Source organism: Tinamus guttatus, unplaced genomic scaffold (genome assembly GCF_059628265.1).
Source record: "Tinamus guttatus ecotype Peru unplaced genomic scaffold, ASM5962826v1 Tinamus_guttatus_pri_ptg000004l, whole genome shotgun sequence".
NCBI lineage: Eukaryota > Metazoa > Chordata > Aves > Tinamiformes > Tinamidae > Tinamus > Tinamus guttatus.
In genome coordinates this window covers 3,730,385-3,802,473 of record NW_028288538.1, presented here as the reverse complement: position 1 = coordinate 3,802,473, position 72,089 = coordinate 3,730,385, and the positions used below count along the sequence as shown (strand labels likewise).

The following is a 72,089-nucleotide window of genomic DNA, read 5'->3' as shown; positions in this document are numbered from 1 at the left end:
CTGGCACAACTGTGGCCCCACGAACTTAGCCCCTGTTAAGACAGTAGCTGCAGGTGCAAGTTTGATGCATTGGCAGATACCAACTGCGAGGACCAAGACGGCCCTTTGCGAAGCGGGAGCCGCGCGAGCTCCAAGCCGCGCGCAGGGACGTGTCGTACCACAGCCCTCCGTGCATCAATTCTCTCCTCGCTTGCTCTGGATACGGCCTCTTACCGAGCACCATATGCATGTGTGATAGCTGCCATTAAAAATCATCATTGCACACACCGTGCTCTCAAATACAGACAGCAAAAAATAAGCTCAGGATCCCAGCATGGTAACTGTTGGCAAATGATAACTTTTAACATTATACCCAGCCAAAGTACACAGCTACTTTATTCTTGGCTAATGCTGCATCCTTTCTGAGACACCTAAACCTACGTGCAAAGTGACAGCATTGCTGCAGTTACATCTTTAATCACAGCAGTGGGTAAAAGCCAAAAGTAAGCTAAACATATTGACATTCTGGCACCTTTTGCTAAATAATTCGTACGTAAAGTACTGCAGAAAAGAAACATATGCTCTTGGTCCATAGGGACCTTACAGTAAAATATTTAAGAACTGGCCTCACACATCCACCTTCGACACAGCCCAGGGCTGCAATGTCAGACAGCCTATCTACCTGCCTGTAGTCATTCCACATGCTGAGAAGGCATGTAGGCACTGCAAAGAGTCAAACCCATGTAGCAAACAAATTTTTCACATTATTCAAATAACACTTCATTACAGTGGATCTAGAGGGTAACCCACACCACCTCCCTCGCACGCATTGCATGAAGCCACGTGAAAGCTGCTCTTCCTCTCTAGTCACATCGCAATAAGGAGGACAAAATTTAGTTCACCTTTATAGCCTCCAATCTAACTTATGTGGTTGTATATTTAAGGCCTTGAATCCAGTCTCATCACATAACTAAGATCAGAATCAGGTCCAGGATACTTGGAAACACACCCAGACACATGCACACACAGAAGAAACCTTTTGGCATATCCGTGAAGAATAGACCTTCCAAAAAAACATCCAGTATACAGATGAGCCCTCAAATTAGTACAGAAAGCATGACGACTTCAGCAGTGGTGGCTGATGAAGAGACATACACATATACACCTCTGCCACCAATCGTGCTGCTAGGGCATTCATCAAATTAAGTACCAAGAGGAACAACACCTCTGATATCTCTTCATTTGGGGCTCCAGTAAATGAGGCACTAGATTAGGCCTGACAGAGGCCTAATGCAGCTTGAGCTTTTCCTGGTGTAATTAATTGGAACTTCGCCAGCTTGACAAATTGGAATGATGAATCTATCTTGTATGAATAGAAAAAAAAATGCATAATCAGTCAAAGATTTAGTTAAGACAGCTTCTCTCTGACTCCCTGCCATAGCTAAATCCATTAAGGCGAGGAAACATCACTTTAAGAAAAGGCACAGCTCTCCGTATGTTCAATTTATAACTTTTTGTTCTTGAATTTAATGGAGCAGTCAACCTGGACAGATTTGACTTTGGAGTTGAGGAAGGGGGAGGTGGGAAAGGTTGTTTTATTTTTAGCATTCTAATCTTCTGTGCACCTAGATACTCTGGGAAGGAAAAGAGGCACTTTGGTCTGAACGTGCCTTCGTGTGTCTGTATTTTAAACCTTGGGGGTAGCACACAGGAATCTAATAAAAGCGCCCATATACTTTGCCTCCAAGATGAGTCTGTGATAAGACTTGCTTGTCAAGTTTTTCCCTGGCTAACTTGTTTAATTGCTGGTAACATTTGGGCTTTACGGGACGTGATAGATTGACTGCTCCACTAGCACTGCCTTTTCCTCTCTAATTACCCCTAGTTGTAGAGGCCTTTTCCTGACACATTTAATGGAGAAGCAGAGGGAAAACAGGTTTGTGTATTTTGAAAATATATAGTTTTTTATAATTCTGCATTAATTTTCCATACATACGCACTTTAAACCACATGCCTCCTCCACGTCACTTGTTCAGCAGTAAAGACCTGAGTTTTAGGGAAAAGAACAAAAAGCCAAACAACTAAGCAGCTACCATGCCCATTTGCACCGGATGTTTAAAGAAACTTTATCTTTGGGCTTCGAGGCCGCAGGTCACAAACTAGAAGTCCCTCCTTGGCTCACACCTGCTACAAGCATGAGGCAAACGTTTAGCTCACGTAATGCAAACAATTTGCCACAAATTTATCTGACAAATAGCAGGGACAGCCCAACATTGCACCCACTCATACCCCAAACCACCCCAGCCCCTGTTCCCAGGTGGATTTTGCTGGCACAGATGCGAGCAGCCGGTGCCACCCGCTTTTGGCCACCCGCCAGCCTGACAGGCACGTTTAAATAACCCACCTGCTGAGCAGGGAGTTTAAAGAGCTAAGTGCTTGGGAGAGCTGGGAAGTATATTGAGCCCGCGCAATAAGGCATGAAGTGAAAGGATTGCAGCAAAAAGGACTATTAGAGGCCGAATTACAGCCCCAACCACTTATTCTAGCACAGATACCAAATCATTTTAGTGATCCTCCCTTCCCTGCCTATGCTACCGAAATTATAGCAGACAGAAGCTGTGTCTGGAGAACACCCTTAAACACCTGTACTGCAAAGTGAACTACATGCACTGAGTGCTGAAATTTCTTTTGACTTATCTCCAGTGACTCTATGGAGTGGAAATGCTTATTCAGAACAACGCCCAGGTTTCCCCCAGATTTTCTTCTGCTTAAATGCTGCAGAGTTTTTCCTGTTCAGGAAAGGAACTGAGTTAGCAGAGGCAGAAGTCCTTTCCCCAACAGTAAGATCCCTCTCCTCCCATGCAGGCCCTTACCCCTAGGTCTTGCTTAAGCCCCCTCACGATCCCCGTTTGCTTTCCGGCCTCCCTGCTGACATTGAAGTTGCCTTTAAACACCAAGATATTCGAATGACACTACCCCCTTCCCGCTGCTCATCAAGTTTGGGAAAAAGTAAGAGCTTTCTGCTGTTACCAACTTGGTGACAAAAATTGCGCTAAAGAGAAAAACTGAACAGAGCGACAGGCAGTTCTGCTTGTGGTGTAGTCTGTAACAACTCCAGATTGCAATAGTGTTACCTGGCTCCTTCTTAGCTCCAGCTCACCCAAGTCAAATCTAACCAGGTTAAAGCTACAAAAACGAACTGGAGTGGAGACTTCCTCAGCATAACCCAGGACGGCCCCTCCAGCACTCGGATGTTCTTCAGCTCGACTTTTCCTTTAGCTTCAGATAGATATGCCCCATGCATTATGTCCACCAAAGTAATTCAAACACATTCACACTTCTGCTTTATTTGCACCATTATTGCTTAACAATCTTTGCATAGAAAGCCCTTTGCCAGAAAGCACCAGTTTGTTTTTTAATTTTTCACCCTCAAGCTGCCACACGAACACCTCTGGTTTGGTGGCCACAGAGGGGTCGCAATGTCAAGTTCAGCAGCTGATTCACAGCCATTACTCACCCTACTGCCATCCTCCTTTCAACCTCCCCAGTCTGTGCAGGAAATTCAGTAGCCCCTTAGCTGTGCTGTTAGGAAACCCTTCAAACAAACAAACAACAACAACAAAAAAATCTTTAATTCAAAGTTGTTGGCTTGGGTGTGACATTGTTCTTGTTTAGATATAGGAGAGCATAAGTGAGTAATTTTATTGGCAGACAGAATGAACCTTCACTCATTTCCTACACTATGACAAGGCATTTAAGGGTTAAAGATCAGCCAGTGAAACAGATTTAGCCAAGACACTTATAAAACATTACAGAAAGACTTGCCACAGCAGGTCACTCTCTCTGAAGTGGTTCTGCAAGCACGGTCCTGGCGTGATCTAAACATTGGGCCACTTTTCTCCTGCTGACATCTCAGATCCTGGTCAGATGGAGACACAGATGTGCCCAGAGCTCATCGTACTGCGCTGGCTGCCAGCTGTGCTTTGCTCTTTGCTTAACGGGCAAATCAACGCGATCGCCCGGTGAGCTCTCTGCCACGAGCCAGGTGGTGCTACCTCGTGCAGGCCCTCATGAGGCTCCAGAGACTGCAGTGCAACCTGCAAGATCTTTGCATGTTCACACCTTCTGCTGCACCTCCCGCAAGTCTGCAAGCAACCCAACACCTGGCTTTGCCCTTAGCTCCCTCTTGATGCAATCAGAGAAATATGCCAAAACACGCAACCTGCAAAACCAAGGCTTGAGTTTGAGATATCTCTGTGTATGGGTGTTTGACTCCAATGGTTTATTTCAGCCTGTTAGAATTGTAGAAATTTCAAACCAATCTCCAAGTTCAATTTTTCTCCATCTCCAAATTGCATCCTCAATCCCTCATGCACATGCACACACCTGCCCCTCAGACAGGTTTCCTTTTTTTGTTCATTTTTTCAACCATCCTTTCTATGCAAGAATGATCAATCGCCTACGTCTCCTCCTAGTCATGCCCCTATTACAGAAGATCCTGTTCCAATAAATGATTAGTACGTGCAGAATGCATTAAAATGAATTATAATAGCAATCTGATCCCCAACACCTTGGCAGAACCTTTCCATCACGGGTGACAGTTGGTTCCCTTGGGCTTTGCTCTGGAGTGAGAGCAGCAGACCTCAAAAACTCGATCCAATAACTTTGTATGAACATGAGCGTGTGGAATATGCTGCTCTTCTCTTGTCCCTGAATTAAGATATTCAACAAGCTGCTGCATACGCAACCTTGTCTCAAGTAAATGTAAATGCCTTTTTCCATAGATTATGTGATTACAGCCTCTATCTGCCTATGGTGCTAAGTTTTATTACAGGCCACTGAAAATAATTAGCTGGTGACCCAGAAAACTGATATATAAAATCCTTTTAATCACCAATATGGCTTTCAATTATATAGTGTAAACTTATTAACCTTTTTACTGCTGAGATTTGATTTATGGAATTCCAGCTGCATTAACATTGCAGGAGGAGATAGAAAGTGCCTCGTGTGACGCAGTGGGATTAACAGCCGAGAGCTGGCTCTGCCATCGCAGAGCAAAGGCAGCATCCTGCTGTCTCCCAGGGCTCATTTCCATCAGGATTGGGCTAAAAGTTTGGTCTCTGGAGCGAGCCTGTGCAATCGCTGTCACTTCAAACTGGAATGCACAGGGCAGCGATGGCTTTCAGGATGAGCAAGGCTCATGCGAGCCCTGGTTGAATTAAAAGATGGTTAGGGCAGAGATCTGGCTGCACTTGCATCCCTCCTTACTTGCAAGGTCAGAAACACCAGCATATCTTCCTAGAGGTAACACAGAGATCAGCAGAAGAGACCAACAGGCCACAGCACAGCCCTGCTAATTAAAGAGCCAAATTACTAATCTGAGCTAGATGACGAATTAAGATCCAATAAAAGATTCGGGCACCTGAGATGTAAATGCTGCACCCGACCACAGCTGACTGCCTCGGCCAAGGCTTGAAGCCCTGAATTTCTAGCCCGCACAAGAGACTTCGTACAACTCTCCAGCACACACAGAAACAACAGATCTTGCCATAACTTCCATTACTTCCCCTCGTGCTTCTTGCTGCCTTATTATGTATTGTTCAATGACAATAAAATAGAATAGCAATGTTCTGCAAGATCATTTCTGCTCTGAACACCTAATTACCTCTTTCATAGCCTCAAGAGAACTAAAATAATTAATAGATTTGGATTTTTTTTTTGCCCAAATATCAATTTTCCAAAAACCTTGTCCGTTTTCAATCTTAAAAAGCATTTTATGGTTAACCCATTTTTTTCAGGATTTTCTTCATGGGTAAGCATCCCCAGGTGACACAAAATATTAAGGTAAAATAACCAGTAATCTCCACAAACTGAAAAAAAGAAAAGAAAAAAAGATCTTTCACTTCGGTCTTTGCTCTAGACTTGAAAAGCTCTGAAAGCCACAATGAAGGAAAGCCATGTGGGTAGGTGCTTTGACAGCTTGTGCAAAAGCCATTACCTGTAGAGAAGGAAAATGCCAGCATTTGCCAACATTTTGCTAAGGATTAAATGTTATTGAGCAACACACAGCTTCCCACATGGGCACTGCCCTGCCTGCAAAATGGGGAACTTGTCCCCTTTCAGCAATTCCCGGGTCACCAATTCTTGCGACTTCAATTTTTCAAATAGAGATTCGTAACAGCTCGCTTCAACCCAAAAAGTGAGCACAAACACCCCCAAATCCAGCCTGGCTCATACTCCGACATGAGCAGATTTATCCCAAGGTCAGCTCCGAAGACTCCCTCTCCCCAAGCCAGGATTCCTAGCACAGCACTGCTGCCATCCAGCTCTTGCCAGTGCCTCGGAGCGCTAATAAGGCCCATCACAGAGATAGCAGAATTTTTAAATGTATTCTGTGAAACAACGAGCATAAAAATCAATGGCACTACATAATTCAGTCAGTGCCTTTCTTTGCTCACAAATCTTCATTTGTTCAGCTGGGAAAATTATGAACTGTCTAGAAATAATACAGTAAAGGCGGTCAATGACAATTACAGTATAAAGACTAATAGAGATGGTGGTATGAATCTGCTATATTCTCCTCTGCAGAAGCCCATTTATAATTTTTAATAAAAACGGTAACGCTTTAGGATAAGTGGACATCATTTAATGCTCAATTACTATGAAATTCCTTTGGAAATATATATTAAACACAAGAGCTCTGTATTTATACCAGGAGGGTTCCTGGAGACTGATGTTACCGCATTGAATACTAGGGGAATGTCAAGTCCAACACCACTGCATTGAATATTCTTGCCCTCTGGGCCAGGTATCCTTTCCCCACACACACACACACACACACACACACACTCTCTGACATTTGAGATGACTCCTTATCTATGTGGAGAGCAGCCACATGAATTATATACGTACTGCATTTTTTAAAAAAGGAATTTGCAACGCGGACTGGCAAGGCCTTTGGCAATGATTAGCTGAGACAGTCTGGAATAACGATACAGGAAGGTACAGCTTCTAAACAGGGAGGCTTCTCTCGAAGGCCAAGAGGTTTCCAAACCCCTACATTTATAAAACACACAATACCTCAGAACAAACACAAACCACTTAGAGCAGAACTAACTTCTGTTCAGCAAACTGAAGATACCTCCTAGCAAGAAAAATATCTCCAGTCTTTACCTTCTACTCACAAGGGCTCTTGGGCTGTAACATCCTCGATCCTGCCTGACCAACAAAGTTCACCACACGGGTCTGAGCACTCAGGTGTGCTCAGCACAGGTGGGATTATTTACCCTGGAAATGGGGGAGCAGCTTCCTCCCACATCCCCTACAGCTGTATGTGCTGGTGCTTTCGGGAGCAGATGTTGGTGATTTTCTGATGTTTTTTCCCCTGGCAGGTTGGAGGAGAACTTGTTGGTTCTTCTGGACCCAGGAGATGTTTGTGAGGGAAAGTATGTGGATACCTATCAGCCAAGATGTGAACTCCATTCTAGCAGCATACAGCCAGACCTTGCAAAGGAAGCCTTGAACCAGATACTCCTAAACACAGCTGACAATCTCTGTTAGCAGACAAAGCAACAGAAATGTCTGGAATTGGCTGGATTTGTGAGGCAGAATGCCTGTTGGGAAGCCCAACCTGAGGCCATCCTTTTTCCCTACATGTATCTGCGGTCCAACTTCTGATTTTCAGGTACCTCCTAATGTGACTTTGCACACAAATCCTGATGTAAATACCTTCAATAGCTCCTTAGTAACCTAGGGAAAAGAAACACAGCAACTGGAAGAAGGGAGAGGCATCCTAACTAATATCCTTCCATTTAATCTTAAATCACACTTTGCATCCTCTTTCTGCTATACGCTGCTAGAATACCATTTATCCCAGATCTCTGGGCAACTTTGGCACATTGCATAATAGTCCATTAATTGTTTCAGCATAGGAAATATTTCAGTATCTTTCCCTTAGATGCTCATTACTAAACCCCAACACCCCCCTTCAGTATCCCAAGCAAACACCCAAGTCGGTGGCTCATCTTTCTTCCTTTTAGCCATAGCAGGCTTTATTTTACACTTTGACTTTAATCAACATCCCCCTCAACTCTGGGTGACCTGAAGTAATTTTTATTCCCTCATGTAGGGTCACCAGCTCACTTAGAAACTCAAGACAAAGTATTTATATTTTGCTGCACACTTGTTCTTGCCCTGTGAAGGGTGATTGTAACACCTAGCTTTGCCCATGTTTCAGCCTCTGAAGATGAAATGTGGTAGGAGTTATAATGGTAGCAGGTCAGCACTTTCAATAAGCATCTATCTGTAAGCAAGTCCCTTAAAATACTGTAGCAGCACAGAAGGAAGCTGTATCTTAATTGGGCATAGTGAAAAGCCACAGGGCTTATAATATAATGTGCAAGTTATCTGTCTTGCCAAAAAAAAAGAGGAGGTTCGTTATGTGAAGGACACATTATCCTTTTCTCTTCTATGATTCAGCATGGTAAGTAGTCATTCTTAATTGGCTTACAGTTTAGTATGAAATATTGGGATGCCACACAATGTGATGACACAGCTGGATTCCTAGGGGAAGCCAAAGAGTGATCTGAGAACAGAAGAGGGACAAGAGCAGATGTGGATGTGAAAAAAAAATTGCTGTAACTTAGAGCCGAGCGTGTCATTCTTTATGGTCCTCGGCGCGCGCTGCTGCGGCACCCCGCTCCTGGCGCCGAGAGCAGCGACCTGTCAGCTCCCAGTTCCTAAATAAAACACAGGGGGAAACGCGATTGCTGGGAGCGTTGAAAGAGGAAGAGGGAGGCAGGCTGAATAAATCCAGGTTATAGCTGCTTAGTCGTGAGAAATTCACTGCGCGAATTTCACCTCTCCTTGTGCATGGAATGATGATTTCCTCACATTTATTCTTGACTGGAAAGTATTTGCCAAATTACCCACTCAGACAATCTGTGGGTCACTCGCAGAAGTTGGGCATTCAGGAGACCAGCCCTTTGACTAGACACCCCCTTGTATGCTGGGGTTTTGCTTCCTTGCCCTGGCCTTCATTCAGGAAGGTAATTAAACAGCTGCCCACCTGGAGTCAATAGGGCTATTCACTGCACTTAAGTACTGCTGAAGCCAGGCTGAGGGGAATAGGCTTCTCAGAGGGAGATTTTTGCTGCAAATACTAATGCTAATTCAAAATTCACTTTCTACAAAGTCCTTCTCCTGCAGTCAGCTGAAATTAGCTATATCCACTGTTGTGCCTGCCAGGAAACTTGATAGAATATCGCCCAAAGTGAACATAAAGAAGAAATAAACACAGCAGAAATTAATAACAGGAGTTCAGACCAGTGGGTTGCAGAAGATGTGTGATAAATTCCATCCAGCTGTAATGCAAATTCTGCCAAAGGAGTGGGTACATCTCCCTCTTTATATCACTATTTCACTATATATTAATAGCAACCAGTTACTGATGAGGTACTAAAATATTAATGATATGGTCATAAACCTGCATCAGTGCCTAACTTGGCAGAACAATGTAGGGCAGTCTTTCAATCACGTGCAAATAAAACTAGTTTTCAGAATCCATCTTGTTACTTTGAGGCCATGTGAGCAGAAGTAATTGCATGGCTATTTTAGGCACAGAAATTGTTAGCCTTTCTTGCAAAATCAACGGCCCTGTTGAGGTGTACAGCATTGGTACCCTGATATTTATGCAAGCCTGAGAGAATCTCAAACCAGGCAGAAACAAAGTTCATGCAGTTAATTAGTAGGATTTAATCTGTGATTTCATCTACAGCTAGTATGATTGACTTTTATATCTACATTAGAGAGAAGAGCCCCAGGCCCCTGGGGACTGATTGTTCCAGCAGGATTTAGCCCTCTTTGGGAAGGGAACTTCCTCAAGAAATGCAAAAAATCCAAAGCAAAATTCAGAGCTTTTGCACCTGCCTGATAAAAGGGCAGGTGAATCTATCAGCTCTGCATCATGTCACCCGTGGACATAACACAAATGTGGGGTATTTAAGAGGGTTTGAAACACCTCTCAGATTTTCTGGGCTGCTAAGATCAGGTGATTGCCAACTAAACAAGGCAACCTTTGGGTTGCTTTATTGGATTTATAAAAGAGAAGAATGTCTTAAAAGTCTCCTTATTTCCCACTTTACCATGCGTGCCAACAGAACTGGAGCCATATTAACTACATCTGTCCCTTTTAATGAAGATGAGGCCATATATCTGAGCTCATTTCAGCCACCTTTAATTGAAACTATGAATTTAGGTGAGGAAGGACAACACAGAAAGATTCTGTGTGCTCAGCACAATTGCTGACAGCCTTTAGCATCCCAGGAACTGCCTGTCCTGCTCCCAGGTGCTGCAATACTAAAAGAATATTTTATTTCTGCATTTCCACAGGGCACATCTAATGGCTTGCACTCATGGATAGCATTATTTCCCTTCCCTCACCAGGATCCATAAGAGCCATTGGAGGAAACTCATATATAGCCAGTGTTTTATGTAGGTGTGTCACGTTAAGCCGAGGTCTTTGCTTTGAGGCCTTTCACTGCTTCTTCTTCTAAGGACCATCAGTGCATGAGTACCCTGGCTTTGGTCAGGACTGAGTTTTCAGTTTATAAGTGTGAAAAATGGCATGAAATTAATTATGTCACACGACAAAAAGGCCCTTTCTTTCTGGTTTTCTTGCAGTTACATAAATGAGGACCCAAAATACCACTGAGACATTACTTAACATTGTTGGTCCCTGGGAGGCAGTTCTGTTCGCTGTGACAATGTCTTTATTATCTGCTCACCACAATTGCGGCAGCCACTTAGAGCAATGATAATCTTTCTTCATTATATCAGTAAGCAAGCACCACCGAGGTGTGATTGACCATCATCCCTTTCAGAGTGAGTGATCATAGGATTTCCATTGCTCTCAAATCCATTGGCTCCTCGTTTATTAATCACACAATGGAAATTTTAGCATTGCTTCTGTTCAATTGGGAGATAGCAAACATTTATTTGATTGACACCTGTCATTAGGAAGTTTTCTCACACAACTTATATGGTAAATTATGCAATCTTGTTGCACATCTAGTTGCCAAAACAAAGAAATGTCACTGCTTTGCAGGGTATCGGAGCAGGAGAAAAATTCCCAGTGTTGGGAAATTTGTTCTGCTGTGACACTGGAACTGCACTGAGCAGTTACATGACCTCTAGGCACTCATTGCTTTCTGATCACAGAGAAGCAGCTTTTCAGCTCTTAATAGAGTGAATGCTCAATGTGATATTTCAAGGCTCCTTCAAATAACAGGACAATCAGCATTAGTGGTATGTCTTCCACACCAGGAAGACAATTTTACCTTTAAGCATACCACTCCTTAGGAAAAGTCTATTGTCTGCTCAGCTCCTGTTCATCTCTTAGCTCTCCCATTTCATATTCATAGTGAATTTCTGACATCTAATCAACCTCACAATATGCTCAAGAAACCCTACAGAACACCCAGTACTAAAGTAATGACTCACCTCTGCCTGCACAGCAAAGACCTAATACTTCAAAGCAGCTCCAATGGCCTAGAAAAATCTTGTGCTCAAACGGCTATTTGGATGTCTATTTGAGCTTTGCCTGTGTAATTACCAAGCTAATGTGCACAGCACAGTAGTGATGCTTTCCAAAAAGCCAGTATAGTCATGTGGACTATTCTGAAACTTTGGTTCTAGAAAAGCAATTTGCCCAAAACTCACGGATAAAATAGGAAGGGACAATTTATCATTTGCAGAAAGCTTGCAAGCCCCTAGATCTCCTTTATCTCTCTTTCTTCTTTGTTAAAAGCCAATGGAGGACAGTGGGGAGAAAGAATGGGGATCCTCTCCAGTAATGTACTGCAAGGTGCACAACACTATAGCTGAGTCCATCGAGGTTGTCACCCACCATGATAAATCGGCATCTTAAACCTGCACAGAACGGCTCCCACAACATCTCCTACATCCTGCCCTGAAAAATATAAAAGGTCTCTCTTGGAAGAAGACAAAAATAACTCATTCCTTTATTCTTTCTCTTTTTTGGTCTCTCTTACCATGCTTTACAGATGACTGTTTCATCTCCATCTTCTGTTTCCAAGAAAGACCTTTCTAAATCCTCAGGCAATATTCAGAGCAGGTGGATTTCTCTTTTAGTCTTTAAGGCTGATCTGATCAATTTAAAAAAACAAGAAGAAAAAGAAGAAGAAGGTTACAATACATATTAAACCAAATACTCAGAGGTCATTCTATAAGAAAAATATTTTTGGTTAGCTGGTAAATGTAAAAAAACAATAACAGGGGTTCAACACCAGCCCCTTTCTTACATGTCCTATGGGATTTCTTGCATCGTTCTCTTACTTAAGAGGTTTAGATTGCATGGTGGGGCTGTTAAATTCCTGGAAATCCGAATTCCGTTCTCTGGCTAGGAATGTAACACTAAATTCCTGCCCAGCTGTTTTGCCTTCCCACATTTTTCTCCTTTGTTGCCTGTGAAAACTACAAATTCTCTTCAGTGATGCGCTTTCTCCCAATATGGCATGAGCGTTTCAGGCTGCAACATAAACAATCTTTGCCACTGGGATTCCATTACAGGGTTTAGAGTCTCTCTTTTCAGCAGAAAATTTGGAGTGAAGAACAGCTTCCTCGAGGTGAGTGTTCCCTAAGGCCTCAGGAATCGCAGCCAACAAAGTTGTGAAATCTGCTTCTCTCTATATCAACTCTGGCTAAATAAGCTGATCCTCTATACAGTAAGACGCACTTAATTTTCCTGTCCCACATTTTCTTCTCCCTCTTGTTGACTCCAAAAGGAGACCACATAGACCAACCAACACTGCCAACCTAATTTCTAATTTTCTGGGTAGCTCTACAATCACACTCCATTTGCCACCTCAATTAAGTATCAAATTTGCAGCATTGGTGTGAAAACTTCTGGAATTACCTCATTTGGACAAGACACTAAAGCAATTCAAAAGCAAATAAACAGACTGTAGAAATACCCCTGAATAGGATTATCTCAGGTTTCTAACTCCTAATCCTGTTACTGAAGCAGCTATCGATTTCTCTTTTCTTCCTTCCATCTGGCTTACATTTCCCCACCCAGAACTCAGTTCAGCATTGCCACAACAATCAAATAATTCTGTAAAGTTATGAGGATCGCATGAATATTTAGAGCTCCGCAAGCTCTATTGTACCACCAAAATACGTTCTTGACAACCACTGACCCAAAAAGATGATGTGATCAAACACATCTCCCCATGAAAGAAAGAATAAGCCTGCAATCAATTTTACCATTTTAAGGAAAATATATCCCAATCCTTCACCTTTTTGTGGTATTCTTCTAATTGGTGTTTCCTTACACATTCAAACATCCACAATTTGGTTCCGTGGTTTGGATGTCTCTTGGCATCAAACCAGTGTAGTGGATACAATGCCTTTGAACCTTTTAGTCCAGCTGTGAACTTTGCTCTTAATCCTTCAGGGCGCCCTTGTCTAGCAAGCTTTAATGTATATTAAATTTTCTAAAAGGAGAATGAAAGTGGTCAAAGCAAGATAGTGCAAGATTCTGTGTTTCATAAATTAATAAGCATCACCAACTGCATTGCTTGACCCTTTAAACTCTGTGAAATTAATATAAGTAGACAACCAAAGTGCACTTGGCCCCTGAAGAGCCTTGGAAGTTCACTTAAGCAAGCCAAGTTTCCTTAAAGTTTTATAAGCCAGCTTTTAAAGCAAGTCCTTTGTACTTATTACTGGTGACAGTGAGCATTACAACAGCCAATGAACCTTTGCTGACTTCCGACCCCAATATGGTAGAGCACGGTTATCAAGGGAAATATCAGAATCAAAGCTTGTATATTACATTGAGGTCCTGACTCTTGAAAGAGCCCCCCGTAGACTCTTCAGAGCATGTCAGCGAAATAAACAGCTAATATTCTCAGACATCTACTTATGATGTACTGATATTATTGTTTACTTAAGCACTTTTGGCATAGTAACCCCCACTAAAACCTCCAGCCTCTTAAGAAGAAAGCTGTGGGGCTTTCAGCTCTCTTGCAATAAGGAAATATTTTAAGATCTTTTATTTAGCCTAGAAGAGCCCTCCACTTGGCCGTGGTGAGTCAAGCAACACTAAGTCCTCACCTTAACCGATTAATGGACTTAAATTATTAAATGGCATTAAGTAGGCATGGCGAGCAATACGAGGTCTTCTCTTTGCCCTCCTGCAGGGTGAGACTGCCTTGAATGCTGAGGAAAATACGTATCCACCCCTACTGCATTTTGGCATTAATCTTACAGTCACTTGTAATACTTGAGTTAACGTTCTGTAGAAATAAGATATCTCACCCTTGCCAGCTGATTATATTTTTCATAATGTAAAAGGTTCCTGCTGAATTATTCAGGTGTTTTTCCCACTGCTTAAAAAAAGAAAAGGAAAAAAAAAAACGAGCAGAGCAGGAGAAGGCAGCCTCTTCACAGGTATCAAGGAATAAACAGGCTGACAGGCAGCGGTGCCTAGTATTAATAATTATTACTGAGGTTTGCCGTCCAATTAAAGAGGATCTTTAAGCAGAAAACTTGCTAAACTTTTCCAAAAAAATCAAGCAAAATTTCAAAATCCAGACAGGTGATAAGTAAACGCAAAGATTATCTGCTGAAGGATATCAAAATCCCATTGCATGTATTGTGTGCCCAGAAGGGAAGCCAGGGAGGGCATTTGTTATCTGTCCTCTCCAGTTGTCTGGAGCATTTGGGTGAAGCTTTGAGGGATATTTAATGATCCTGTTTCCATTCGTTCTGCTCATTTGTCTGCCTAGTTCTGGACGGTGACAGAGGCAACAATATCATGGGATGGAGAAAATAAGTGTATATACATAACTATACATTGTATGCCCGTATCATATACAAGCATACATTAGAAATTCATCCCAAACAGAAAACAGGGCTTAACTACCAAAAAATAATTGATGAAATTTCTTTTTGGAAACACAGATAACAAGCAGCAGCTGGAAAAATGAGGTACTTGTGAGGAATGTGGCTCACAGTCTGCACAAAATGAATGTTAACAGCGACAGTCTGGTGACAGCACTGCAGTCCCTGCCAGGCAGATGTCTCCTCTAAGAACAGTGAAGTTCATTTAGCAGCTCCCTGATTATTAAATATAAATTGGACCATAAATGAACCCTGAAATATTTGGGCCTATTCTGAGATGTGTTGCTCCAGTTCAAACTTTTTATGAGTGTAACCAAGACATTATTATTAAAGAAGGAATCACATGACTTGATCGCTATTGATAACACAACTAATTTAACATTGTTTGCTTACATCTGTGGCCAGCCACCGTGATACTGTTTAATTGCATGGAAGGAAATGGGAGCACATTCAAACGGATCCCATATGCTGACTGCCCACATAGTTCAAGGGGCCACCCTACAACAGCATGAGCAAACAAATAACAAAAATCATTGACATGAGGGAAAACAATTTCCTACTACTTCGTTGGGAAACAAGTCATTCACGAGTCTGCTGGATGCTGCCATTTCTCAGAGCGATCAATCTTGTTGCTGGTAAGTGGATCACCAGCTGGTGCCAGGAGGAAATGTCCGTCAAGGAGTGTAGGGTGTTCTGGGGGGAGGCAACAAAGGAGGTCTGGGTCTCCTCCTGAGGAAGGAAGCCAGCGTTGGTCGCTGGGAGGAAGAGTGATTTCCACAGTGTGTGGCACTCGTGTTTTAGTAGGCCCTCCTCATGCAGCAAGATGGGCCGGGGGGAAAGGACGGACGGACGGATGGATGGATGGATGACGGCGGCAGCAGCTCTGTTGTATTCCCTGTGGGTAAACAGGGGCTAAGCTGCACAGGGGTGCAATGCCCGTACTCACAGACCTGTCTCTCTTCAGGACCTGAGAGGTTGTGAAGAGAGGAGGAGGACCTGCCAACGTTGGGGAGAGTGCGCAGGGACAAAACGCACAGTCTTGCGTTTGCAATGGTGCTGCAACCATTACCCTGGAGGAGCCAAAAGAACTGTCCGAGTGCTCGTTTTCTGGTTAGCATAGAGGAAAGAGAAAAGGCTCCCTCGCTTGTGCTGGGTCTGAAATAGAGACCCCTTTTCCCTTCCCTCCTTTTCCTTTAAACACAGGACTTGTTGCTGGGCCTTGAAGACAGTCTGTCTTTTTGCTCTATCAGGACAGCAGATCCAAGCACTGCTCTTGCCATGACAGATCTGCACATCTGTGACAGTGTTATTGTGCTCCTAAACTCCTGTCTCAGGGACATCGGTGTAAATCCCAAATCTTCAAGTTGGACCTCAGAAAGTGGCTCTGGTAAATGCTTGTTTAACAATGTTAAGGCAGACTCCTAAATAGCTTGCTTTTTAAGAAAACCATCTGTGCAATGCTATCCGCAGTGTGGCAGCAAGACAAATCTCTCCCAGCTCTGAAAGTTGCTTTCCTTACTTTGAACAGTTCAGCACTGGAGAACCTACAGGAACTTGGAGATGGGATATTAATCTGTTTTCCACTTTTCCCTGGGAGCATTCCTGGCTTACAGAGCTGATGAATGAGCACTGTCTGCCCAGCTCCCACACTGGTTCAGGCCAGTGACACATACTTGTATTCTGGTTCCCCGCATGACAAGAGCTCACGGAGTCTGGGGGAGCCGCAGAACTGCAGCCCAAGCCACCGAGGTCTTCTACAGAGCACGTTTCATTAGCCAGCTGGAAAAGAAAAGCCCCTTTTATCAAATCCCCTGGGGCTAACTCATACTGAAAATAATTTGTTCTTAGCACTTTCAGATGCAGGTTTTCAAATGATGAATGAAGAAGAATATTCTGCCACAGGGTTTTCTTTGTTTTTCAAATCCTTCGAGCAAGTTTGTGATCTTTGAAGCTCTGCTACTAACAGCACTGTCATTTTCTACTGAACTAGCCCCTGTTTTCTTGTGCAGAAGACCGTATCTTGCAAAAGAGAAGTACACATTCATTTGTTATCCTGAAAATATATGTTTAGACCATTTGTGCAGCTAAGTCAATTAGCTTAGGGTGGGGATCAACATTTTCTTTCTTTCTTTGAACAGCATCTAGCACAAAATGTTACAATCCTGACTGTTCACGAATGCTCTTGCCATACAAATGACTTTTTAAATAATGTGAAATAGTCAAGATATGCCTACATTCCGGGACTGGTTTTCCATTTTGTTTTAAATTGCTGACACATTTTTGCTTTGAAATACCTGCCTTCTCCTTGAGTGTTGAAATCCCTTTTTTTTTTTTAAAAAAACTTTTTGGGAGCATTTCTTCCTCTCTCTCAATTTTAGCAAGCTGTCAATTGCCTCCAGTTATTTCTCCAAAAGAACAGAATCAGGGTCTGAAATGTAATTAAAATGTTCATATATTCCCGATTTTAGGCAAGTTTTCTTAAAAATGAAAAAAATGGAAACATGAAAATAGATTTTGATTAAGTGCTTCAAGTTTTTAAGCAGTGCCAATGTGTCACTAACTTCTTCAAAGCTTTCAAAACTTTCAGCAAAAACCAGTACAATTTTTTTTTATGAAACAGCAAACATTTTTCCACCTGTTTTGTCAGTGAGCTGAAGAATAAAAACCTAACAGCTAAAACACTGGAAAAATGCCCTAGGGAGACAGGTGATATCTCAAAACGCAAACACTGTGTTTGGAATCAGAAGATTCCATTTCCGTAATAAGCACATATTAACTTTGAAGACAGCACGTATTCAGTTTCAGGATATAATTTAGTATCAACTGCTTGTTAAATACATTAGTTGTACATTACACTGTACAAACAAGTTCTAATGAGAACATGTCCAGCCCCACAAAGACATCCAGACACATAACGCCTCCTGATTCCCCCTGCATCATTTGCTGGAGGATGCAAGCAAAGTTTTCTCGTTTAGGGTTAGCTCCGATGCCTCTTTGCAGCGTTGCCTCGTGATACGTAGATTCGCTTTGGTCTTTGCAGCCCAGTGGCTCTTCAGGCCATGGGTCTTTCAGGGTTAACTCCCATCCGCAACAGCCCTGGCTCGGGGGTCCTACATTCTTGGTTCAAGCCACAAGGAAGCTACTCTCCATCTCCTCTACCTACCAATGGAGAGGCAGGAATATCTCGGGGGTAACCCAGGTGACTATTTTTCAACAGGTATGGGAAGGTTCCACATGCAAAAAAATGCGATTGTACCTTAACATGTCACTAACTACTGGCATTGAAGCCAGAGACATGAGGACGATGTTGTCGAGGGGCAGAGCCTCCATGCGCTAGAAAAGCCTCTCGCATTAGCTAGCAGCTGTGCTAAATGCCATCTAATTAATCCATCTCTGCTCATGCAAGCATTCACCCCAGCTCTCCTTTTGGGCTACTGGCACTGCAACACATTCAAATATTGTGTTAACCCCCCAAAGAAACCCCTCCTACACACACCAAACACACTCTACATCCCCCACCAAGGAAGGAGACATTTCCACAGCTCCAAAAATATTCCTGACAGTTTTACCTTCCTTGGCTACAGCTCTAGTAATTGATCTGCTCTATTATTTTTCCCCATTCTTTCTCTCTTACATTTAAATATGTCCTTCATATTTCTGGAGATTTTTTTTTCAACCAGCCTGTATCTTCACTGTTACATTATTTTTATCTCTCTCCTCTATTCTTCAAGTGTGAAAAGGGTGCTCTGTTCTCTAATATTCATTTTTCTTTTTTTTATTCGCCAAGTACTTTCTTTCTCATCTGTAACAGCCCCTAATATGCACCTCCATTCGATTTTACTTACCCAGCTTGAAATCGTCTCATTCTAATTACCTTTTCAGTTTTCTTCTATTTCTCCCTTGAGATGTCTCAATTAGTGTACTTTTTCTTACTGGCTGTCACCTCTGAGGTACAAGGTGGGTCTAGCTCCAACTTAAACCATGCAGAAAATAAATGAGGAGTCGTTCGTGGTGGCCCTGCTGAAGGTGGTGTTACTTTACAAACTAGTGCACCTTTAATAGATGATAAATGGGCAGAAAAGTGGCCTTGTTAATGCAGCAGCCCTTGATTTGGTTGCCACACCGTGTCCTTTCATTACTCAAAGATACAGGAGAGGCAACCTATGCTAAGTCCTGGGTGATGTACTTCCGTACAAAGAGAGTGAGTAGAGGCTAATTAACATAGTTCTGGTCAAAGCCTGAAATTAACTCTTGTCTTTAAAGACCAAAGCTAAAAATGTCATTTATCTTGCCCATAATTATGTTTAGAGGTAATTATGGAAGCAGAAAACCAGCAAGCAAAATGAATCTGGGAGTGGGTTTTTCTGTCCTGTCTCCAGCAACACTCTCAATTCTATTTCTGTCAAAGAGGTCTGGATAAAAATGCAGGTGACATCCACAGCACGTTTCTTTGATTAAAATTGTCACCATCATATTGAAGTTCACACAGAGCTTTCAGAACCTGGGGAGTAAATTCTCTCCATATAACAGGAAGAAGAGCTTCCTCCCTGCTGCCAGCCTTGCTGCTTGGCCATGGGCAGATGTGCCCCCAGGCCCGGACCGAGGAGCACGTCCATGGGAAACTGTCCTTGGAATACAACAAATCCTCCGGATCACCTCAAGCGATAGCTACGCGGCACCGAGGAGGGAGCAGAGCAGCTCTGGAACAGCAGCACAGCGTCGCTTCTGAATCCAAGCGCTTGATTCCTGCACTCATTAGATCATCACATGGGTCTGACCGCTCCACATCCAGCATTTGTCCACAGCCAGGGTAGCTACCTCTATATTCTGCAATGCAGATATACCCCAGAAGTTTGGACTCATTTAAATTAAAAATAAAAAAAAAGATTATTGGTATTATTTTTGCTGTTATTAAACCCCAGTGGCATGTGTTGCTCTCCTCATTCAGTCATCCTGGGATCCATCCCCCTGCAGGGCTTGTATCAGCCCCATCATGGAACTTTACGAGCACGTCAGCCGTGAGTGGCTTGGAGGACTTGTCTGGGAGGCAGGGCAGTGCTACTTTAAAAATTTCAAACCAAACTTTTCTAAACTTGCAATATATTTGAATCAAAGGTTGACACTGACCACAAAATTTCTCAATGGTTTACTACTGAAATAACTTTCAAATGCCTGATATACCTAGATATCTGTTACATATATATGCTAGATATATATTTACATTCTTTTTTTTTCCAGATACTGCACTTACCTAAGGCAGCAAAAGCATTTCTGTTTGCTCACTGGGGCTGAAGGTCACCATGTGACACCGAATCCTTTTCTGCTGGGCACGCTGGCTTTTTCTAAGGGCTGCATTACTGCATCCGCTTCTGGAAAACGCCAAAATTTGCACCACAAATGTATGCTGAGTATATTTGACTGATCCAAATCACTCCTTTTCTGAAATTATTACACTTCACAGGATAAATTCAATTTAATATTCACCCAAGGATCCATAATAGCATTGCTGGCATAAGTACAAACTAAGATATAGCCATGGTTTTGTTGAGAAGACAGTACTGTATAAACCATGTTATAACAACTTGCTGAACTGCTGTAGGAGTAAAGATCATCCTTGCAGACTTCTCTCTTGCTTCCAATGGAACCAACTCTGCAGTTTTTACTGGCATCTTCCATGGGAAGCAGGGAATCCCAGACAGACCTTAGTCTTTGGAGATCAGCTGTATGTTTTTCCTCTAACCTTAACATCCATGTGATATCAAAAACAATAAAATACTTTTATGGATGCCTTTCACTCCAACTGAATGCAAAGACATTTATCAGAGAAGAGGGGAGAGGAGGGCAGAAGCAGCAGAGCTCCTAGTTTATGCTCAGCATCCTGCAGAATGCAACCCATCAATGCGACTTGGCTTCCAGTGGTTAATTTAAGTGAAGGAACTCGTTTCCTTCATGGAAATGTTCTTAAATCAGCAGGAACTAATTTGTTACAACTGCTTCAGTACTTCTACTGCTTTCTGAGAATACCTTGATCTTTGCAGAGCGGTGCAGATCAACACAGGCAACTCTAAAATGTCTTACATGGCAGCTCCAAATGCTTACAGTTTATGTAAAGCCATGGAGCCAGCGTGATAAGATCTAATTACCAAGCGAATTAGTAAAAAAACAGCTGCAAGGTTTGCAGAAATGTCTGGAAGTGCAGAGTAAATGGCCACAATTGATAGAGTTATTGCACAGGCATCCTGAGGGCACAGTCTGCAGCACTTGAGTCCTAACCAAAATCACTGTCAACAGTTGTTGTTTTCTCCATTCTGTTAAATGAAAAGAGCATGAAAATGATCCTGCAAACAGCCATTTAATATTCTCATGCACATGAACTGCAATTATCAGCAGCAGCAACAACAAACCCTGCTGTAATGTGTTCATGGTTAATCAATTCAATTGATCACTGTTTATTAAATAAAAACCTGCTCTCTAAACAGTTCTTTTCTAAGTGGCATGTTATTGGGCTCTTTTTTTTTAAGCTTTCTTTTTTTTCCCTATTTAAGCTGGCTGCTAGAAAAATCAGGAGACCAATTAAAGCTTTTAATTTAAATCCAAGCGAAAAGAAATGCTAGCAACATACAGTGCATTTACAAAAGCATTAGCTTAAGGGAGGTTGGAATCAGCCTAGTCCCTCCCTGCAAGAGCAGCACGGAAGCTGATTCGTTCCTATTTTAAAGGCTTTCAACTCATGTTAGCAACAGCCAGCGAATTTATCTTTCTAAGAGACAGTCATGACCAGGTCAGCTCAGGATATCAGCAAGGGGGCTGTTGATAATGCAGATTAGGGGCACGCGTTGCCCACATCGGCACCGCGGCATCGATCACCCCCATCCTACACCTTCAGAGAGGAGATCGGAAATCAATGGATTCCAGCCTGGAGAGATGCTGCAGATAACAGAAATCCTCTATGGTCGGTTATCTCCCTACAAGGAACAATGATCTTGCACGGGCTTGAATGCCTTAAATGTACAAAGAATAGACAGTACATTACAAGTTCAAGGGAGAAGTGATAGCAGATCGGATAGAGCCGGGGTGGATCCCCAGCCCTGACCTCAGGCGGGCTGCCTAATGCCACACGGGGAACTTGCAGCCACCGTGCTGGAGTCCTCCTTGCCCTTCAGCTGCTCCAAGCGGGGCACGAGGCAGCAGAAGGGGAGTGTTGATACACAAAAATAACCTCATGGGATTTAATTAAGACTACTGAACCTGTGTCACTTGTAATTTATGACAGATTTGAACCCATGCCTCCAGAGGGAGAAAATGAAGGCATTTCCAGTACATTAGCTGGCTTCAAGAGCAAAGTCAAATCTGACGTCCTGTGACCCTCGACTGAGCGAAGACTAAGGAGTCCCTGTTATCCCAATTATTTCTGACTAGATTTGTGAGATGTTTGCACCACCGTGGAATCCAGCCCCAACCAGGTACCTGCCCTAATGGGGGAAGTGCACAGCCTCCTCCTGCCACAAAACCCTCCTGAGAGCCCTGGAAACCTCCAGCAAAACAGAGTCATTAACGGCATGTTCCATGGAGAAAAAGGAATTTGGGGCACATTCCTTCCCCCACCAGCAGGCACCTGGTCTTCACAGGAGCAAAGAAAAGGCTCACAAATAAAGCTGTGCATATAACTGCCCTCTCCTTTCATGGCCAAAGTGAAAAAAAGAAACTTAGCAAAAATGCTTCGGGTCAACTGACATGTTTCGTTCAGCTTCATATCAAGCATTCTATTTTGCTCCTTTGGGAGGCTGGGGGCAGGGTGAGAGCATGCTTTATTTATTGGTCAAAATGAGGCATATTTTGCAATGAGGAAGAAAAAAATCAGATGGGAGCAAGTCATTTTTTCTTATTGTTTTCCATCAAAATTAATTGCTAAATACCTATTTACAAGTAGTTGCAGCTGACCCCAAAACCATCTGTCTCTTCAGGGAGAAGAAGCCACATGAATCTTTCACGCAGAACAGGTTCTGCAGAGGTGTTTGCAGGGAGTTTGCAAAACAGAGAGACCATCCCTGAGTGGCCAGAGCAAAGGAGATCAATAAAATGATAATAAAAGTAAGACTTCTCACCAAGATGTGACAACTAACCAGCCCTGAAACCAGTAACAACAAAACCAGTGAGGCTGCAAGCTGCAGCAACAGCCTCTCTAGTCTGACCTGTTTGAGAGGAAAGGGATTATTAGGGAATAAAATTAAATCCTTTCGCTATAGGTTTGCCAGAGTTTAGCACGCAGATGTCTGGTGATTGTTTTAAATCCATCTTTCCCCCAGGCTTGCTAGGCAGCATTGACTAAATGAATTCCTGCCCATGCTCACAGGAAAACTGCACTGAGCGGAGGGTAGGGGAGGCAGGTAGGTGCGAGGCTGTGGGATGCTGCAGGGAATGCTGCCCATCCCAGCACTTGGAAAGAGTCCAGAGTTTGTGCCCAAAACACTGGCCTTGGTCTGGGTGCTCTTTTAAGCCATGTCACTTAAATTCTTTTCCTCCCGCCCCGTAGGAAATCGGTGCTCTGAGCTAAGGATAGAGGCAATGCCCCATCAAAGCGGTCCGTAATTAGGTACAAATTTTGCTCGTAGTTGAGCGATTTCTGCGGATTAGCAGCCGCTGACCTTCGCGAGGCCCCCAACGCCAGGCTCCCATCCTCGGTCGCAGAGTGACCTCTAGTGTTAAAAGCAGTGGTGGGTCCGCGCCGCGCGGCAGCCAGCCCGGCTCCCAGGGCCTGGCCCTGCTCTCACCAGTCTTCATTGATCCGACCAGCAGCCAGACCCAACAGCCCCATCCGAACCCCAAAACGAGCCTCGCTCCCGCGGTCGTGTCCGCACAAAGCGTCCCCGAGCGGCCCTGCCTCGTTGTTCATGCTGACAGAGAACAGAACATCTCTTCTGCTACACCCCGAGCGCGCAACGGGACAACACGGCACCCACGGAACGCCAAGACCAGCTTCCCAGCGGGGCTACACAGGTCTCTTCCCACCGAGTGCGATGGAGCCTGGTTTACTTGGGGCACATGAAAGCAGAGCTGCCAGGGGCTTCTCCAGCTGTGCTGCCCTTCGTGCCACAGCAGAAGAAAAGCATCCAAAAGGCTGATGCTTCAGGTCCTGTGCAAGTCTAGCACAAGAGAGAGCCCATATACTGCCTTTGGTGATCTGCAGTAACACCTCACCTCTCCCCGTCACCCCAATTCAGTCATGGCCATTTGACTTCTCTGAAAGCACCAGCCTGTCTGGCAATAGTTGAGCAATTCTGAGTGAGATGCCATGGCACAGCCTTGGCTAAGCTGCTGCTAGCCTTCCTGGCACACTCCAGTGCTGCTGGATCCTCTCCTTTAAAGAGAATTAAAATTAAAGGACAGGAAAAGTTATTAGAGATGAGAGAAGCAGCGGGAGGAGGCACATGTGGTGGGTAAGAGGCAAAAGGCAGCTGGGAATGGAAAGGATTAGTGTAAGGGCAGGAATATGGAGATAGAGAAAGAAGAGGAAGCTTCAGGAAAAACAGAAAAGAAGCAACTGAAGTGGTCAGGATTATGCTAAAGTGCCAGTGTCTTGCCAAGCTGGCTATTGTTATGATCTAGCAATTTTACAACTTCAGTTTTCTGTATAATGAAACTTAACGCAAGCTTTTTGAATAAAATGTGGATGCAGGAGTGAAGTAAGCAGAATGACACTGTTGGGTTGAATTCAGTGTTTTACAGATGCTGCTTCAGTATTTCTCTTTCCTCTGTTCTTTTAGCTACTGTCTTTTCTTCTCTCTTTCTTTACGTTCATCTATAAACACAACTCACATCACTCTCAATTCTAATGTGCTCTAATTCAAGGGTAGGCGTCTCTAGTCCACAGACAACAGTAGCCTGTGGTATGTATCTCGTTCTCCAGATCATGGAATTAAGAGAATATTGCCCAAGATTTAATGCTAAATAAAAAAAATAACAATTTCAAAACATCATAAGATGTCATTCACCTACACAAAAGAGTTGAAGAGACAAGTGCCTATTTTCAGCAAGGGAAGCTAGAAAGTCCATTAGTAGCTGACACAGTGGCTTTTCCAGATGAAATGAAGATGTGAACTGGAATGGCATGAACGACAGTGCTGGCATTCCTTGCAGGCCATGTTTATCACTTATCAAATTACCCATAAGCAGAGCAAAGCAAGTGGAGCAGCACATCACACTGACACACACCGAACCAAGGCCTGCAGGAAGCTTTAGAAATCACTGTTCCCAGCTGCAGGGAAGAGATATTACGTATAGAGCATGAAAGAGTGCCTCTGTGTTCAAAACTTACCTGTGCTCCTCACCTCAGAACCAAAAGAAAGCCAAGAAAGGAACGCACTGCTCAGAAACAAAGATACTTGATTAATATACGAGGGAATAGAATAAAAGGAGGGTTAAGGAAGTGAAACCTGGAGTACACCCGGATTTGGTCAGTTCAGTGTTCCCAGGGACTGGTCCAACAGTCCTTGGAGTCATCTCAGCTGAAACAGAAGGCAGGTTGGATGACAGCTGAAATTGGAGGCTTGTTCTGCACAGGACACTGTATTCAGATAAGAGGAAGAAAATGGAAAGGAGAGTTAAGCCTGAAGACTGCCTGATAAGACATGTATTCTGAAACAACAGGGCAAATAATGTGCACCCATTTCTAAAGGGAGCGAATTCCCAATGTGAACTCCTGCCAAGTGGAGTTATTCCTGACTGATAACTCCTCCTATAAACAAACACTCACTTGTTGAAAGCGAAATACAGTGGAGTGACAGGAATAAACTGTAAAACTCACATATATTTGTTAGGGCTAAAAAAAAAAGTGTAAACCTCAAAGATAAAATTAGAGAAAGCTTCTAGGTGTAACTTGTCGAGCAGTCGATGGAGAAAGCTAAAATCAAACACCACCAGATAAACAACTATCAGTAACCCAGACAACAAAGAAAGGTGCAAGAGGCCAGAGGAATAGCAGCCCAGATGGTGGTCATGTGAAAACACATTCCACAGATTGCAAAGCACTTAACTTACTTATGACTACGTGAGACAGAGAAGGATGGCAAAGTCAAAAAAGAAACACACTTTGGCCATGTTAATCACAGGCACACATGCACCCCTCCAATTTTGATCCATCGTCTCTTATCGCAACCCTCTAGAGAAATATGTTAGGCCCTTCAGGCATGGTTAGAAGGAAAAAATAAATCTGGAGATAATTTACAAAATTCCAGACTAAAGTGCTGCAGCAAGAGATGGTTTTGTCAAGAGGCAGAAAATCTAGAAAACGTTAAGGTGATCAGCGGTGACTTGCCACACATCACCTGGAAAATCAGGCTAGCTGTGACCAGTGAAATGACATTGCTGTGGTATCCCCAGCATTGCCAGAACATCAGCGCCCTAACAACACTGTGTCAAGAACATCCTTCCTCTTCATTTTCATTAACTTCCATTTTGGCTGCACATCCCACAGGTGAGTAGCACAGAAGAATTGAGAGAGAGCAGACTCAAAAGAACTCAGTTGGAACTGCGGCCTAGTTCTGCCATGAAATGGCCTTTAAATAAAACAAATCCACTGCCTGCCTCTAGGTTAATAGAGCAAGATCAGCACCTGAAAATCTTGAAAACCTAGAAGTGACTACAAACTAGAGAAGACCATAAGCACTACACTGCAGGCCAGACTGTGAGGAACCTATCTATGGTGTGGTTATGTCTGACTTCAGAGCATCTCATTTTAAAACCTAGCAGGCCAGACTGCAGAAGAGGGTATCATCAAAAGTTCCTAAGCAGCTAGAGCCTACATACTATACCCTACCCACAACACATGTGCAGACAGCTGAACCATGCAGCAAACCTGGACTACCAGAATGCATGAGCTTCCTTGGAGATGTTCCTGTGCTTGGTTTGGAGCTCAGCTGCAAAGCATGCACACAGGAGATACAAACACACAGAGCAGATGATGACAAATCACGATGCCTCCCAAGAGCGTGCAAGGTGGAGTCTGTCCATCAGATCCTAATGCCCATTTGCTGGAATCTTCTACTTGTCCACAACCTAGTCAGAGCTGCTGCCTCAGGCCGGCAGCTGTAAAACAAAATAAAAATATAGCAAAAGCTGTGGATGGCCTTTTAAACTCATAGCATTCTGCCAAAAGCAATAGAGCAAACAGATCAGGAAGGTATTTAAGAAAGGACTAAGGCATTGGGATATCTGGCCTTGAGACTGAAGTGCAGAATCCTGAGGGTGAACTGGCACTGGCTGCTCCGCTGGTGAGGACTCCATGGAGAGTCACAACGGTCAGCACGGAAGGAAACAACAAGGACATCTGCGACTCGGCCTCCACACACACTCAGACACCAGTGTCCGGCCAACAGTTAGGACCTCTAAAAATGGGAATCAGACTTGAAGGCGGTTTCTAGCCTCGACAAATAGGTAGGTGGGACTGTGACCCTGGAGAGGATTACATGGTGACTGAGGTGGCAGAGGGGCCAGGAGTCTGAGCTGGTTTTCAGCCAGTATGGAGAAAGACCCTACTCTATTTTGGCAGGAAAGAGATTCTAGAAGCAAAATTTAGTCTGTTCAAAAGGAATTAAAGACCAGGAAGATTCCTTGAAAACACACTCATTACCCCAGTGTAGGACTGGAAAGAGAGGCAGAAAAGCCAAATGTTAATACCTGGCTGAGGAGACGGTTGATTTGTCAGGAGTTCAGATTCATCAGGAGCTATGGACACTTCTAAGAAGAAAGAGGGCCTGTGCCAGAGGGACAGACTTCCTCTAACCGACAGAGCAGAACGGTGCTAAGGACACTTACAATCAGAAAGGTTGTGGACAGATTTCTAAACCGGAAGGCAAAGGAGAGCCAACAGGTATAAGGGCATGAACCGTTTTGGTTGATGCTTCTTTAAGTACAAAGTCACAGAAATGATATATCCCCATGTGGAGAACACAGCATGGGAGAGAATCAGTCACAGAAAACAATGTAAAATGGACCAACTGTCACTGGAGTAAAACACCAAGAGAGATCCAAACCAATGCTACAAAATATCATAGTTTAAAAATAAGCAAACCAGAGTGTCTTCGCTAAATGAGGACATCAACTGAATATGTATATCAGAAACCTGTGGATGACAGAGAACAACCTGTGAAACACTCCCCTCCTCCACCATTCATGCCCACAGATGAAAGCGCCAGATAAATATGGACTGTTTTGCACTACGTACAAGAGGAGACATTCTGGGAGAAATGCCCAGTGGCTAATATTTATTCCATGCTAGCTGCATCAGCAGCGTTCTGGCAGCAGCGTTAAGCCTCAGAAACAGAGTTTGTGCCTGGGTGCACTCAGAACCTCCTTTGGGAGATGCTGCCACCTTTAACTGCCATTTGGGTTATGTTCAGCATGCACAGTTTTTCACTGCTGAACACAACACACTTCTTAGGGCATCAGGAGAACAAAGGCTGAAGAAAAATGTATTTTGAGCTGGAGAAGAGGAGTCTGAGAGTTCTGGAAAAGCATTAATTCCATATAACATAAATAATATGTTAGGCGAAGATGTTAACATACCACAGTGGGCAATATACCATCACGAGGTTCCATCATCACTGGGTGTCCTGCCCAGAAGATGGGGATGCGATACTGGAAATGGTGAGTGACATGAGAGCTGCAAGTTCTCACTTCTGCACAAGCTTGTTTTATGCTTCACCTCTGGCTGACAAATAAAGGGGCCTTGTGTGGTTATCTAATCCTTCTCCCTCCACGAAACAGGACCTACACCTTTCCAAACACCAAGTGTTTGTCTAATGCTTTCCAATAGCTGAGAAGACTTCTCATTCTCTTCACTGTGGACATTCCCTCCAGCAAAGCTGAAGCTTTTTCTACTATGCCACAAGAGTAACTTCTCCTTAACTGTGTTAAGAAGGTGCAATCCTAAAGAAAAATTATTTAATGCTTGCAAAATAATTGCAAGATAAGTAATGTCAAGCAAGATTACTAGCAGAAAATACTTTGAGAGCATAAAGACACTTACTTAAGCACCACCTCGTTTTAAGGCCTATCAGCTTTCAGTCTGTATCAGTGTGGGGGTGTTTAACACAGGATTGTACAACTGCGAGAGTAATTTCAAGAACAAATTGTACCAGATCCACAGAGAGAAACAGAGATCCCTGGGAGGTATTTGGGTTACATAATCAATTCATACAGAAGGAGCGGGTGTGTGAGTATATACGCAAGTACAAAAAAAAAGCACATGTACACACACTCCCCCACAGCACGCCGGGATGCTGCAGAATCCCATAGACACCAGGAGTATAAAAGCCAGCCTTCTGCATGCATTATTTCTGAAATTTCTCAAATCCTCCTCCAACATAAAGCTGAATTATTTAAAACCAACATGGAGAAGTAGGGTTGTGTTTTAAAGAGGAAGAAAAATAAAACATTACCTGCATCTGAGCAAATCAGATTTTGTTTCATACTCAATTGCTCACAAAGAAAGTTTATAACCCTTGTTTGACCTTACCTGGAGCTGCAATTTTCCATCTCACAGGGCGACAAAACTAAGTTGAAACATATATCTGAATACACTGACAGCAGTTTGACCCTGGCTTGAGTTAAGCTGATTTTTACATCTAAAGACAACAATCATTTTTTGTGTCGTCAGCAGTAATGCGGGGGGACAACAGCGAGAGAAATGTCACAACACGGGGTGCTGCGGACTGGAAAGAGCGGCTCCTTGATGGGGTGCCCTGGTCTCGGGTGTGCTCCTGGTGAAATGATCTAAGTGATTCTGGCCCATTGCCACAAGCCCTATTCTCTGCTGTATGTGCAGAGAAATGTGTTACAGCATTATGAACATGTCACTGCCACTGTTAACAGTGCAGAGCTAAAACCTCACTCATCTTCAGTGCAGCTAGCAGGAAAGTGTATGATTCCTTTAATTATTTAGCATAAGTGAGCTATCCTCAGTTTCCCAAAGGCAGCTTACGCTGGGTTATGCCCTACAGACTCATTGCACACGGGCTGACATTGCAAGGCTTTGAAAATATTTTGCTGTCTTTCTCTAGCCCCTTCTCAATCCATTGTTTGTGTGTTTTTCTCCCTTGGCCTCCAAAGCCCTGTGAACCTGAGGACGGCAAAGAGCAAGAGTGAAATGTGAGCAAAGCTGACAGCTATTCTGCTTCCTCTCGCTGCAGTCAGCTCGGAGCCCTGGCTCCAGCACTGCCTCGTCATCTGCGAGCTCGGGCGCTCACGAGGGAACAGTTTGTTAAGGCTCCTGCACCCTTCACCAGCGCGCGACGCCGACGCAGCTCGGAGGGAAGGGGAGCTTGGCAGCAGCAAGCGGCTCTTCAGGAGCCGCAAAGCACCGGTAACCCTGAAAATCATTTCTCAAGAGCAATTACTCCGGCAAACACATCTATATCGATTCCTTGGCTTCAGCAGCCCGGGCTGCAAGTCTAGAAGCAGCAGCCAGGGGGGGAATTTGTGAAAAGAGAAGGACAAGATCCGAGTTTGGGCTGAAAGACCTTGTAAAGGTTGCAGCAAACAAGGCTGGCAGAGATGGTGGGCCTGCACGTGGCTAACTACCTGGCTCCTCCAGGCTCATCAACCATTGGGAATGGACCTACGCTCTCTGAAGGCAATCAGAAAGAACAGTATTTTATGGAGGAAAGCTAGTCCAAAATAAAGAAGAAATTAATCCTTGAATATAGGATAATTAATCCTTGAAATAGAGGCCAGCCTAAATCTTGTTCCTTGATAATAAATCGAACAATGCCAACGTCACCAAAGGAATTCTCAATATACAGGGCTGTGGTTTTGCATCTCTGACTGGGTGTAAAAGCCTGTGCTCCTTCCAGATCACATGCTGCCATCTGTCTCTGCTTCTGACCAATTTCCTTTGGCCATACTTTTCCCTTTAGGGCATATGGATGAGTTAGCCAATAAAAATGAACATTACCTGAGTTTTCATTTTCCCAGGACTGCATGTCTGAGACATGAGAACCTTCAGTTTAGGAGAGATTAGGAGAGATTCCAAAATTTAGCTCAAGGTCACCTAGGTACAGAGTACAAACATGGCCATGAACACGCTAGTTTGTGCAATTGACACTTGGATTCTGGGAGGTTCGGGGGGCTCGGATTGGACCCCCTACTCTGACATCCGTTCCCTGCCCCATGGAAGACTGGCAGAAAGGGACTCTATAGGGCAACCTTACATAGATTTCAAACCTTTCTGCTGCCCGTCCTTTTGAGGGACATTCACCACCTTGTCCCCAGAATTCCCTCCATACGACATAATTTTCCCTGGTGGGGTTTTCCTCCTGGCAGCCTCCAGGCTGTCTTGCAAGTGTAAGGCTGAGCCAAAGACACAGGCGAAACTCCGTATCAACCAAACGCTGAACTCTCCACTAGCCCCATCCTCCCCACGCAGCCCTCCAGCCTCTCCTCCCACTTCTTTCCCCTCTCAGTTCCTTCTTGGCTCACTTGCTACCTGATTTTGCCCTGTGTTTGTCCCACCGCCAGCCAGGGCTGGCATCATGCAGCAGGTCCTGCTGCCTAAGGCAGCAGAGAAGTGCTGGGGACACAGAAGGCCACGAGGCAGGTTTGCAGTTTATTGCTGTCAACTTGCATCGGTTCAGCCACCGAGCTTGCTGCTACTGCGAAAGGTCCTCAGAGAGCCCACACAGCTCCGCCAGTGCCAGCTGCCAGCCCAGTTTCTATTTTCCATTCCTATTGCAACATCAGCTAGGTACAGAACCCAGCTTATTAAATCACAGTGTTGGTCCAAGCTATTGCATGACTTGGACTGGACCAACACATCCCTTTTGTCGCTCTTCATAAGCCCAATCTTGCTCCTCTGCTTACATTAAACTGGGCACCAAAGGGAAGAGTCCTCCCATGGGATGTTTTTTCCCCCCTCAGTTTGTGCTGGAAGAAGGGGAAAGGCAGCTCTCGAGCCCGGGCAGGCACCTCCCCAGGTGTCAGCTTTGCAGCCCTGCCAAGGCCCCGGTGCAGACCCTTCAGGCAACGTGCACAGGGCAGGCTGGCTCACCTGCAGTCCCTCGCACCTGTGAGACGAGCTGCTTGGTGGCATCGCGGCACTGCCGAAGCAGCAGCTGCTTCATCTGAGCTCCTGCTGAGTCCTGAGGAGGATCTGCTGCTCCGGGAAGCAAAGCGCTGCCCCTGGGAGCGCACGGCGTCCTCGGCCCTGCAGCTGAGGACGCGCTGGAGCCAAAGCCGGGAGCCCCTGAGGAACACCAGAGACGGGATTTTATTGCACAAAAGGCAGATATTCCTTGCTCCCATGTGCTCAGCTAGGAACCCCACTCCTCTCTCCAAGCAGTGCTTACACTCACTGCCTTCTACTACCTTCCAGTTATGCTCATAGCTAGATGTGCACAGCTCAGCTCCCTGCTCCATAGCAAGCTACCCCTGCAGAGCCCTCGTGAACATTGATGCTGCTGCACAGGCTTGAGGAAAGAGCATGGAAAGCATCTTACGCAGTGTGGATACTACTTGCAAGAGAAGAAAAAAGGGGAGAACTGATACGTGAGGACCAAAATCAGTTTGTTGAATTCCATTCAGTGCACAGACAAAAGAGAATCTGAATAAACTTTTGGACTCTAGAAAAGTTTTCTTTGCCTCCACAAGCCTTTTAAAGCATTTATGGAGAACTGCGAAACAAGGGCACAATGGCCCATCATTTCTTTCAAGAGGAGAGGAGTGCTTTAAGACATTTCTTTGTGTTTCTGCAGCAAGACACACCTGCCTTTTACTGCTCTGCTGTACAACTGGAAGGAAGCCAGCCCAGGCGCAGCGCGCGATGCCCCAGCAGAGCAGCTCCATCAAACACTGGCCACCTACCCACTGTCATGTAGCCTGTATCTGTCACCAGCCAGATCAATCCCACGCTGTTCAGCACATTTTAGGAACCCAGGCTAATAAATCATTTAAGCGCCTCTCACTTCACAGATGGTAAGTGCAGTTCAATGAAGGTAATTATAAAAAAAATTACTTCTGGAGCAAAAAAATCAAAACATGGGAATATCTGTCTAATAGAAAAGGCCTGCAAAGAGATTTGGGATTTCTAATAATTCTGAGGAGCAGGTTAAAGGTCTGAGAGTCTGACAGTAGGTTTTCCCTCTGATTGACTGAATCGATCCTGTCCTCGTGTAACAGCTCTGGGGCCCTGTGTCTAGGCGATTTCAGGTCCTAAAAACAGCACTGGGGAAAGGAGGATACTGAGCCTGCTTTTCTCTCTATAGTGTTTTTTTTCCTTTCTGGAAACACAATATCCATCACCAAGAAGATGAGGCAATAGAAAAATGCAGGGCCTGTAGGGAGCTGAGAAAATACTAAAGCAGGACCCAAACTCTAATAACAGCAGCAGTTTCGAAGTGGCCTCCCGAATTGCCCACTCATAAGGTCCCCTTTGATTTTTGTTCTTGGATTTTGACACGACATGTCGTGATTGTGTCATTTCAGCCTATCCCTTACATGGATCTTCCCAACCAAGCTCCTGAGTCACCAGATGCTGCACGCAAGGAGCAGAGGTATTCCTCAGCTACCACCACTGGAAGGTGCATTCACAAATGGTCAGACTACCCGTAGCTGCCACAGGTTTGGGCTGCTTGGAAAGGTAGATTTAATCAATGTGGCATCTCGTGTCATTCTGCAGGTTGGTCAATAATCAACATCCATCAGGCCCTTTCCTGACCCTCTACCTGTATTGGGGTTCACTGCTCTGAGTTCTGATACCATCTACCCTGGTTCCAGGCTCAGATCTAAGCACAGAGCCAGATGACCCCACATCTTACAGCTGTCTTTCTTACTACTACCTAGCAGAGCTAATTTAGCCAAATTTGATGTTGTCACAAAGCCAGTGCTCCCAGTACAAATGAGATGTAGAACAAAATCCTAAAATGTTGGATTTACTTATACCTAGCAGGACAAAAAAAGATTCAGAAACTTAAGGAACTCAAATGAAGCCTTCAGAGTTAATGGTGTTTACCTGACCATCTTACTACCTGGCTAGTTATGTTCTTCATCCTTGATCGAAAGACCCTACGTTGATTATCACAGAGGCAAAGCTTTGTTTATAAAGCTTTAGGTAAACACAAGTGGCTAAGTCTCCTTCATAACAGCTTTCATAACAACAAACATATTTTTGAATGTAATTACAGTTTAAGGAGCATGACATTAAGTGAGGCATTCTAGATAACCTTAAATTGCTGTATAAAATTAAAATGTACAGTCTAGCCATGAAATACAACTGCAGGAACTCCTAGGAAATTAAGGATATACACAAAATCATTTGTTGAATGAAAATCTTTCTCAGACCTTAGAATTTCAGTTGGATGTCAATAGCAGCCAATTGTAAAATCTCCTTTTTTTTTTTGAGAGTCCTAAAAAACAGCAGCATAAAACATGCAGTGTGGCTGCAAGAGAGAAGAGTTAAGATGAGGACAGTGTTGGTGAAAATCGTCACCTTGCTGAAAGCAGAAAAAAACTAGACACAGCCCGAAGACATTGGAAATATCTTTTTTTCTTTTTTGACACATTCTTACAGACTCAATAGATTTTACCTAAGGTTAACTCCTGGCTTTTGACTATGCATCCAGACTGAATCAATAAACCTTTGAGAGCAGCTAATGTGAGTTAGCATAATTTTTGTGATTTCATAGGTGCCTGAAGCTTTCCTGTTTAGTTCCACTAAAGCCATCAACTAAACTAGTGTATGAACTAGGTAGCCCTGAACTCTTGCTCCTTCTCCCACTTTGACAACAACTTCAATTTAATTAGCACTTTATTGTGCTGAGACATCTCAAGGCACTTTATGAAAGATGTACAGTCATACAGGCTGCAGTGCCAAGGTAGCAAATGAAATCAAGAAGGAAAATAAAGAAAACAAGAAAAGCCTCCATTTTATAGAGTAAAAGAGTTGGGAAAGGACAAAAAGGGTTGGATTCTCAGCACATATACACACCAGCGACCACCTTCACCAGGTCTATCTCTTCTTCATCTGCTGATGCTCTAGTCCACTAACTTCAAAAGTTTCTCTTCCTCTTTCCTAAGTAATGGTTTATCGTCATATTAGAAATTTAAAGAAATAGCTAAAGAAGAAAATCTGGAAACAAAGTCATAATATCTGGTTGATTCCTACTTTCCTTTTAAACTCAGATCCAAAAGACCAAACGAGTAGAACTAAAAAGCATAGTAAGAATAATTCAGCATTTCTCTCATTGCTTCTATTTAATGGCTGGTCTGTAGGTCAGGAAGTTACATATGGCACATTACACAACACAAGGAGGGCAAACACCTACATCATGGAACATACTCAAGCACTGCCTTCAACATGAAGGTAGCTGAAGCTAACTGAAAACCACAAGATATTAGGACTAAAGTTTAAATGGAAGAATCTGCTCAATTTTGTGAGTTGGTCCAGAGTTACATTAGATACCTTGATAAGGAAATAAATAGGTACTTTTAAAAATTACATTGCAAATCCATTCTTTTATAAATCTCTTTGCTAGGCATTTTCTTAGGTGCTGCATCCCGCTACATAAAAATCATGTCTAAAGTGTTAGATTCATGCCAATACTAAATGGTAACTTTAAAAAAAAATCTTTTTCTAAGGGGAAAATGCAATTTTCATGACCTCAAGCACAGATTTGTAAGAAGATCATGCGTTCAGGTTGGATTTTTTAAAAAAAGAAGAAATCAACAGCTCAGGCATCTTCATTATGTGCAACAATGAACCAAATAAATTACATTTACACTCGAAATACATTTGGAAAAAAGCATATCACCAAAAATGGGAAAGAGAATAGAAAATTCTCCAGAAACATTTAACTTGATTCTTTTGGAGTACTCAGAGTGCGAGAGTGAGCACCTACTACTGGAAAAGATTTCAGGGCAACCAGAAAAAAACAGCTAAAAAGCAGCAAGTAAAACCTCTCTGCTTTAAATACACAGAATAGGAGCATGATAAAACAATACCATGTTATAAAAACATACAATAATGTCAGAACGAGCTGCATTTTCAGCTTCACTGGTATAATTGGAGATAGAAGGATAGATTTACCCACTCTTCAAAGCTTTTGATAAGATATAAAAGCTCATGGTTTGTGGCTGTACAGAATAATATTCCTGAATATGATTTCATGTTCTTTTCTTTTCTCCCTATTGGCTTCTGTGATGTCCCTAAACCTAGAGTGTATTTTAGTTCAGGAAGATCTACTCGCCTGTCAAATTCCAAAATATCCATCAAGTCTTTTTGTAACACATTGAGCCGAGGAAAGGAGAAGACAAACCTGAAGGACTTGTCAAAGCTCATAGTAATTTATGAAGTGAATAGAAAGTGCCTTTGACAATAAGAAACTACTTGCCATGAAACTATTTGCAGTGAAACAAATAGTATAAACTGAGAGGCCAAATTCTTTCCCAGGATCCTGCTTGTGCAATGTTGTCTGGAACTGAAAGAGCTTTTGGTGGAGATTTGGGTTTTAACAAAACACAGTTTTGATAAAAGTGTCCTTTTTCTAGAAGAAAGCTGGTGTTTGTTTATAACATCACAAATAGTTTCCATCTCTGATACACAGTCACAAAATTATGTTTGGAAGAGCCTCTGTAGATGACCAATATTGTGATAGAGCACCCCAATCTCCCCAGGCCCTTAGAGGCAGAAGTGGGTATATGGTATAGATGGTCCAGAAATGACTGCTGGAAAAGAGCCAGTAAAGTGATACAGCAGAAAAACACGATTGTGATGCAAGTTGAAGGTACTTCAAAAATGTAGAAAAATACAACCCAGCATGCAGGGAACAACGAAGCCGCTTGGAGCTAGTCTGGCAAGAAAAGGGAGGAGGGTGGACTCCGAAGCAGCAGACACCAGTAAGGAGGCAGTAGCTGAAAAGGAGAGTAAAATAAAGTATTTGCGGGACTTCGGCTTCACAGAGCTCCTAATAATAGGCAATCATTTTAGCACAGTGTTTAGAGCACTTAGAACAAATGGGACAGCCAATGCATTTTGCATTCCTATGCTGAGACTGAAGAATGTTGGAGGAAACTAAAACACCTCCATGCCCACTGAAGTGGAGAAGGGGTTACGAGTGGCTGCTATAACTCAATGCAAGTATTATCCAGCCAGCACTGAAAAGAATTCAGAAGAAGAGCAAGATTAGGTGGCTCAAAGAGCAGCCTAAATCATCAAATTGCAGATTGTTCCCAAACACAACTGAGATGGGGAAAAAGAAAAGAGCTTTGAGAAGAGAGGCAGAGATTCCTTTTGAAAGCCCAGTGGCATGTGGCTGATTAGAATTACTGGCAGGGTTTTGGTCATTGTTTGTTCATGTTTTTTCTGTAAATCTGAACACTGTAACAGCATTTCCTTCTCCCAAAGAAGACTCAGAAGTAGAGAAAGGATAGTCTGAATGGCCCATTTACAGTGACCCTCACTTCCAAAACCCTTCCAGATTCCTTCTCGTTCTCATTTAATCAGCAAAGATTATTAATGGAAACAACCCCTAGCTTCATTGGTCCTTAATGCCAGGTTCTTCTTAAAAATCATTAAGAGCTGCCGCCAGTATCCACGCCGCACTATTCAGTCCAGTAACAGTGGGACTAACTTCCACTGCTGATAGTAAAGCTAGAAAACTGTCTTTGCCTTGAAAACTTTGATGGTTTCATATCAGTATAAGTAGTGAACATTGCCCTAGGCAGCATCATTATTCTCAAGCATTAGCTCTTTATTTATCTTTTTAATTGTTTCAATATTCAATGTTTAAAATGAGCTTGATCATTTGGGGATTTTTTTTTTGTATTTGTCAGCCCAAGGTCAGAGTTTGGACAGGTGCCTTATCAGCTTAAGGGTTTTGCAAGTAGCAGAGCGGCTGGGGGTTCCATTAGTGGCAGACAAATCTAAGAGTCTTTTAATAGTTAGGATGTTGTTTGGGATCCAGTTGTGTTTGGTTGCTATGGAGTGAGGTCTCCCATGGGAAAATAAATAAACCCACCCGCCTAAGGCACTGAATCCACATTCTGGGGATGTACTGGAAGTCAAAAAATAACATTGTGCCAATTGTACGTTTCTGCATTTTTATCATGTTCTGCATTGCAATGTTTTGCATGCAACGTGATGGAACCAAGATAAATGGTTGCAGATAATTACAACTCGTCTTCAGGAAACAAATCCAGTTTACCTAGTGCAGTGCAGTATCTACACGGCAGATGTTTGCTTGGTTAGCAGATTCCACTGAAACAATTCAGAAAGGATTGCCTGCAAAAACTGGGTTACAGACACAACCTGCTAAGGACATTAGTGTATCCTGCTTAAAAAGTAACATCAGCCCCAGCTCATTTTCAAAGACTTTCAATCATGATGTAACTGGAGCTTTTGCCTTCATGTTCTCTTCCCAGCTGCCAGATGGAGAATAATCCAACAAGGGAAGAGGGGCAGGAACCCCTCACATCATTGACATGTCTCATCTTGAGCAGAAAAATGCTGAAATGCATTGACTACAAGTGGTGACTACCAATGCACTTAGAATTAAAAACAGAAGCAGAAGATCTTGATTCTAACCCTACTGAGGTCTTTTCATATATAGAGAGAATATATCAGAATCGGAAGAAAGAAGACAGAAGGTACGAAACAATGTCTGGATGACACTCTTTGGGTCATACAAGCTTAGGAAAGAGATGACTCAAAGCCTGTTTTAGAGGTCTGTAAGTCTTAGAGTGATCTTGAGAGCTGGACACGGATGCACTGTTTATCATCTCTTTCAATACAAGAATGAAGGACCAAGAGATGAAGCTTATGTTCAAAACAAGCAAAAGGAAGTTGTTCTTCATATAACATAAAACAGACACGTGGAGTTCTGCTGAAGCCATTATGAATTCTGATTTCTTCAGAGGAAAGCTGGACACTGTTTGGAAGAGAGATTCAAGTTCAGGGATTTTGAATTTATTCACCTCTTTACGCAGCTCTTAAAGCCTTCAGATCTACAGCTTGTCAATACGTTGTTCCCAAAATGCAGCAGAGCATCTGACTCCACACAGGTTTCCTTATTCTGACTTTAGGCAGGTACCTCTGTATCGTCACTGTCTGCAGTGACGGAGCCTGTGGCTCTCCAGAGAGAAATTTCCCTCTCCTTCTCATCTTTGAATCTCATAGCAGCCACAGCACTTGCAATGTCTAAAGAGGTCACATATTCAGACAACAAGGACCTCAAAATGGATTTCGGCAACTATTGGTGGATTATTGGTGGATTTTCCATCATGCAAAGCAGGCTTAAGCAAAACAGAAATCAGGTGGGAGAAGAGTTAGCTCTTTTCTGAAATTGTAAGCTCACTGAAGAAACAAGTCCTACAGAAATGCCAGAAGTGTACAGAGGTAACATGTTTATGTAGCAACAAACACATACAAAGTAGAAGGAAAGCAGAAGTCTCCTAATTCATAGACCCTTCCTAAAATAAATAAAAGCCCTTGATAAAAGCTAAAAGATAATTCAATTAATAAAACAAACAGGCAGAATGCCCTGCTAAATTCAAATATTTTTCCTTATAGGTCCAGAAGGCAAAACTATGGCTCTTCCAGCTCTGCACATACACACACTCACAGCAGATTTTCCCAGGGTATTTTCACGTACAAGAGTTCATGATCAAGATGGTGCAAACCCAAGTACTGTTCATCACTGCAATGAACAAGTCAGGTTATTTAAGACCTTCTAGGATAAGTTTAATAACAAGGAGCATTCTGAGCCTGGAGCAAAACAGTGTCTAGGTCATGGCAGGATAACTTCCAGTCTATCATAACAGTTTCATGAACTTTAAAAAGCCAAACTAGATGCAGAGTTGTACTGAATTACTCAAAGTTGTCATCAGCAGTTCCTCAACATAGCAAATATTTTCACAGACCTAAGAAGCTAGAATTCCACTTTCATAATGAAACAAGGGGAAAAGGCATTATTCACCTACTCCCAGTACCTGCAATGGGAATGTTATGCACTGATTATCTAAAGGTAACGTTTTGCTGCAGAGAATTTCTCAGCAATGCAGAAACAGAGAGGAAATAGATAGCACAGATCATCGAAGAGAAACACAGTTATGGAAGTCACACACTACAACAATACCAGTAGATTTTGGCCCAGAAGAAACATTTTCCCCCTTTGGGAGCCCTGAAATCTGCTCATCCGGCTCTGTGAGGAGCCCATCCCGATGCGGTTCTTCCACAGAGTAACTTGGATACCCGTTTTACATTCCTCTTGCTCTTTTGAATTTAGGAAGGAGAAAGAAACTGGCTTTCGAGCCTAACGTGCCCAGGTAGTGCAAACAGTCGCAATATTTCACAGCATTACAGCAGCAAATTGTGTTTGCTTATAACAATGATTTCCTGGGGAGAAAAGAAATATGAAGCTCAAGAAAATTTTGCAGAATGTTTTAGGCAAAAATTTGGAGATTGTGCAATGGATTATCATTGGTTACATGCACTGATACATCTCTAAGACAAAGAGAGGAAAAAGGAACAAGGTTTTATTGCCTTGCCGAAAGTTTGCAGGAATATTTGCTAGTTCTGTTATTTTTGTCAGGGAAAAAAAAACACACAGCTAAAGTTTTAACAATCCTTAATGCTGAGGACATGAAAGAAACAAGCAGAAAGCAAGTTTGAAAACCAGACATAGCCCCACAGTTTAAGCATTCCAACAGCAGAAGAGACTCTGACCTCTTGCCTGCTCATTTGTAACACACACGGAGTGAAACCAGGTACTCAAATCCCAGCTTGGTCCTCACCCTCATTCTTTTACATCCACATGAAAAAACTCGTCCACCACCTAAGGATTAATACTGTTACGTCCCAACGTGTATAAAGAGGAAATCAACACAAGGTGTTACATTTGCCCTGCAGGTGCCCAGCTGAGCTGGAGTCTGTTCCTGTCCATCTGCCCAGGTTTTTTGCTCCATGTGACACGTGAGGTTGCAAGAATAAGGACTTTTTTAACATGAAGAATGTTGGTTGAGATTATCTGGAGTGAAAGCTATCAGTGCTTAAAGAGTTTATGCAGAGAAACACAGCAAACTTTACGAGACCAAAGCAGCAAAACAATTTTGCAGTTGGAGATTTAGAAGGGGATTCGCTGCATCTCAGAAATATTCCTCTTTTCCCTTTCAATAGCTTGCTAAAATAGCTACAGTTTGCTCTCGCTTTAAGCTTCTGTGATGGTAGGTTCTTCAAAATTCCTGTGACTCTTCTTTTTGTGATAGCTGTTCAGATGTTTCCATGTATTTAGTGAAAACTCCTGTTGGGAGTAAATTAGGTGCCTCAGTGTCTTTCCTGAAGGCACACGGTCCACTAGATAAATGCAGCTGGGCCTTTCTGTGGTATCCAGCTCCTCCTTGAACCCTGCTTTTGCTACTCCCTTTGAACCTCAGTCTTCTCGTCCAGCTGCACCACCAGATGCTCCATGTGCCTGCAAAGCCGATTCAAAATTCCCTTCAGAGCCTCTCTCAGATCAAGAAATCTCTACTGTGTACGATCAGCCTCCCAGACCTACCATAATCAGGATATATTGCTAAAACCTGATTGTTAATACAGGCTTCTCTCCCAAAAATAACTGACCAAAAAGTTTATCTCTGTTATTTTCCACTTTCCCATGCTATTTATGAAGCCTTTAGCTTCATATACACCAAGAGTTACAATCCTGACTGATTTACATTTTTGCATACTTGCATCATTGAAAAAATATATCTTAAATTTCAGCAAAGACAGACCAATTTGTGGTGATTAGCCATACATCCCTGTAGCAGCTCTCTCTCCACCTCTGCCTCACTTCTGATCCAACAAGTTGTTCTGATCAAATAAGCATGTTCCTTGTCAAAGTAAGCACAGAGTCACAACACCATGTTTATGTTTCCATAAGCACCTCAGAACTCCAGATGCTGCTTTCATGGCTTAAAGGGACTTTCTGGAGCCTGATTTTTCTTGGCTGATCAGAGAATATGTTATTTACCTCTAAATAATGAAATTATGATTCTCCTCCCATGTGCTTTGCATGTATTTATCTTCTGGGTTTTGTAGTTTCAACTTACAACTTGAAGAGACAGTACATAACAACTTTATCCTAAACAAGTGGTTTCCCCACCCAACCTACACTATCCAGGACTCAGGCGAAATTCTCCCCTTCAGAATAACAAACCATGATGCTTTTATTTCTCTCTGACTTATCTCTGATCTGTTTTAAAAAACTGACCAGCTCCGTCTTTTTGTCTCACAAAAATTCATGCCAAGAAGAGAAACATCACAACCTGTCAACACTTAGAAGCTAAACAAAGGAAGAAACAGATCAGGAAAACAGAGAGGAGAAGCTTTTGTGCCCTTCTTCCCAAACTAATACTCCCAAAATGTGTTTAGGGAGAGAGGGAAGGAACTATTGTTCCAGCGAACACATCAGCTGATGTGATTATTTTACTAACTATGTGCATCCCTAGACATATCAAATGGAATGCAATGCCAGCTGAAAGTATTATGTAGCCTTCAGTGATGTGAAACATATAAGCTCTGAGGCATTCAGTTTGGCTGAAGACTCCAGCTGGCACTGGTAGTTTTATTGTGCTGTGAAAAACGTTGAAGTCCTCGGATGCCCTGCTGACCATGGAATCCCAGAAACTTTCCTGGATTTGCCTGACACGTCCTCATGTTGGGAATTAACCCCGCTTGCTGCGGGTCCCTCGCTGCAGGGGTAGATGCTCCTGCAGCCCAGCAGGATGAAGCAGCCCAAGAGCACCTGTGTTGGGTCCATGTGCAACTGCGTTTCGGAGCGGGAGGCGCCGCTGGCCGAGTGCTAAAAAATCTGGTGCCTCAACTTTCACTCCAAGGTGGCTGCACCGTATGCAGAGACCATTAAGGGCTGTGTTTTGCTTCCTAACTTTTCACGTTTTTCCCTCCCTTTATGACATGTTTATTGGCCTTGAAGGGTGAGAGGGATAACGGCAAACTCAAGTCCTCTGTTCAGGTCTGACTCACCTATTGTGCTCCCCGGCCTCATTTAAGGGCAAGTTGCACCCGGTGTGGTGGCTAGTGGTGTGAGCAACTGCAACCATTAATCCCTGTTCACATCTGATTTGGGCAAAATCTAGACCAGTGAGTCCAGGGTAGTTAAATGCACAGCTTAGGCAATTAAGAAAAGGTTACAGATGAATATTATTTGGTCTGAACGCAAATCTGCAAGGGGTTTTGGAGACCAGTACCTTGAGGATTACAGCGTATTTGTGGAGCTTTAACAGGAAACTGCTAATTATGACACCTGCACAGCTTTTCTGAATTAGGCCCTGGGGATTCATTGCGTTGCCTTGAGAAGTTAGCCAAAGCCTGGGGCTCTTAATCCACAGCCATCACCTCAAGTGAGAGCAGAACAGTCAGCCACAGGGCATCTGCAGCCTTAGTTAAGAAGGGGTATCGCACAGTTTAAGCGGAATGCTGCTTTCCAAGACAAACTACCTGAGTTTCGAACACTCTGCCAAGGAGTTTTGCCCCTGAGAATTACACTCGTGTGAAATGAACAGTCTGATCTGTTCAAGCAACTTCCAGTTCAAACAAATATGTACAGAGCACTACTAAATTATCAGGGAAAAAAAGTATGTGAATCAATTCAAATCATCTAATCCTTATCACTGTAAAATTAGGGAATTTCACAGAGAACTAGGACATCACTGGCTCTCTATATCAAGTTAAAGTGAACATCAGAGTGTTTTTTGAGTCTTGCCTTGGTCACCTCAATGAACTTCAGATTTTAACAAACACATTTTCACAAGTATTTTCTAGAGCCTCTACTCCATGTCTTTCAGTACGCGATGTTCACTTTGCCTGAACAAGAGCCATTTCTTAATCTAAAAAATTAATAAATGATGTTTAGATCTTACATGGTGCTTCTCCTCATCACTCTGCAGGGTGGTCTCCAAAAATCCACCCTCTGGTTTCATGCTCAGACAGCAAAGTCCAAATTGGAGTCAGAACCTCCATTTCCTGAGGTCCTGCTGCTCTGCCACGTAACATCACAGCGTAATTCCCTCTCGGAGGGGTGGGTTTGCAAGTCTGCGTGACCTTACGGAAAGAGCAATATCCAAACAATGACAAAGCAGTGCAGTGTTTTCTCTTACTGGGGCAGCCAGGGTTGACAAACAGGTGGGAGGATAAGGTTAAGCAATGTCCTGGCAGAAAAACACTCATGGCTTTGCTTCCTTGTCTGTACCAGTGACGTTTTGCAAATGTCTTAGTTCGTATTCATCTCAAACTGCTTAAAAAACAGGAGCGTTCCAAGTAATAATGAACTCCTCATATTCAATTTACGACTCCTAATTCCCAAGCCACTTTCCTTCAGCCTGAAAAGGTGGCAGAGACACATATTGTGTTCTCGGTACAAGAGCTTCTGCGACTGCAACGAGAGAAGAGCTGCCAATGCATTTGCAGGAATAGCAACAGTATTTTCTTCATCCCTGTAAAGTTTGGCCAACGTATTTTGTACAGAAGGAGCGGATTAACCAAGGGGACAGGGAGCTGCTGCCTCCATCCCTTTACCCATTGCAGGGTGTGTTCCCAGGAGCCGTGAGTCCTGCCCGCCCAGCGTCCATCCACCCTATGGCCACAGCCACGGCAGGAGCACTGAGAAAGGCTACGGCTCCAGAGGCTGCAAAAACACAGAACAAGCCAGTCCCTGCTGCTCGCCTTAGTGCACAGCCTGAGCCTCCTCTCCTGCTGGCTTTCCTGTCAGGCACACACAAAACCCGGGCACCAAGCGCCAGTCGGTCCCACTGCCCCTCTTGTCTTTCCCCAGCGTGCAGTAAATGGGCACAAGTCCTGCAACAGGGGCGAGGAAAGCAGAGGGCGAGGAGCAAGGGAAAAGCATCCACTAAATCCTCCATCTGCAGCCCAAAGTAGCAGCGTTGGGGGGGTGCGTGGGAGAAGGAGTGTGGTGCACACAGCAATACAAAAAGTAGTTTTTGTGCCAGGCTCATCAGTGTGGCAGGGTAATAAGGTCAATGTGAAAACAACTGGAAGGCACATTCCCCAGTAAACATGTGCTGAGTGAAAACGGCCCGACCTTATGTTGTAGAATCCAAACCCATTGAGTCAATTGCCAGAAAACATGACATGACCTTTCAGATTCAGTGAGCATCAGTTCCAAGAGCAGGCTGCCGTGCTCTTTTCCATTTCACTGCTGCCCCCGGAGGGCCTCAAGTCACCGGAAATAATAGCTCGGGCTCAAAATCTGCACTCCTTTAATGAAAAAAAAAATACACATGGCATCCAGTTTGACCCTGGTGGCAGATTTTTTATATCCTTAACTCAAATTCTTTAAACTTAACAAACGTAGTTTTTTTTCCTGTTTTATTATTTATGATCTTCTTAGAGCTCAGTTTTTCCCACAATATGTTTTTGGCATATGAAGAAACCTCTTCTTTTTGCAAATGAGGAAAATAATTAATAGCTAATGAGGTGTTCACACCAAGCTGCAACCTTCACTCCCCAAACAAGTAAAGAAAGAAAGAAAAAAAAAAGCTATTTCAGTTAAAGACATTTACTCCTCTTTCTAGAACAAGAAACACATAAAGGTGTATTTTAGTCTACAAACCTCCAAAATCTTATTTTAAACTTGAGCAGCTCAAGGCTGGAATAAAGCTTTGGAATAAAGCATTCCAAGCACTAGTAAAATGAGAGTTTTTTATATTAAGTGTAATTCAAAATGTGCCTTCCTGACCAATTCATTACTTTCCCTCCTAAATTCTGATTAACATTTTTTCCCTTTTACTCTCTCTCTGGCAGACTGATGGAGCAGAGATCTGAAGTCAACTTCAGCTCTCAGGTGAAACCCCTATGCTAAGGGCCAAATGAAAAGCTTTTTTTTTTTTTTTTCCGGATACCATTCAGATTTTACTCTCCTCTGTCAAAAAGCAAAAAAAGGAGAGGCAAGGATCTGTGCCGTCTGGAAACTGTGTTTATTTTGACTTGAGCTGTGCCAACCTGCAGCATACAAATACTCAGTCAAAACTGCCTACCATCTGTGTTTATTGTAGAGGAATAGCAACATCCAATGGCCAGTTAAATGCAGGTTAATTGCAGGCGTGAATCAAATTCCCTGGAGAGCCAAATACAGTTAGCTCCCCTAGTGTAATCTCTTTCTGTTACATGCAGGAAACCAAAAAGAGAAAGAACAACAATGCCAACTCGCAGAAGAGCTGGATGCTTCTCTGCACAGAGTGGGGGTATCTGTGGGGAACAATAGGGGTCTATTAAATTCGTTCATTGGCACCACAGAAGAAAAATGAACATAAATTAATCAGCTACAAAAGATGAGACAAGTGTTGGTGCAAGTCTATTGAAGTTCGGGGAGTTGTGGAAGGGATGAATTTAACCCAGGATCTTTCAATGTCTGCATATTTCAAAGTGGCTTATGGAAAAAATTGGGCATTCTAAGCAAAGAAAAAAAGGAGTGAGAGAGACTCCCTGTGAAATGCCAGCCTTTCAATATCCCTGGACAGCCACATTTTCACCGTACTGACATTTATCATTTTATTTCCTTGCATTTATAAAGCCATCTGGCCAAGGTTTTCAAAAGCACCAAGGAACTGTGGGCATCCTACCTTTCAGTTTAAAAGGCCCAGCCTGACAACGGTGACACACACTGAAAACTGGGGCTCCGGTTGGGGGGACCAAAAAGGCACACACAGCTTCAGGTCTCATTAGGCCAACTGCAGTCTCCTCCTCACAGCTGCCCTCCGAAATTCTGTAGCCTAGAAAAAGACGCAAAACTCTTAAGTAAAATAAAATAAAATAAAATAAAATAAAATAAAATAAAATAAAATAAAATAAAATAAAATAAAATAAAATAAAATAAAATAAAATAAAATAAAATAAAATAAAATAAAATGAGTTTGTGGTGTTGCCAGAAGACTAAAACTGTGGGTCATGCCAGAAGGGTAGCAAAGAGCTTGGTAGAGCGGCCCTCCCACGCAGATCTCCCGAAGACCCTTCAACAAACCAAATCTCATGGGATATTTACAGCTTTAAAACTAGGCCTGAGGTATGAGGTGTTCCCTGCATGAAGGAAAAGCCCCGTCCCACCCACATGGGAGCCGGAGGGACCTGGCAGGGCAGGCGGCGCTTGCTCCCCCGTCCCCGTGTGTTCCGGCCCGTAGGCCGCCAGCCTTCAGGGCAGCGGGGTTAACGTGGTTCCTCCTTCCTCCTCACATCGCGGGTGACAATGTCCCTCTCACAGACTCATATTCTTAGGGGTGTTTTTAGCTCTTTGTCCCTCTTCTCCCAGGTGCCAAAGCTGCCATTAAATCTGCCTGCCCACTTTATGATGCTGAAGCCTTTCAGCCAAGCCTGAGTCATCTCAGGCCTCATCTCACTGAAGCTTTCTCCCCTCCAGGCTTCTGCCCTCACTCCTCCATTTACCCAGAGTCATCTCCCTTCCCTGCTTTCCTCAGATCCTTCCAGTTCCTAGCAAGTTCTCCTCACATCGAAGCGTTTTGTTTTCACATTCACCTCCTTGCACAACTTTTTTCTCTCTTTTTCCCATTCTCTCTTTCGTCATGGCCCTCCTCAGCTTTTCCAGGAGGCAACTTTACCAGGGCTTCTTCCAGTTTCATACCAGAGTCTTTTGTATACGCCAGAAACCTCCTCCCTGGTGAGGCTACAGTAGCTGACCAGGTCAGATCCATTCTGGCATCATATATCCATGAACATATTTCTCTCTCCCTCACTTTGAAACATTAAAATGACCATTATCACCATAAAAAAATAAAACTAACACTAGGCTACTTCCTTTAGTTATTTCCCAGCCCTGTGTGCTCACACCAGCTTCAGATGACAAGCTGCTCTCCTCTGGCATCGTATCTTTAGGACTAAAAGTTAGGGCTGTATATAGGGCTGTGTTATAACAACCATGCAGGATCACGTTCAAGACTGCAGTGATAGTTTAGTCACCCAGAAAACTCCGGTCTATTGCATTTCCCCCAATATCTTTCCAGCTCACTATTTTGAAATCAAATCTTAATATATCTCTTTATATTACAATGCTTATAATGAAATATTTGGAAGAGGTGTGAGGCTGGATTCTTAAAGAGCATAAACTACTACAGCTTTGTTGACATCCACGTAACATAACGTGTTCTATTAAAGACTGCTGCATAAAGTCGGATGGTAAATTGACTTGACAACTTAAATTAATCTATATTTTTGAGAATGTTTTCACTTTTATTATTAAAATAGGATCAATTCAGAGTTTAAGTTCCTCCCTCCAAAAAAAAACTCATCCCTGAGATTTCTGAAGTCTGTTTTAGCATCTAAAGATTAAAGACAGTTTTTCCCTCATATCAGTTTTTTACTTCAGAGCAAGCAATGGGCAGAGGCTTTGCCCTATGCTACTGTTTAAAATGCTGAGCCAATAGGCTGAGTATTTCGGCCTGAAGCTGACAGCTATCATCCTGATCCACGGTACTATCGTTTATTTCTTGAGATAAAATGGAACATACCAATGTTTTTCTCATCCTACTCCTTGGACAGTCTCTCACACAAGGCTTCATACTGCAAAGCTCATCATTAATGCAAATTACCACCCCCAGGAAGTTCCATGAGCCCAGAGAGAGATGTTATAAGCTTGAATTCCTAGAGCAGATTCAATTACAGGATGCAAGGGACATTTAAACAAGCTTCCCCGGGATAAATAACAGAAAATGGCCAGCACACTCAGCATGCATCGAATAAAAAGCAATCTGCAGTTGGTAAGGGCCATGCATATTTTGAAAACCATTCCCATCAGCTATCACCAACCAAAAGTCAGCAAAAGCTTACTTTAGAACTTGAAAAGACAGAAAATTAAAACATTTGGCTGTGTAATATGTTACACAGGGAGAAACTCATGAAAAATGCAGCACTATTTACGGAAGGGAAAATGCAGACAAGCACTTTTGCTTGTAGAGTAAGCATTTATGAATGACAGGAATGGCCTTTCCTCTGACTGGAATGAAGGGTGGCAAGTTTGACTGTGTTGATGGATGAATCTGAAAAAAGGTAACCATCAGGAGAGGCACATCCAAAACCGCACCCCAACCCACAAGTCCAATGGCAAACAGATGAAATTCAGCAAAAAAGGAGCTATTTGGAGTTGAAAAGAGTTTAGGAAAAAAGTGCAGAAATAGGAGTTAATTTAAATATTTACTTCTCATCTTGACTAACCAGGAGCAAGCCCTCGGAAGTGAAAGCCCTCGCTTCATGCTATGGAAGCATGAAGCGTCTTCTTAAAATACAAACGAGATCCTGAACACAAGCACATGACACTTACAGCTATGGACGCCCTCACAACAAGAAGCCACAAATCAGCCCATACATATGGCCAATGGGAGCAAGTTGCTTCTTTCAAAAAAATTATTATACATATTCACAGAATTCCAGAATGGTTAAGGTTGGAAGAGACCTCTAGAGATCATCTAGTCCAACCCCCCTGCTCTGGCAGGGACACCTAGAGCACGTGGCACAGGGTGGCATCCAGGCGGGTATATTATGCACATTCTGTAAAACATGCAAACGTAAATGCAATAAGAAGTGGTTCCATCATTAAAATAATGATTTTTAGAGTAATTAAACCTTATGGCCCAGTGTCACCATTCTCTGCACATTTCTTAATCCTGTATGTAGTGGCTTTAATTTCTGGTCCTCAGAGCCTTGGGCATCCATGGCTCCCTACAAAAAAAACCCTATGAAATTTTAAATCAATGAAATAGAGGGGAATGGAAAGGGGAAAGGAAAAACAATGGAAAGGGAAAGGGAAGAGGAAAGAGAAAATGAAAAGAAAAAAGGAAAAGGAAGAGAAAGGGAGTCTGCTGTCAGAAAGCTTCAATTCAGGAATTCCTGTCCAGGAAAAAAAGAGGTTTGGTGACAGTAGGGGAGTTGTTAATTGGAAAGGTTTGGGAGCTGAGAGGCCTGCAAAAGTGTGCAGACTGGTCTGCTACAGCTCCATGGCAACAGTGTACAGCCGCTTCGTACTGTACATGGAAAAGAGGAGTGTGAGGAAGCTTTGCAGTCAAATATTTTTTCCCCACTCAGATAAGTTATTGTGCCTTCCCTCCAGCACCCTGCACAATTTAGAAGATGTGCCATGTCTCCAAACTGCTCTGGCTCCACCAAAACCTCTCCAGCAAAATTAGATCTGCAACCTCCAGACCTACCCCACTTGATTACTGAATAGGCTTCCCATGAGGCATGTAAGGACTTCTCCTCCTTACTGGATAACTGCAGATATTAAGGTTAATTCATTCAAAATAGGCCTAATGCAGTCAGAGTTTCTGCAAAATTATTTGTTTTGCTCCTTTAAATTTGCTCACTCTGGTAAGTAGGAATGAACATTAAGGAAAAATTATAAAATAAAAACATTTTTTCTTTTTAAAAAAAAAAATGGAATAGAGTTTTGTTTTGTTATAAATAATCCAAGAGGCCTTTCTCTTTTTTTTTCTCTTTTCTCCACTACCTGTTCTCTTCCTTCCCCCATATGAAAAATAAAAAAGCATTCAATAAGGAGTGTGTGTGGAAAGGAAATGAAAGAATCAGTATTCCTAGTGAATAATTTGGCTAAGGGAGAAAGACAGATACAGATTCTTTTGATATGTTAAAAGCATCCCAAAATGCCTACGCTCTGGATGCTTTTACACAAATTACCTTTCATCATAAAGGTACAAAATACATATAATGGACAGCTCTTCCCTCTCCAATGAATATGTAGCCACTAGCTGATAAGATAATAGACTAAACACTGACCTGTCATAGACTTGATGTTCATAAAAGTAGAGTTTAAAAAGTTAGTTTTCCCATCTCAGGCATTTAATGGGCAGGATCTAAAACATCTTGCCAGTTTGCTAAATCTTTTCACGTTATTCTGCCTTAATAACCACAGACATAGCCCTTAGACTGATAACACTTGGAGAGAGATCCTGTTTGTACATATGCTTCTGCTGCAGCCTTAGCACCCGGGATCTCCCTCCCACTTAACCTCAGAATGCCTTTGGTGTCACGTAGTTGAGTTGTAAGAAGTAGATTAAAACTCTTTTTACTGAGCGCAGCAAACCAATTTGTTTTATATTCTAATTGCAAGAGGCACCTGAGGCATCAGTTGATGGATAGGCTGCTAATAAATAATAATTATTGCAGTGTGTAAACCTGCTGAACTTCTGAGAAGAAAGATAGCCTTCTCCGAATCACCACTGCCTCACAATATTATCCCTGTCTCATTTTTCCAGTGCACTCCTGTGTGCAGGAGAACCGAGGGGCTTGTTTTTTCCCTAGAAGTGTCCTTTCCCAAGCACCTTCATCCCAGACAATAAAGATGTCTTTTGGGCCTCAATAAATAACCTGAGAAGCATCTTCACTCCTGTACATGCACCACATACTTCTGTTACTTTTTTATCCCAGCATGCAAGAGAAACTCCATCTTTTTGTTCAATCTAATTCTAAGGCATCTCCCTTTGGAATCTAGCAGGTTTTGCACGGGACAGCATGCAGTCACTTGTGGAAACAGTAGAATAGGTGAATCCATTTCAACTGGGCTGAATGCATGGAGCTCAGGGTCCTGTGAACTGCTACAATATTGATGCACCTGGGTTCTTTTTACAGTTCTGCTGCTAACAAGCTGTATGATCTCCAGGAAGCCGCTTATTCTCACTCTATCACAAATTGATAACCTGAAAAATTGTAAGATCAGCTGAAAAATAGTAAGTTATTAGTAATGCTCCAGAAGCCCAATAAAAGCTCTAGAAGTTTTCTTATTAAAATAATAAAATCTGAGCTCTTCAAAGGAATGTAGATGCCTGATTCTATTATAGAAGCTAAAAGAGGCAGGTAAGCAGTACAGGAGACTAAGTACCCTTGGCCACCTCCTCAGGGAACAGACCTGCGTCTCTGAGGCCTTCTCTTTTTCTCCCTACTTCACATCATAACTGGTTCATAACTAACATTCATTTAAATCAATAGCTATTGATTTATTTAGGCACTTACATAGTTACAGAGAAGCTTTTCATTTATTCCTTTGTGCTCGTAGACCTAGCCACAGAACTCAAAGGAAAACAGCTTTAAATGATGAAAATTCAAATGCTAACAGCATTCAGTGGTAAATGCAGACCCTGCACACAGCCACAGATGTACCGTGGTGGGTACAGCCTCCCTCAGGAACAGACTTATTTATACAGCAAGTTGCTCACTTTTATTTATTCTGGATGTAGTTTTTCTATTCTCCCACACTTACAACAGGTCCTGGGCATCCACTGCTTTCATTTTGCAGAGCCAGCTGAGTATTTGGGATTTTTCTCTTCAGGACACTGTGATGAGAAAAGGGTTTTCTTTTTTTTTTAATGAAAGAATAAACAATTAGAAAAAGAAATTGCATTTAGAAAGCTTTTAAAAAGAGGGAGCCTTCTTAAAACAAAACACACACATAAAAAAAAAAAAGAGAGAACAGTCTGAAATGATATTTACTTATGCCATTCACTCTCTAGAAGAGCTTCATCTTCTGACTCTAAGTTCCTTAGTTCTGCAATGTTTGAAGACTTTTCTTGATCCAAATTAATTTTGTTGATTGGTTTGAGGGAGGGGGAAAACACACTTTGATAGACTGACAGACCTGGCATTTGACCCATTAATGTTCATGAAGCTCCAAAAGCACAGGCTGAAGCGCAGGCACAGGTTGCTGAGGAAAATATTTCAAGGACACTGTGCTATCCTCTTGGTTGGCTGCCATAACAATGGGGTCCTTGCAAAAATTAACACACTAAGGGCACTTCTTTGTTGTACTCAGGGATTATTACAGCATGACTCCAAAGCTCTCCCATTTGGGTGAAGAAAAAGGAAAATAGGAGATACATTTACACGGTTTTAGAGGCAAACATTCTTAAAACAATGTTTTAATTCCTTGTGGTAAATTATCAGTAATCATAATATGTCTAGAATCACCTTCTAATGTATATGAATCACCTTCTGAAATGTGTAAGAACCTTGCCAAGCTCGGACTCTCTGGGAGCCAAACGAGATACTACACAAGCAGGCCACTCTTCTTAATACTTTCACAAAGGCTTTTTGATTTCACTTGCACCAGCAGCCCCACACTGAAAGGTTAGATTTAAAATCAAAGAGAATATATGAACTTAGTGCAACATGAACCATTTCTTAGAGAAGAAAAAAGATAAAGATTCTCCACTCAAACCAGCAGGGTATTGTTCAATGCAGAATCAAAACCTGGATATAATATTAAGAATTATGATTATACAGGTAGGTGGAACTCTGTATTTATAAGAGTGTTTGCCCAAATCTAAGAGAAAGAAAATGGCAAACAAAGCAATGAAGCTGTGGCCTTTCTGTAGTTCTCTGAGTATCTAACCATGGATCAGCCAGTTTGTTGGAGCAGCAAATGATTTGCCAAACTTTGCACAAGAAGTTTGTGTTGAGTTAATCTCTCTGTACCTCTGTAACTGAGGCTGGTGCTGCTTCCTCCGACCCCACAGTTGTGCAGGGGCTAAGGCCTTGAGGTCCTCTGCTGCTCAGGGGCATTAGAACAAAAAGCCAACCTCTGCAGTATCTCTACAGCTGGATTAATCTGCTCTGTGGGATTCTATACCTGGAAATCATAAAATGCAGAGTCCAGCCCAGAAATGCAGCACATTTGTTTACTCATCAGTTTTCACTCATAGTGACTGTTAATCTGAAAGTCATTTAAAAGGATGCAGGTCTACTGGAGGGTAGTTTGGAATTCATTTCCTCCTTTTTTCTGCCAGGCTCTTGATTGCTTAACTCTCTACAAGTGCTGAAATGCTAATCTTCTCTGTTCAGCCATTTGGGGAGTGCTGATGCTGGGGATCCTGTGTATTCTGCCACAGGGTTAGTTATGGTGGCTTGTACAATACTGTACTCTCATGAGAGTAGGTTGATATTTTATTCTTTGTACCGTGTCTATTGTCAAACACCCAAATTAGAGCATGGCTCTGTAAAGAAAGAGAATTAAAAGAAATAATGCTTAGAATAGAAGCAATGTCTGAGAAAGGATAAATAAAAGGGAAGGAGTCACAATATTCTACCTAGTCTGAAACCCACACTATGTAATGGCCCAAAGTGGTTACTCAGACAAAGAACAGAGAAGCGTGTCAGGCCGTGAGCGATGCTTCTCCCACCTTCCAGCTTCTGGCAATCTGCCATTTAGGGATTTCCTGAGCCAGCGGTTGCATCTGCATCAGCGTGTTTAAGAGCTCCTGCTGGACCTATTTTCCGTGAATTTGTCTAATTGCTTCTTGAATCCATATCTGTCAGCAGTAAGTTCCACAACTGAATTATGCGCTGTGTGAAAAAGTACTTCTGTTTGTTATGCTCTAAAGTACTGCCTGAAAATTCCCTTCTAGCCCCTCTGGTCTTGAGTTATAGTAAGGGATAGTCTTTTCTAGTGTGCCTTCCCCGTGCCATGTATGATTTTATACACACCTCTATTACCTATCGCTCTTCCAAGCTGAACTGACCTATTTTATTCAATCTTCTCTTCTATGTCAGTCATTTTATAATTCTATTCATCCTCATTGCTCTCCTCTGAAGATTCTCTTTTTCTACCACACCCTTTTTGAGAGAGGTTGAACAGGACTATACGCCTATGATAGTTTATGATTTACAACAGTTTGAAAGCCTAATCAAGACAGAGGAAATGTCATGGAGACCAAGGTATCTGTAGAGTTAAGCCCAGCGCTGAAGGAAAGGTGATAATGATGCATTCAGTAAAAATATAGATAATAAAAATAACACAGATAGAAGTAATAGTAAATACTTCAGCTTTAGGAAGGCCCTCAGCAATGCATGGAACAATTCCACGATGCGCAATTAAGTAATAGCCACCAAACTTCATTTCTGGCTCAGGAAAGACTGAGCAACTGCTAAGTGAAGCCAGGGGCATGTGCCAGGGAATTAGTACGTTATTCTTATCCTGCCCAAAATCTCTGCTATTGGTCACTGTTGATAACATTATAAAGGAATAGATGAAGTTGTGTTTTCATTCAGCATCTCTGACTTAGTGTGCTTATTTTCAAGCACACTCAAGCACATGGTCACAGACCACAGAACCAACTATTTTGCAAACACTGACAGGAGACAGCTCCTATCTGAATAGATTTTATTTGAAGAAGCCACACATAAGACACAGATATTTGTCCATTGGGGCCAGATATATTTCTTGATCACTAAGAGCCTGCATTGTGCTTTAGTCTCCACTTCTGCTCCCTGGCCAGTCTACTGCAGCCAGGAACAGTGTTAAGTTCAGGTCAAGAACCTCTGTGGGCCAAAGACTCAACTCTTCACGCTCACATGTTTCCACCGACTGCTTTCCTATCCAGTACTGTCTATGCCCAGGCTGCAGTATTCACAGACTCTACATGTCTGTACTTTGGACAGCACTTGCAAAAGAGAAACTGAATTAATTTCTAGAACAGATTAACTGAAATGCATTGAATATCTGTGTGGACATACTTATTCAGAATTAAAGTGGTCCTAATTCAATTTAACTTACTTCACTTCCAAAGTGAATTAAGGTAAATGCAATTGAGGCTACTTAAATTCTGATTAAGAGTCTTGACATCTGCCGCAAGAGAGGCAATATTATCCACAGGGAGTTAATTCACCACCATAAGTGTGGAAACACAACTAACTGCATAGCAGGAAAGCCAGAGAAAGGAAATCGTTAGTCCCTGAATTGCAATAATCACCACAGTGTATTTATGCTAAATGTGTATTTAATTTGGGAGACAACATTCTTGCATACCTGAAAGGAAAATAAGACTTACCTTGCTTAGAAGAACAACCCTATAGTTTTTCCAGTTTCCAGTATTATTATTGTGTCAGAATTCCAGAAAAGTTGTTTAAAAAAAGCAAGTTTCACCTCAGTAAGTGCAAGAGCAATCAAGTTTTCCTGTCTAACTCATGATTGTGTGAGCATCTATCTCTGTGGGGGCATCTTAGAAAATGTCTGAGTAATGAAAGGAGGAGCTGTCGGCTGTTTATCCTAGCACGGAGAGAAGTGGTTAGTATTCAGCTACTCCTTTGATATTATCAAGAGTGTTCACTCTTAGCTGCATTTGCTCACGCATTGGAGGCTAACACCATGTTGCTTATTGTGTCATATCAGGCAGTGTCTCTGGTGGTCTACAGCGTAGCAGGGACAGCAATTTACACAAAACATCACAGAAAGCCTGTGTGTGCCCTCATGTGCTTTTGTTCTCCCCGTGGCTTTGATGGTTCATGCACGTGGTTTCACCTGATTGCAGAAGGAGAGAAACACGTAGCTATTGTTGCCTTGATGGTGTATGTCCTTCAGGCAGCATCTAGGAACAGCTCTAGGGCTCTTGATGAGAAAAGCATTACAGATGTCCTTGGACAGCCTCACAGCTCCTCCTCTCAAGAGTGCGGTCCCTGCATATGGACAGAGGTACTTTCTGGATGAAGATGCACATACTATGCACAATTAAAAATGCTTTCTTCACAATCTGTTTTTACTTTATATCAAGAGATTTGTTATTTGAAAATCAAGGTTTGCTAAAGCTTGTCTATTATTCAATTAATCCTATGCCATTATCATGCTGATGTTTTTTCCACAGGAGTAGTTATAAATAACTGAACTGTGAATCAAACAACTTAAAAGCTGTTTTCCAACTTATCCTTCATTTCCCTGTTGACAAAACCTTGGCAAAAACAGAATTTAGTTATTGCTAGGGTTATTGACCCAAACTTGGCTTAGCAACAGCAGCATGTACCTGAATAAAGAGTAAAATTCCAAAGCATCAAAAGGTTGCCTGACAGCAAAACAAGATAATACCATGGCCAAGGTAATAGATACCTTCTTTAGATTATCTGTTGCACAGCCTAAAAAGTAGTTCTCCCCACCTCTACCCACAGTTCTCCAAGTATGTGAAATACTCACAAGCTTCAATGAAGGCTTTCATTGTCCAAGCTCTAAATACTGCTGTTGTGTATTCAGAACGGATGGGCATGTATATTTCTAGAAATAAGTTACAACGAAAGCTGTGGCCTTTGCACTCAGGGAAATCTCAGACCTTTTCTGGAGCAGCCTCAACCCTAGCAACAGAGGACTAATGCTCACTTTCTGCTGTACATATAAATGTTTTATAACTTTATCTTGTAAGGCTTTATAAGGTTTGAGGCTTGCTCCTCTCCGTACACCTCATTGCAACAGCTGGATCTCCAGCATTATTGCTGTAAATGTTGGGAATATGTGTTTTGCCCAATAAATTTGCTTCTTCTCCCTTCTGTCACACTACTCCCTACTAGTCACATTAGTATCAAGGCTAATTTAATACTTTTTACATGAGATTTTCTGTAAGAATCTGAAGGCCTCATCTTAGTCTTCCAGTAGGATTTCTTGTCTGAAGGAGATTCTATAGATACCCTAAAGAGTAACTAAAAGCTGCCCTGAGCCTCCTGGAATACGGCAAGCAAGCTTTTCACCAGCTCTTCCTGTCTACCTCATCAAAAGGAGACAAGGATATGACTTTGTCTCTGCACTATTCTCCTCAACAAGTCCCTTGACACAGTTCATTATTTTTAGGTAGTATTGGAAACTTCAAACTTGTCCTAACAACCTTTCACTAACAGTCAGAATTTTTTTTATTAAAACAAAATTCCTTTAAAACACCCTTTCAAATAGAAATACCAGAAAGTTGACAAAAATGTTGTGAAGAAAAAGAATCACATCTGAGAGAAAAACATTTCATTTTGAAAATGCTCTCAACAGTCAAAGCCCACACTGACAGCAAGGCTTAAGCTGAGAAAAGAGGAACACACTGCAAGGTATTTCTGGGAGTTTTACTCCTCCAAGTAAAGGTTTGTTGGCAAAGGTGGAGAAAAAAAAAAAGCAATAACAAAAAAAAAAGAAGGGGCAAATGCTTAAAGAACAAAAATATGTAAGGGATATAAGACCTTCCTACCTCATTTCTAGAACTTTTCACAGCAAGAATACAATTTTAATGAAACCTGTATAAGAACTACTTTTTCCACTTGGAATTTCTTGCCTGACAAAGTCATCAAGGCCTCAGTCCCAGGTAACTCAATTGATGTGAGTCAAATATAATTTTAATGTCCTCTGTAAAGATGATGCCCAGCTATCCCCCCATACTACCATTAGTAGTTCATTACTTCCAGAAAAAATGGGGAAGTAGCTTTGCTGTAAGGTTTTTAGTCAAGTAAACTGCAGTGGTGAGTTCAAAAGTGACAGAAAAAAAATAATAATCCAAGAACTCAACTGAGAAGCGTACTGGAAAAGTGGAATTGAAGATCTAAATGCAGGAGGTGGATGATTCAGTAATGAATGGAAAGCTCGTTTTGACAGCTTGGGCTGCCATCCAAGCTAATTTGTTTCCAAGCCTTCAGTTTGCCAACTGAAGTGTCTGAGAAATAATAGGCCCCCAAAAATATTTCTAAGGAAACACAATGCCCATTATTACTGAGGGAGAAAGAATCTGCACATTTCAAAGAGGAAAAAGAAATTTGATAACTGGCAACTTTGGCCAGTTCCAAATGACACAGGAAGGAACAGTTACAATGTAGTGAAAGGAAAGAAGTGGAGTATTGTTAAATAAATTCAAAGTAGAAGTTGCCATAAGAAATAGACACAATAAATAGAAGGATGTTTCTTTCACAGAGAGATGGTTTTATGGCTCAGCCCATACAAGTGGCCTATGATAAGAAAAGTCAGGGGCATATGAAAAACGAGAAAGAAATTGGATAAAGAGAATACATAATAAAATGAAAAATAATGAAATAATCTCTTTATGTTTGACTTGGTTTTCACCTCTCATATAAACCAGTTCAGATATTTTATGGACATTTGAAACCTAATATATTCCCATGCACGAAGACTTTCTATCTCTCAATAAAGTCAACAAAAGTAAGGAATGTCTAGTGATTACCACCAGAGGTTAAACCTGGGGCTAAATTTTACTTCCAGTCACAAGCTATCTGTTCCAAAACACTCAAGTCTACATGGAGCTCAGTGCAAAAGTCCCCTACCCGTAAGGCCACACGGCAGAGCACAGGGTTGCATTGGTTTATCACCTTGGGTCTGGAAATGGCAGAGCTACGTTCTGCACATGGGGTTTACATCAACAAGAAGTAAATAACAGCCCTGCTGAATGGGAGCCACCTGCCTCTGTGTTGGTGGTGTGAATACACCCACAAACACCCTCTACTAAAAAATGGAGCCCTTTCCACTTCCGATCACACACTGGACTTCCACCTAACTTAAAATCAGAGCCTATATAACTGTCTCAATTGTTTGTCCCTAAAGCCAAGAATGTTTCTATGTGCTCTTTTGCAATACAGGTACATGTTTAATAAGCAGGTACTGTCATACCTTGGGGGTTTTTGCGCGTCAGTTGTTTTCATGGGTGGTCTCCTCTCCAAGGCAGAGCCCAAAGGTTTAGTCAATACGGATTGCAGATTGATTCTTCACCATGAGAGAGGATTGGCTGGATGCCACTGAAACATGAAAGAAACATGATTCCAGAGGTGAGATTGTTTTTGTTTATTCAATAAGCTGCATCTTCATAATATTCCATTATTGGAAATCTGAGTATTCTAAGACATTCAACACAATTCGGAAAAGGAAGGATGTTTTGCTGATGGATGAACAGTATCTTGACACATTTGAGCAGGTATTAATATTTGTGACTTTTCCAATAATCACTGATTTTCTCAATAGATTCAATGTCTGAGTTTACCTTCACGTTAATCCAATTTCATGCCTAGAACAGAGCAAGCGCAACAGAATGTCTTTCGTAACCTTCTGATATCATTAATTATTGCTACATTGGGAGTTACAGCATGGAACAAACAGGTTTTTAAATGGAAATCATTTGTCTCTCAGCAGGGAGACTCAACAGCTTTATTTCCTTCAACACCAAGCTGCATTCAAGTAATCTTGTTTCATGGTGATCCTCCCTGGACAACCTGCAAGTCAATGGTAAAATCCCATCTACTTTGTTCCTGGATTGGTCAATATGTTGCCCATAAGGGGAGGTGTCTATTTCCTCTCCTAATTGTGGAGGAAGGGTTTTCTGTACTTTAAGGCTATGCTTTCCCCAAGCTGTGGGCATTTGGTCAGGTTTCCTGGTGATTTTCCACAAAAGGAAATCCCCTAACTCATTAAAAAAAAAAAATAGATTAATTGACCGGTTCAGTAACAAGCTGCCCCAGGACCCAATAAACTTTACAAAGGGTACATTCCAATTATGACTGGGCTCAGCATGAACCCGATAAGTAAGCCAGCATAATCTTTCCCCAGCATTAAGGATTTTTTTTCCTCTTCCCCCATTAATTTAACTCTTTCTCAGCACTTGCAGGTTGACTAACTTATTTTTCCTTTCCCTGTAAATCTGAACACTGTTGAATAACTCCAAATAACATGATTTCACATGTCCAATAACACCAGCCGATGACCTACTGATCCTTTCTTTGCTGTGGCTTTGGTAGAAGGTTTAGCTTCAACCTCCTGTCTTCCACACTTTGCCTTGTGTCAGAAAAGGAATCCACATCTCAGGCTAGAAGAGGGAAAATGGAAAGTGATCTTCTCACAGAAGAAACATCTGGAGGAACAATTGGGGCTGCTTGCTAGTAGGACACAGCTGCAAGCCTTCCTTCACTACGTGAGAGGGTCGGAGGGATGCAGGGTCCCTGGGTAACAAGCATAATTGCAATAGCAGGAGAAATAAGGAAGGACAGCCATCAAGCCAGGGAGATGAAAGGAAAGGCCTTGCGACAGTCTAGTGCGTGATAACACACATATATCACAAGTGCTTAAGTCTGTCTAATCACCAAGAAAAGCTCCTAGATTTAAGCTCCTCTTCCAGGCTCTGTTGCCTTTGCAGCAGTTCCCAATCTGAGGCACCAAGCTCTGTGTGCACATGTATATATATATATATATGTATATGTATAAAAGCAAACATACTTCAGCATGATCAGGCTTCCTGGTGATATTCGGCAGAAAAAAAAAAAATGCCCTAAGTCATTAAAAAGCAAAACAAGAAAATTATTTCCTCTCTTGCTACTATGAATATTGCAGAAATTCACACCCTCAGCAGCACATCAGTATCTCATTCCCCAGACACAGAAGAAGGCACTTGACCACACGGGCAGTGCCCGGATGTGGCTCCGCCGATCCATCCTGCCTCCAGAGGCAGGAAGCAGGGGTCGGATTGGCTGTCCCGGGAATGGCACCTGGCCCACACATCTGCCACTCCAACCTCGTCAATACCCTGCCTAGCGCGGCTACTCAACCCAGGCTCTTCCACTGAACTAGTGGTGCGAGAGAGGCTGAATTCAAAGAGACCTATCTGGAAAATATGCAATGCACAAACAGAAATCCAGCAAAAGAAAAATGCCTAACTTGTAACCATGGCTATGGCATACGCAAACGATCACTCCAAATCAGCTCTCTAGCCATAAGAAGTTCATCTGCACACCCACCCGGTAACTACCACAACTGTTAACACAAAAAAATGCACAGACACCAAGTACAGAAGACAACTGTTTGAGCCTACATTTACTTCTGATAAGATCTACAATATCATTTTAAACATTTATTACACCTACTCTGCACTATATTTCTTATAGGGATAAGGAACAAGAATAGCTGTAATTATCATTGTCAATCAAAGCTTCTCTGAAGTCCTCAGCTTTACTGTTTCAATAACTCATTTTTACTGGTGGCAAATGTCTTCAGCAAACACTAGAGCCTAATTTGCAGTTTGGTTCCCTTGTCATTTTCTGAGCCATTGGGGTGGAAGGCTCTGAGGCAAGAGATTACTATTTAGGACTTTTTCTCATCTTCACATTGTTTACATCTGAGGGCTGTTAAAAAGTTTGGTTTCAATAGCTCAAACATATCCAAGACACGCTACAGGTACCGAAGGTGCAATGAAATACAAAGTTTATTCTACTTTGTATGAACAGAATACCTGATATACGTGTCTAAAGTCAGCCTTAGCACATGCAGGTGCAGCAGTTATTGGTTTCACTGGAATTACAGTTGCTTACAACTGGTGCTGGATTTAGCCCCTCAGTATTGACTGTGATTGCACATCAGAATTAATTCTACTGATGCAAACCTCAAGATAAGCATCACCCTCCTGAAAGAGCTAAGATGCCAAAAATAAACACGAGACAATGCTGTTGGATTTATAGGAAACTGACAGTTTCCTCTTCAGATTCTTAATCAAGTGTCACCCAGAGGTGCTAATATAATTAGGGATGAGCTATGGATTAATAGGAAGAAAATATCACAGGTTCCCTCTTATAATAGAACAGTCCTTACACTATAGTCATCCGCAAAGTACACCGTTCTTCTGAGAGCATGACATTTGCTAAAGCAAAAGCCTGTTGATAATTCTCTGTGGTCCTATATAGCACTCTGCCATGACTGCTCTTCAAAAGGCCATATTTATCCCTTGGGAAATATAGCTGTATTAATATGACATTTTGTCACAAATTAATCTTAAACAGGGGTAATATTTTTGACACTGAGTTGAAACTGGAACTAAAGGCAGTTCAGGTGGGTAAAGTGGCAATATCCTGTAGCAGACTTGTCCTCCCTGAGATAATACTGTTACAGTGCAAGCCCCAATGTACTGGGGCACATCAACAGGGAGAACTGCACAAGTCTTTCTCCATTTAACAACAGACAGACAGGGTCATTTCCCTTCTGCTCTTCATTGCGTTTGGTCATACCGTAATGCCCATGGTCACCAAACACCAGAGCCTGTGGTGCCACGTGTGTTGCAGAACAACAAAACTGGTGCTCAGAAAAGCAGCCAAGACAGACAATTAACACCTCTTCCACCATCATGATGGGCTGCACGGTGGAAAAAAGAGAGAGACAGTTTAATAGATATTAAAAAAAAAGATTTCTCATTAAAGCGATTAAAAGTGGCTTGGTCTGGTTTTTAATTGAAGCGCCGTGGCACAAATCAGTTGTGACGAAAGGGATTCTCTGTGATGTGCCGTCCTTCCTGCTGTGGAGGTTCCCCGGCTTGCACAGTTCGCCGGTGCCAGGCTAATTAACACAATATAATCTTGCCACTTATACCCCTTTCCCAACTCATTTGCACATAGCTCCCACTACTGCAGAAATCAGAGTAAATTTCACAATACAGATTTCCACAGGAGTTGACCCTGCTGTGGTAAGGTTGCTGGTAACCCTTTCCATTCCATTCCTCCAAACCACGTGGTCACCTAAGGAGCTTGATGACTTGCTGTACCCAAGTATTACCTTATTGGCATCACAATGTGCATCTGGGATGTTTTCTTTTACCAACTGCATGTCGCTTGCCCTTAATGGGCTCACCTTCATTAATACTAATGTCTCCTCAGTGGCCGTTTATTTTAATTTCCTTGTGAACCTGAAGGCTGCAGCCATTGGCCATCCAGACATATTGGTGTTCTATGAAATACTGAAATATCTACCCTTCTGATGTGATTAATGTCTACCTTTGAGATACAATGTGAAGCCCACTGACCACTAGTGGTCATTAAAGATCCTATGGCACTTTTTGCAAGAGCAGAGGGTATTCTTAACTCCAGGGTCCTGGCCACATTCCAGTTTGGGTAATTACATTCTGCCTCACTAAAATTTCCCCTGCAGTTTCAACTGGAGAACTTACATTCTTCACTTCCTTTTTTAACAACTGGAGTGAAGTGTTGCTCATGCTGAATTGCCAACACGTTGCATCCCCCAAGCTGGAGTAGGTGAACAGAGTCTATTGGTACACGCTCTGCAAAATGCTCTGGGACTCGTTAGTAAGGAGGTGCACAACATGCAACCTGCAAAACCATAAAAACGTAGCTCCAAGCTCAGTGCAACTGCAGGCTGATCATAACACTCATGTGTTGCTGGATTTTATTTCTGGCAAATGCGACCAACACGAAATGTCTCTGTATCTCTCAATGCTGCCCTAAAACTCCCCGCAAAGGGGCTCGCTGCTGAGCACCCATCAGTGTGCGAGAAGCGTGCAAGGGTACCAATCAGTTCAGCTCAGATCCAGTATTCAAGGTAATAAGGGTATCATTTTAACCCCCCAAACCAAGGGGAAACAAAAAGGGACAGTGTATGAGCAGGAGGCACTTGTGTAACTTTATCAAGAGAGGAAAATCCTCTGTGTAGTAAGTTTTAAATGCTGATTTGATTGATTTTCATATGAAAAGAATTCTCAGAAAATCTAAGTGTGTGACTCAGAAATTATGATGGCTAAATGGAACAATTCACTGAACTGTTAAAGAAGCCTTGAAAATATTCTGTGTTCATTTGAGAGCAAATAGACAAAATTCTCTTCTCTGAATTCCTCTGGCTTAGCATAAGAAAGATGATACATTGCAGATTCTGTTGCTCCAGGCAACTGATGAGGAACCTCTTTGATATGCTTTGATTAATGCTGGCTTCTTTGATTCAATGATATTTGGTTCAAGCTCCACTCAGAAAAAAATCCTTGCTTACCACAGGGAAAAACATTAAGGACACTTGCTTGGAAAACACTTGCACTTACGTTAAGAGTTCTTATTTAAGACTGTAAAGTTTTGTTGCCTCTGTTGCTCTCTCTTCTTTAAGCTGGTCACCTTGACAGCAAATCAGCACATGAAGTGTCTTAACTTGGTGTGGCACTTTCCATCTTTTAGAATGACAGAAAAACAGAAGTGAAAGGAATTTTCAGAGCTCCTCTTCCTTACCATCCTCCTGCATTTTTTCAGAAAACTTGAGACTACCAAAGAAATCCAGCCTCTTCTGTAGTAAATTCTGGTAGTTGTAGAAAAATATAGAGAGCAAGTTATTGCACTGATGTCTGACTAAAAATGAAGACAAATTATGCAGCTATGGTAGAAAAAAATTTAGAGAACAGTTGGAATTTACCAACTGTTCTCCCAGGCTGCTCCACAACTTACAGATTCTAGTATTGATATTCTGTGGCCACGAATTTAGGATTTATCAGACCACACCAAATTACCAAGCTATCTTAGTGTGACGTCCAGTTAATGGTGGAAGAAACTGAGCTCGCAATCGGAGGGAAGAAACAAGGATCACCTATTGTGTGTTTCCCACGCAGAGCAGATGTCCTCAAACTCAGTCCAGGAAAACTCCTACTTGTTTCTCAATGAGCTATTCAAAAGCTGCACTTTCCTGAATGGATCGGTACTACTAGTAGACTAAAGGCTATTTTAGAATGAGCCAATAGCCTTTTTACACCACCCTGAGTTAACATCAGTCTACACTGCAAAATGTATATTGATAGAGGTTTAAGCTTTTTTTTTTTTTTTTTTTTTTTTTTTTTAAGGAATGTGAATTCCTGTATGCCCTACTTTGGTAGCTTAAAGATTGTAGGAGGTCAAAAAAAATAGGTCAGTGAAAATAACATTGCAACAAGAAATTAATTGCAAAGAACGTTTAATATGACAGGGGACTACATAAAATCCTATTATATTTCTTCACTACCCTACTCAGTAGTCTGTACTATTGCTATACTCAAAGGCCAGGGCAGTCTCCCAGGGTAAATTGCTACATTAGTTTGACATTTCTGGCTCCAATTAACCTTATATTTGAGCTATTTTCTGAGGGTTTTTTTAAAAAAAATCTGTGATAAGGTTATGTTTTCCTATTAGAGTTTCAATTGCTTAATGGCCTGGTCCTGATGCTGATACCTCTTTGCACACACACTAGGTAAGAAAATGAGGCCGCAGTTGGACAAGACGTTAGCACCACTGGCCTAAGGTACTGCAACCTCTCCCTGCTCGTCCCTGTGCTCACAGGGCGACACGCTGCCCTCTCTTCTGCCCCTACTCAGGTCAGTGCTATATTGCAAGCCAGGAATTAATCCGGCTTTAAATGCCTGCCAAAATCCCTATCTTATCAAGTCTGGAGTTTGAAGGCATCAGGACAGGATCTCTGTTTTGGCACGGAAAACACACCGGCATGCCAATACTGCAAATACGGATAACACAGCAAGACATACCCTCAGGTTCTGCAGTTTACATGGCAGCAAACATCAGACTTGGAGACCACGAGAACAGCCACTAAGAGGATGTATTGGTCAGGCAGAGGTCACTGAGGAGGATCTGAGGCTGAGGACTGGTCTGTGGCTAGTAAATCACTGGAGAAATCAGCATTTTTCCACTGAAAAATACCAAATGCACCTAATTACAGCTATTGTAGCACTGGCCTGATTACCTTATGTCGGCAGAAGCAGAGAGACTCCTAGAAAAACACAGTTGCTTTCCCAACAGTGCAGGCAATATTAGGATGCCAGGTAGTGCCAAATCCTGATGTCCTTCCTCAAGCTTTGAGGGTGAAATGGAGCTGTCGTGCTGAGAGAGTCCTGCTGGCATGGGGAAGGATGACTGCCCTGCTCCAGGCATTCCTAGATATGCCTTAACATCTGCATCCTGTGTCAGCTCTCGGGACCATGTGGAAATAGCACAAAGTAGAAGGATCTTCCTCCTGCAAGGTAACCTCAAACAAGAGAAAAAAAGGGTATTTACCTCCTTCTGATCTATATATTAGAGCAAAACCACATGGGATCAAGCCATGCAAACAACTACGTGAAGCAGTTCAGAGCAGAACCAAGCTCTTCTGGAGATCTGGGGCATATTCACTCTATTTGTGACACTATTTGTAGCCGTTATTAACAGATACGTGTAATTCAGAGCGCTGTCTGAAACATGCAAAAATTTGCTGAGAATCAGTGAGCCCTGCCCACAGCTGCTCATCCAAGCACATCCTCTGGGGACAAAGCAAAGAGGCCTTTAAGAAAGTCTTCTCTACGGGCACCCAAATAATGCTCAGTGAACAGCCTTCCAGTGAAACCTCCCCATCCTCCAGCACAATCACATATTGATTATTTGAACTTTGTCAGAAAGCACATTCTGGGAATAAAACTTAGTCTATAATTTGCTGGCAAGCAGTTTGCTGCAAGTATGAAGTATCCAAAACATGAAATTCAAGCTATATGACCTACAGCTTAGCAGAACAGTCAATTTTAATGCTTTAATCAAGATTCTGATATAAATGGCTACATTTATGAATGCAAATTCATTAGGTATGAGCATTTGCCAAGAATAGTTTTTGGCAACGTTCCCAATGTCAAGTCTGTTTACTAGAATGTTTGTAGAAGAGGATTACTTGAGCAGTGTTACATCTTAAATTTTATTTTTATTTTCATATTAATATATTTTAAATCAAAAGAATAACATCTAGCTTTGGCAGAGCTAATATTAAGAGGGTGGTATTAATACTGCACAAAGCATCACAGAGACAACTGCAGAAGTGCAAGAGCTGAGATATGGTTGGCAAGGAAACCACAAGCTACAATAGCCTGGATTTTCATATGTAGAACCTACAGCAGTATAATGTTAATTACATGCAAGAAGGCAACGCTCTGCTCCTGAAGTCATTCCAGTGACTACTGCATGGGCCAAACTCAGCAAATACCATCCATTTCATCATCATTTTGAATTTCTCTGATGGATCCAATAGAAATAAATTATAAAATTCTCCTTTATGTCAATGGACAAAGACCAGAGCCTTTGGCTGCCCCTTTTTTTTTTTTTTTTTTTTAATTAAACCTTACTACCATTTTCCATCCAAAACTAAATAGTTTGGTGAAATCAATACGCCTCTACTTTTTTCTTAAAAAGAAAACTTTGGAGATACACAATAAGAAAATAGTCGTGCCTGAAATTTTCTGTAGACTTTTATCTAAGTTTACTTACTGGAATGGTCTGAGATCACAAGAAATCATAGGGTCTGCTTCAAATCACTCTGAAAACATGATTTTTTTTAGGTACCCAAAGAAAGTTGAAGTGCGGTTTCATGACATTATAGTGATACTTATGAACTACTAAAATCATTAACCTCAACCCTGAAATCTTGGCCAGTATCTTAGTAAAACAAGGCACAAGCATTGAAACCTAACGTGCAAGTGACTCGGAGTCTCCACAGAGATGTGTGGACCGCACAGCAGAATTAAAGCAGATACCAGCTCAAGGTGCTTATAGAAACTGCCAGTTGCTCTCTCAGGACCTCAGTATCAAACAGCTCAACTCCAAAATACCAGAGACACAATTTGGGAAAAGCTTCTCAGAATTTAACTCTCTATCTGAAACCATCTACTACCTTTTGAGCCTGCTGGGCCAAAACACAGATATTCCTGGTAGGCCTAAAGTCACAACAGACCTTGCCCCTTTGCAAGCTTTCTGTGCTCTGTCGCTGACCTTATGAATTCTTACCATATGAATTATTCCTGCCAGGACATGGAGAAGTTTTCAAGGGTGTGAAGCACCGCACTGGATCCAGCACCCTTTATAGCCCTGGATTTTCACTGCTGCCCAGGACTAGCAGAGCACTGACTGTTATGTAACCGTCTGCCAATTTGCATGGTAAATGTTGCATGAGCACCACTCTATCCATCTGGAGGTTACCAGTATATCATTTATTTATTGTGTTGTCTAAAAATTACCTTTAGAAATATAAATGCAAATTTGACTGTAAAGAGATCGCATCAATGTAGAGATTTAGAATGGGGAATGTTTTCTACATTCATTAATGTAAAATAAACTGTTCTGTTTTTCAGAAGCTAAGGATCAAGGACTGTCTTTTACATAATTAAAACTCTGAAATTTTAATATTATCTTCCCTGCACATGATTCAGAATTCAGGAAACACCTCTCTCAGTATTAATTGCATGGAATAATATAGCTGTCCATCTGTATGATCTCTCCATCCTTTGATGTTTAAATTGATCCTAGTGTTCTGGAAACAGCTTCTGCAGAACTGATTTCCTTGCCTTTATTTTAGCTAGGTTCATTCAAAGGGCAAAATATCTAAGCATTCAGCTTTTGACCCTACTAGCAAATATTTAATGTATGAATTAAACTGGACAGGGCTTTGCCAGAAGCTCTCTTCATGTTTTATTTCTGAAGCTATTTTTACCAACATTTAATCGCTTAAATGTAAGGAGATAAAGACATCTCTGACAAACTGTGTTTATTGAGCTAAATGCCATCAAGGAAAGCCCTTTTATTTTTTTATAATGGGTTCAGCGCACTTTGCATCTCTGGCTTTATTCTGAAACACAACGTTACAATCCAAGGGGATGATACAGTAGCTAATATTACCACTAAATAAATGCACAAGTGGATGGACACAGGAGGCAAATTGACAAAGAGATGGATGGATAAGCTGGAAACCACCCTTAATAGGCTCCCAGGAAATAAAAGAGTAGTGAACAATCTCCAGTTACTCTCCTGCCCTTTCTGTATATATTTACAAGGGCCCATTCTGTGAAAACCATCAGTAAGCAAACACCTAGGCACCTGATTAAAGGTCAAACCAGCAGCAACAAAGCACAAATTAAAAGGGAAAGCCCCGATTTTCACTCCCCCTCACCAGCTCCCACCAAACAAGTAGACATGAGAGACTGGGATTCAGCTGCCTCAGATATTTTGGAAATTAAAGATGATCTTTGGGGTGGGCAGGAGGATGAGGAAGGCAGGGAGGAGGAGAGAGCAAGGACTAATATCCAAGAGGTGGCAAGGGCAGCAGAAGGGGAGAATGACAAAACCAGGCCAGCGCCGGCTGGAAAGGGCATTAGGAGAGAACACGATCAAGTAATTAGCAGGTGGAAAGGGAAGTCAAGGGTCAAAACCAATCTGTGAGGAGGGCAGCGGGGAGGTCTGACCACTGCAGCTGACTGCGGCCTGCCCGGGGCAGAAGGAGGCTGCCGAACGCGGCCCTCGGCTCCGCGCGCGGCCCAGCGCGCCTCAGCGCGGCCCAAGCGCCTCCCGCTGCTTCTGCGGCCCTCACTCTGTCGGAGAGGAAAGGAGGACTTCTCACGACTTTTCTTTGCCCCACTAGGCACATCACGGACAGGCAATTTGCCTTGATTATCAAGTTTCTGTCTATCTGAACAGAGGTGCAAACTTTCCCTAAAATAATTCCAGTCCGCAAGCCACGTTAATGCAAGGAATGCAACACAGCCCTGCCCTCCTCCTGCTGCCATCTTGGAGCCCAACTTATTTGTTTTAATCTATTTTCACAAGGACTTGTCATGGTAGAAAGAACAACACAATGCAAGCAGAAACCATAGATTCATAAGGGAATTCTCCCCCAAAGAGATGAGGAGAATTTGTACACTCTGTTGATTTCAAGACTACAACTGCTTCTCTGTCCTTAAAACAACCCATTCTTTGAAGTTCAGATCAATCCTCAATACTGGACAGAGCCCTGTAGAACTCATTTCCTTGTCTTGAGTTTAGCAAGGTTCATTCAGAGGTCAAATATCCAAGTATTCAGCTTTTGACCCTAAGTAATCTGCCAGGCACTATAAAAGACAGGAAAACTCAGTCTTTACTCAAGACACAAATGGGGAGCGGCGAGACAAATTTCACCACATGTCCTAGAGGACAAACTGCTGTCAAATTTCTATTTGCCATCAACGGGAGACTGGCGGTGTAGCAGGTGAAACCCTCCACCATTGCCCCTGCTGAGGCCAATAACAGTGGCAATTTTTGCCACGGGACAGTGATCTGTAATTTAAGTGAAGGCATTCATCATTCACAAGTCACAGTCGAACACGCTGTTCAATGATGACCTTAGGGCATTCCCAGCCATAAAACCAGACTCAAACAGCAAGTTGGAGATATAAATGCTCATGTTTAGGGATGAGGGTTTATATCCTGTCTCGCTCCCTCACTACTTCTATTGTTTAATAGACAGGTCAAGACCTCATGCGATGTCCTTCAAGAGCCTATAAAGCAGCACATGAGTTCCAGTAATCAGAAGAAGAAGGAAACACTGTTAATAGTGAGCTCTGATGATCCATTCACATGCTTCATAAATGGACAAAAAAATCCAGTGTCCAAAAATCTGTAGCCTAAACATTTGCTCTATTGAACATAGGTAAGTTAATTCTCCTCCTGCTTCCTTCAGACTTAGTTGCCATTATTATTTCAACAGTGATTACAGTGCAGAGTGTTGTCTCCAGAAAAAAAAAGGAAAAAAAAAAAAAAAGGAAAATATTTTCTGCAGGGAGGCCACTTCTAAATTCATTTTCAGGCAGAACCCAGGAGGAAGGCTAATATTTTTAAAGAGGTAACAAAAAAGGGCTAGAAGTCAATAAGAATGAGAGAGCATGTCATGTCCAGCACACCATATGATGAATATTTGTGAGTAGATGATCAGGCATCTTCATGATTTTCTAGTTACCATGCCCATCTAATCATCTATGGAAAAAATTCTATCCATTACCTACGGGCCACCTTCAGTGTGAACAACGCTACTGTCTTCTCCAGTTTCCCAGCTGGAGCAGACTGCCAGGAACGGTAACATAATGACATCCTCCTTCTGTCCTCACAGGAACTGAAGGCAGAGAGATAGTGGCTGGGATTCTTCTGCACACTTTTGCCAGGTCCGTTGCCAGGATCTAGCTGTAAGTCAGTCTGGAACCAGACATGGCTTCAGAAAGCCCCCCAAAAAACAACAAGCAGATGTGGCCAATAACTGAAAACCCTTTCTCTCAAAAGGCTTTAAGAAAATTGCAGCATTATGTCAGAAACACCTTTAACTGAAATATATAATAGAACAGCAGAACTCCTAAGATTTCATTCTTGACATTGATTCTTCTGCAACTCAGTTTACTCATCTGTGCCTTGGTATCACTTGTCCAAGTAGGAATAGCAGGACTTTCCAATGCCTTGGTGTTTTGTGAAGCTCATCCCTTACTAACACTTGCAAAGCAGGTTGGGAACACTGAATGGAAGACTGCAAATATTTTTAAAGCTTTCTTACTTGAGAGAAAAATGAGAAAAATATCCCAGGGAGGAGTAGAAGATTTTAGTCTTGGTGGGACAGTACTCAACTCTTTGGGACCAGCCTAACCCTGTCTGTAAGGCCATTCTCCGGCACAGCCGACTACGAACAATCATGTTCTGCAACCACCTCTTTTCATACACATTACAAAAGGTGAGCGGTATTTATTGGTTCAAGCAGGGCCAAGGGCTGACATTAAGCAAATTTCAAGGGTTATTTGAAGTTAATTGAGTTTAATCATGTAATGATTTTATAATTAGTCATAGTTCCCAG

At 42.4% G+C, this 72,089-nt stretch overlaps 1 long non-coding RNA gene across 1 annotated transcript; it reads right to left on the bottom strand.

Annotated features, from left to right (window-relative positions):
- Window positions 1-17,158: 17,158 nt before the first annotated feature.
- LOC148596376 (uncharacterized) lies at window positions 17,159-63,404 on the bottom strand. Its single transcript, XR_015913362.1, has 2 exons — window positions 63,279-63,404; window positions 17,159-17,245 (listed from the first exon to the last, which is right to left on the bottom strand). It is a non-coding gene; the product is annotated as an uncharacterized LOC148596376 (long non-coding RNA).
- Between the last annotated feature and the right edge of the window lie 8,685 nt (window positions 63,405-72,089).